This window comes from Scyliorhinus canicula, chromosome 13, assembly GCF_902713615.1.
Source record: "Scyliorhinus canicula chromosome 13, sScyCan1.1, whole genome shotgun sequence".
In the NCBI taxonomy this organism is placed as follows: domain Eukaryota; kingdom Metazoa; phylum Chordata; class Chondrichthyes; order Carcharhiniformes; family Scyliorhinidae; genus Scyliorhinus; species Scyliorhinus canicula.
Genome location: NC_052158.1, coordinates 51,380,100 through 51,452,188, shown reverse-complemented (window position 1 = coordinate 51,452,188; position 72,089 = coordinate 51,380,100). Strand labels below are relative to the sequence as shown.

The 72,089-nt window shown below is 45.9% G+C and overlaps 2 protein-coding genes across 5 annotated transcripts; one reads left to right on the top strand and one right to left on the bottom strand.

Annotated features, from left to right (window-relative positions):
• Positions 1-15,618: 15,618 nt before the first annotated feature.
• On the bottom strand, positions 15,619-17,590 carry LOC119975693 (putative nuclease HARBI1). Its single transcript, XM_038815489.1, has one exon. The coding sequence runs from the start codon at positions 17,049-17,051 to the stop codon at positions 15,828-15,830; it is 1,224 nt and encodes a 407-aa protein (XP_038671417.1). The 5' UTR covers positions 17,052-17,590; the 3' UTR covers positions 15,619-15,827.
• A 101-nt stretch (positions 17,591-17,691) lies between these two features.
• On the top strand, positions 17,692-59,874 carry LOC119975694 (zinc finger protein 345-like). Of its 4 annotated transcripts, none has more exons than XM_038815491.1 (4): positions 17,692-17,845; positions 21,843-22,037; positions 33,922-34,961; positions 58,973-59,874. In XM_038815491.1, exon 3 carries the CDS (start codon positions 33,960-33,962, stop codon positions 34,920-34,922), a length of 963 nt encoding a protein of 320 aa, XP_038671419.1. In that variant the 5' UTR covers positions 17,692-17,845; positions 21,843-22,037; positions 33,922-33,959; the 3' UTR covers positions 34,923-34,961; positions 58,973-59,874. The 4 variants fall into 4 exon arrangements, with proteins under 4 accessions (XP_038671419.1, XP_038671418.1, XP_038671421.1 ...); XM_038815490.1 differs by lacking the exon at positions 58,973-59,874 and adding an exon at positions 39,150-40,499; XM_038815493.1 differs by lacking the exons at positions 17,692-17,845; positions 21,843-22,037; positions 58,973-59,874 and adding exons at positions 23,896-24,082; positions 39,150-40,499.
• Positions 59,875-72,089: the final 12,215 nt, after the last annotated feature.

Sequence of the window (72,089 nt, the reverse complement as noted above, 5' to 3'; positions counted from 1 at the left end):
TACTCACCAGTCAGCTGCGCTCTTTGTAAACTACCAGCTCCCCTCACACTCCCTCCTCACCGAAATCCCTGTCATAAAACTGCCACTTCAGCACTCTAATAGAGCCCACAGTTAGCACTCCAGTATTGGAGGGGATACAGAGAACGATATTTAGTTATGTGGGAGAAAAAGTGAAATTCAGTTATTGGCATATAGAAAATGAGGATAAGTTATTGGTGTACAGGGATGCATACATAGTTAATAAATGGATACATACAACATCATATTTAACTTTTGGAATAAAAGGAACATAAATTTGGTTAGTAATGGATTTAAAGAGAGGGACAGTCAGACATGGGAGGGGGTAAATGTAAGACGTTTCCACTCTGTGTACAGTAAACGATATTATGTTATTGGACTGCAGTGTAAATATTCACTGGCGAGCATGTGGAGAAATATATTCAGTTACTGCAGTGGAAGGACATTAATTTGATGAAGAGGATGCAGAGTGTGTTCTGGGATCCAGATGCAGAGTAGTATCTTGATTTATTGAAGGAAATGCAGAGTAGGATATTGAAGCTGTGAAAGGGAATTTATTTAATAACTGATGCAACAATAAGGATATTCATTTAGAATTAGAACAGTACAGCACAGAACAGGCCCTTCGGCCCTCGATGTTGTGCCGAGCAATGATCACCCTACTCAAGCCCACGTATCCACCAAATACCAGTAACCCAACAACCCCCATTAACCTTATCTTTTAGGACACTAAGGGCAATTTAGCCTGGCCAATCCACCTAACCCGCACATCTTTGGACTGTGGGAGGAAACCGGAGCACCCGGAGGAAACCCACGCATTTCTCACTGTATGGAGGATGTACACTTAATGTACGGCATACTGTGAAGGATATTCATAAATTGGGATTCAGAGAGGATGTTGTTTGCAATTGTGTTTTCCGAAGGCCTTTAACCCTTGACTGCTCCAATGAGCCACCTACACTATTTATATGTAAACATTAACAAACTTCATTAATAAAAAGGAGAAAAAATGAACAGAAAAAGAAATAATAGGATAATCGTCTAACAGACTATCTAATCCCAAGACTAATCCCCACCCTGTACCCAGACGCACACAAGACAGACACAAGGTAAAGGTCGGCAGGGATAAAAGAACAAGGAGTAGGTCTGAGATGAGTCTTCACTACTGTGATTGCAGCCTCTGGGAAATAGATTTAATAGGTTCAGGTTGGTGCAATTCTGTCCTTCGACCACCAGATGGTGTTTCACCTAAACATTCCATGTCGGTGCAATTCCACTCTTCAGCCATCAGATAGAGCTAGATCCGAGGTGTTCAGGTCAATGCAGTTCTTGTCATTGGCCACCAGATGGTGGTGTAACCAGGATGCTGAGATCAGTGCACTTCTACCTTTCTACCACCAGAGGTTTCAGCTCCCCGTTAGAACATTACAGCTCTGATCCCAGAGTTCTTTTTTAATATAAATTTAGAATACCTAATTCTTTTTTCCAATTAAGGGGCGATTTAACGTGGCCAATTGACCGACTCTACATTTTTTTGGGTTGTGGGAGTGAGAATGTACAAACTGGACATGGACAGTGAGCCGGGCCGGTGTCAAACCTATGTTCTCAGTACCCTGAGACAGCAGTGCTGCGGTCTTATGGCATAAAACACTGCGCCACCGTGTTGCCCTTCTGATCCTGGAGTTTAACAGTTTTTATTGTACTGATTACTGTACAATCCTCTGGTGGCTTTATCACCAATGCCTTTCGGACCAGCCTACCAGAACAGTTTTTTTTCACCAATGTCCAAAGACTACAATTTAAACAGAAACCCGAAAGGTGTAGTAACTTTGCAGCAGCTAAGATTGTACATCAGAACAGGCAGTAGGACAGGAATGAAAAGGGAATAAACTGTCCCAGCAACAGCCAAGTCAATATCCTAACAATGTTTGTTGTTGGAAGCAATACAGAAAGGTTGGATGCAATTCTCCCCCAAAATTCTAAATGCTGGATTCTTCGCCTCCCGATGCTGGCAGCGAGAATCGCAATCGGGTGGAACATTCCAGGTAATCTCCAGGACGCACTTCAGGTACCACATTGTGCCTGGCGCAGAGCCGGGCGCCATGGGTGAATCCAGGGACAGGTGCAAATCAGGTTTGAACTGGGCGTTGGGCCTATCGCGAGTCACCGACTCGCTGAACATAGAGCAATCTGGATCAAGACCTCGCTGTGCGATCACCAACGGCACATGTGGCGCCTTAGCCAAGTGGTAATTAGTATTGGTCTCGACAAGCACAGGCCAGTAGTGTTGGTCATTTAGAAGTCTCGGATACCATTGGAGACACCGGGTGGTTGGGGATAGGGCAGTACTCTGGCACTCCCATGGCATCTTAGTGGTGAAAACCAGGGTGCATAGTTGGATCACCCTTTAAAATGGCACCCCGATCACACAGACATGAAGGTGACCCTGCCCCACACCCATCCACCCTTGTGGGAATCGGGGGATAGCTGCCCCCCCCTCCCCCAATGAGCATGCCCCATGATAGAATCACGGAGGGCTTCCCACTTTAGGGCCTTCCATTTCCATACCGTTTCAGGAGCCTCTTTACCACTCTTTTTTAAAAACATTTAGCATACCTAATTCATTTTTCCAATTAAGGGGCAATTTAGCATGGTCAATCCACCTAGCTTGCACATCTTTGGGTTGTGGGGGTGAAACCTACGCAAACACAGGGAGACTGTGCAAACTGGACACAGACAGTGACCCAGAGCCGGGGTCGAACCTGGGACCTCGACGGCGTCAGGCAGCAGGGCTAACCCACTAGGCCACCGTGCTTACCTCTTACCCTTCATTCCCCACCCTCTCATGGGCTTAGCCCCCTCAGGCTCACTCCTTGCAAGTGCCAATCTGGCATCTGGGCAATGCGATCCTTGCACTGCCCATGGCACCCTGGCAGTACTAACCTCTGCTGTCCTGTCCCCGACCACCTGGGTGACCACCTTGAGACAGTACTAATCTCCGCCTGCCAGTGCGGCCGGTGACTCCTGAAAGCCTGGAGAAAGCAGCCTAAAATGGGCTCCGCATATTTGGATGAGCCTAATGGCATGAGCCGGATTGTGCTGGGCGTAGAGGGCTAGGTGACTCACAATTGGCTCGGCACCCAGTGCGAAGCCTGTTTTTGGCCGCTCCCACGATGCATCTACTACGACGGTCCCAGGTGCAACATGGTGGGAAAATCACACACACGGTGAGTTTTGATCTGTCTGTGAACAGATGTTTTGCTCAAAACAGCGAGTTAAAGATTTGCCTGTGAAAAGAACATAGAACATAGAACAGTACAGCACAGAACAGGCCCCTCGGCCCTCAATGTTGCGCCGAGCCATGATCACCCTACTCAAACCCACGCATCCACCCTACACCCGCAACCCAACAACCCCCCCCTTAACCTTACTTAAAAGGACAGGAGCAGTGTCTCAAAGGCTGGCATGTTTAACAGTAATTTGGGACAGGCAAGAATCTGCAAACTGGGCCTGAAGGATATATCTTTCTCAAAGCAGGGAATCTAAGACATCTTTATTAAGCAAGTATTCCTAGATCTGTTAACTGTATTTAAAAGTGGATTTTGACCTGAGAACGGTATTGTTTGAGTGGAGATAAAAGGCAGCAGCTCGATTTTTTGTTTCGTTGTATTGTTGAGCAATGTTTTATGTGTAATTGTTAGATGATCCTTATATGAGTTTTAAATTATTTTAATCCTGTGTTGGGAATAAAGTTTGTTTTAATATACCATGTCCTTATTTGTGCATGGAGTCCTGGAGTGAAGTATTCTTTCCTCACAGACTTACAAATAAAATAAAATATTGGAGTTTCTGTCCGGTATCCTAGCAACTGGAGGGATCATCCTGGATTGTAATAAAAATTCACGTTTACTAGACAATGCAATGCTGCATACAGCTCGAAGCAATTCTACAATCCACAGAACAGATCAAAACGTATCCCTGCCACATTCAGTCATGAGTGGGGACGGACAATGAGGCAACTGGAGTCATCTCCATCAATATCCTTGAACTGCACTGGATCCCAGAACACACTCTAAATCATCAGCAAAGTGAGCAAAGGACCAGTCAACAGTGTGAACACATAACACTTGGTCATTGGTGCTCAGTTTAAGCACCGACCTGGACCCGGTAACTCTAGAGGTCGTTTATGACCTTATTCCAAAAAGTTTTGACTTCCAGGGGTGAGGTGAGAGTAATTGCCCTTTCCATCAAGGCAGTTTCCGACCGAGTGTGGCACTAAGAAGCCCTTGTGAGAGAATATACATTTTAAAAATAAATTTAGAGTACCCAATTATTTTGTTTTCCAATTAAGGGGCAATTTAGCGTGGCCAATCCACCTAACCTGCACATCTTTTTGGGTTGTGCGGGTGAAACCCATGCAGACACAGGGAGAATATGCAAACTCCACACGGACAGTGACCCAGGGCCGGGATTCGAAACCGGGTCCTCAGTGCCATAGTCCCAGTGCTAACCACTGTGTCACCGTGCTGCCCGTGAGAAAATACATTGAATGGGGATCAAAGGATAATCTCTCCACTGGCTGCAGTCATACCTTGCTCAAAGGTAGCTGTTGTGTTTGTTGGAAGCCATCATCTCAGGCCCAATTTGTTGCTGCAGGGGCTACAATCACCTTCAGCTGCTTTATCAATGGGTTTCCCTCTGTCATCGTTAAAAAGTGCGGAACTAACCAAATAATGAAGCACTCTGTATACATATCCAGCAAGACATGGACAACATACAGGCTTGGGCTGGTAAGTGATAACATTTACAAACACCAACCAGAGAGAATCTAACTATCTCACCTGGATATTCAATGACATGACGAATGTTGACAACGTGGGAGGAGGGTGGGTCTCCACTGGTTAGTAATTATGCTGCAATGATAAACATAAGAGATAGGAGCAGGAGTAGGGCTGTGGAGTGTACACCGCCATTCAATATGATCAAGGCTGATCTCTCTCTCAAGGGCAGCATGGTGGCACAGTGGTTAGCACGACTGCCTCACAGTGCCAGGGACCTTGGTTTGATTTCAGCCTCGGGTGACTGTATAGAATTTACACATTGTCTCTGTGAACTGCGTGGATTTCTTCCGGGTCCTCTGGTTTCTTTCCACAGTCCAAAAACTGTTAGGTGTACTGCTCTTAATACATGCACGGAGTTGTGTGGATAGGGTGGGGGAGTGGCAAATAGAGTGATCCTTTGGAGGGTTTGTGCCAAATGGCCTCCTTCTGCATTGCAGGGATGTTCAGAAAAAGTTAATGTTCCCCAGTGCTTAAATTAGAATCCAAGCTTTAATTGTTTAATCAAGCACATTTATTGTTTGATAGTGTGACAAATGCATAATTTTAGATATATTGGTGATAAACTTTTGGGAATTTAAGGGTTAAAAGATTGTGGTGGGTATTTGACTGCAGTGGTCATGTTATTAAAATAATCTTGTTTTGCAAGACCAGAAAGTATTTGGGAGCCAGAGCTGAAGTACACCATTTTTAAACCCAAGTGTTTGACTTGGGGGGGGGGGGGGGGGGGGGGGGTGTCCTCAGCCTGTGGAGATGAGGTCATTGCTGGGTGGAACACAGCTACTCAGGCATTTTGAGAAAGGCTTTGGAGTTGAGTTCTGATCTGGCTATCCCTTTAGATCCCTTTAGTATTTTGCTCTCAGAGTAGGATAGTTTTTAAAAGTATTTAAAGCTGTGCAGACTTGCCCAAGTACAAGGGTGAAGCTGAAACAATCCAGCTGAAACAGCTTTTTGCAGACATCCAGTCAGAGTTTCAGCAGAGTTTCCAACAGGATCCAAATCTATTCTGGTAAGCAAGTATTGTTCTGTGCCATTGGGTTGTAGGATGGCATGAGAGTCTTCTTATTGTTTAATTGGAAATAGCAATAGTAGTTTCAGTATTTTAAAAAATATATTTAGAGTGCCTCATTCATTTTTTTCCAATTAAGAGACAATTTCGCATGGCCAATCCACCTAACGTGCACATCTTTGGGTTGTGGGGCAAAACCCACGCAAACACCACACTGACAGTGACCCAGAGCCGGGATCGAACCTGGGACTTCGGTGCCGTGAAGCAGCAATGCTAACCACTGCGCCACCGTGCTGCCCTAGTAATTTTAGTATTGAGCAACATTGTTTAAGAGGTAATTGTAAGCTATTTTGGGGGTGTGAGGTTAAAGAGTGTAATATTGTGGTAATAATAACGTTTTCCTGTAAATACCAAATCACATTTCTTTGTGCAATCACTCCTGGAGCGAAGTATTCTTTCTGCAGTCTGACAAAATAAAATAAAATATTGGGTTTTGGTCCAGTATCCACTGTTGGGTCTGGGATTGCAATAATAAACTGCACACATATATAAAGGAGATACAGGAGGTTACAGTTGAAGAGTCGTGATTGTAGAACATAATAAAATTGGAATTGAAGTCAAGACTTTCTGGTGCTTATTATAGATAAACTTAACAAGGGATTTTATGAATTTCACTTTCCCAACTCCTTTAGATTATCTTCTAGTTTAACATCAGCCTGTCACAGCCTTAAATTATTAAATCATAGAGAATCCACAACCCTCCGGGCAGAGAATTCCAATGATTCAGAACCCTCTGTGAACTACTTTTAATCATCTCAGCCCTAAATGATTGCCCCCCGATCCTGAAATTGTGAGCCTCGTGTTCTAGATTCTCCAGCCAAGATAAAACAGCCTATATCAGTTTCTAGGCTGTCAAGCCTATTCAGAACCTTGCAAGCTTCAAAGAAATCACCTCTTCTCCTAAACTCCAAGAAAGCCCACTTTATGCATTATTTTATCATGGGATAACCCTCTCTTCCCAGGGACCAATCTAGTGAACCTTCGCTGTATCTCTTCCACTGCAAGCATATCCTTCCTTTGATATGGAAATCAAAACTATACACAGTACTCCAGATGCGGTCTCAGCAAAAGTCGCCTACAATTGTAACAGGACTTCCTTATTCTCGTGCCCCAGTTCCATTGCGATAAAGGCCAACATGCCCTTTTCGCTTTCTTAATTGTTTGTTATCCTGCCATTCAAACTTTATTGTTTTGAATGTGAAAGCAAAGTTTTGCACATAGAAAATGTGAAAGAAACAGGTAACGCCGGAAGTACTTTGCAGGTCAGATACCATCCATGCAGCGAAGAAAGTTAAAATGTTTCGGGTTGATGACTCTCAATCAGACCCTTTTAAGGTAATGACCAGAAAAGTGCTTCTATCTCCCGAGGAGTATTTCCATCATTTTCTGTTTTAATTGCTGTGTTCCTCATACAAGTATAGCCAAGTCTCTCAGAACATCGACCTTCAAATGTTTCAAATCTTTAAACTATTATTCTGCTTCCTTATTACCAAAGTGAAGGATCTTACACTTGCCCAGATGATATTCCATCTGCCGCCTTGCTGCCCACCCAATTAACTTCTCTATATCTCTTTAATGCCTTTGTGTCCTCTTCCCAGCTAACGTTCCCACCAAACTTTGTACCATCAGTGAACTTTGATACCTTATGCTTAAGTCATTGGTAAAGATTTAAATTTTGTTGAGGTCTCGGTACTGATCCTTGAGGATCTCCACTCATCGCAGCCTACCAAGCTGCAAATGCCCCATTGATCCCCACTCTCCATTTTCTTTCCATTTAATGATCCTCTGTCTATATTTACATATTACCCCTATAATAATAACCTTTCATTGTCACAAGTATGAAGTTACAGTGAAAAGACCCGAATCGCCACATTCCGGCACCTCTTCGGGTAAACTGGTATGGGAATTTAACACACGGCACTGGCCTTGTTTTGCATCACAAACCAGATGTCAAGCCCACTGAGCTAAACCAGCCCTATAGATCATGAGATGTAGGAGCACAAGTAGGCCATTCGGTCCATCGAGACTGCTCTGCCATTTAAGAAGGTCAATACTGATCTGGTAGCGTAATCCCCAATTCCATTTTCCTGCCTTATCGCGATAACCCTCGATTCCCTCACTGATTAAAAATCTGTCCATCTCAGTCATGAACATACTTAACAACCCAGTCTCTACAGCCCTCTGGGGTAAATAATTCCACAGCTTTACTGTCCTCTGAGAGACAATATTCCTCCACATCTCTGTTTTAAATGAACTACCCCTTATTCTGAGATGATGCCCGCTGGTCCTAGACTCCCACAAAAGCAAACATCCTCTCAGTATCTACCCTGTCAAGCCATCTGAGAATCCCATATATCTCAAGGTCACCTCTCATTCTTCTGAATCCAATGGGTACAGGCCTAATCTACTCAACTTCTCATAAGAAAATCCCTCCATACCTGTGATCAGTAGCGAACATTCTCTGAACTGCCTGCAATACCAGTATATCTTAGTAAGAAGTCTTACAACACCAGGTTAAATTCCAACTACTTTGTTTTGAATCACTAATTTTCGGAGACCATCACCTGAGGAAGGCGCTGCGCTCCAAAAGCTAGTGATTCAAAACAAACAGAGAAGATGGTAAAAGAGGGCGGTGGCATTGTTAATCAAGGAAAGTATTACGGCGGCAGAAAGGACGTTTGAGGATTCGTCTACTGAGGTAGTATGGGCCGAGGTTAGGAACAGGAGAGGAGAGGTCACCCAGTTGGGAGTTGTCTATAGACCTCTGAATAGTTCCAGAGATGTAGAGGAAAGGATGCAAAGATGATTCTCGACAGGAGCGAGAGTAACAGGGTAGTTGTTATGGGGGACTTTAACTTTCCAAATATTGACTGGAAATACTATAGTTCGAGTACTAAAGATGGGTCAGTTTTTGTGCAGTGTGTGCAGGAGGGTTTTCTGACACAGTCCAAAGATGTGGAGGTTAGGTGGATTGGCCATGATAAATTGCCCTTAGTGTCCAAAATTGCCATTAGTGTTGGGTGGGGTTACTGGGTTATTGGGATAGGGTGGAGGTGTTGAACTTGGGTAGGATGCTCTTTCCACGAGCTGGTGCAGACTCGATGGGCCAAATGGCCTCCTTCTGCACTGTAAATTCTATGATCTATGTAGACAGACCAACAAGGGGCGATGCCACGTTGGATTTGGTACTGGGTAATGAACCCGGCCAGGTGTTAGATTTAGATGTAGGTGAGCACTTTGGTGATAGTGATCACAATTCGGTTATGTTTACTTTAGCGATGGGCAGGGATAGGTATATACCGCAAGGCAAGAATTATAGCTGGGGGAAAGGCAATTATGATGCCATTCGGCAAGATTTAGGATGTATAGGATGGGGAAGGAAACTGCAGGGGAAGGGTACAATCGAAATGTGGAGCTTTTTCAAGGAACAGCTACTGCGTGTCTTTGATAAGTATGTACCTGTCAGGCAGGTAGGAAGTTGTCGAGCAAGGGAACCGTGGTTTACTAAGGAAGTTGAAGCACTTGTCAAGAGGAAGAAGAAGGCTTATGTTAGGATGAGGCATGAAGTCTCCGTTACGGAACTTGAGAGTTAGCCAGGAAGGACCTAAAGGGAGAGTTAAGAAGAGCGAGGAGGGGACACGAAAAGTCGTTGGCGGATAGGATCAAGGAAAACCCTAAGGCTTTCTATAGGTGTATCAGGAACAAAAGAATGACTAGAGTAAGATTAGGGCCAATCAAGGATAGTAGTGGAAGGTTGTGTGGAATCAGAGGAGATAGGGGAAGCATTAAATGGATATTTTTTGTCAGTGTTTACACTTGTGAAAGACAATGTTGTCGAGGAGAATACTCAGGTACAGTCGACCAGGCTAGATGGAATTGAGGTTCACAAGGAGGAGGTGTTAGCAATTTTGGAAAGTGTAAAAATAGATAAGTCCCCTGGGCCAGATGGGATTTATCCTAGGATTCCCTGGGAAGCCATGGAGGAGATTGCAGAGCCTTTGTCCTTGATCTTTATGTCGTCTTTGTCGACAGGAATAGTGTCGTAAGACTGGAGGATAGCAAATGTTGTCCCCTTGTTCAAGAAGGGGAGTAGAGACAACCCTGGTAATTATAGACCTGAGCCTTACTTCGGTTGTGGGTAAAATGTTGGAAAAGGTTATAAGAGATAGGGTTTATAATCATCTTGAAAAGAACAAGTTGATTAGCGATACTCAACACGGTTTTGTGAAGGGTAGGTCATGGCTCACAAACCTTATTGAGTTTTTTGGGAAGGTGACCAAACAGGTGGATGAGGGTAAAGCAGTTGATATGGTGTATATGGATTTCAGTAAGGCGTTTGATAAGGTTCCCTACTGTAGGCTATTGCAGGAACTATGGAATTGAAGGTGATTTAGCGGTTTGGATCAGTAATTGGCTAGCTGAAAGAAGACAGAGGGTGGTGGTTGATGGCAAATGTTCATCCTGGAGTTCAGTTACTAGTGGTGTACCGCAAGGATCTGTTTTGGGGCCACTGCTGTTTGTCATTTTTATAAAGACCTGGAAGAGTGTGTAGAAGGATGGGTTAGTAAATTTGCAGATGACACGAAGGTCGGTGGAGTTGTGGATAGTGCTGAAGGATGTTATAGGTTACAGAGGGACATAGGTAAGCTGCAGAGCTGGGCTGAGAGGTGGCAGATGGAGTTTAATGCAGAAAAGTGTGAGGTGGCTCACTTTGGAAGGAGTAACAGGAATGCAGAGTACTGGGCTAATGGCAAGATTCTTGGTAGTGTAGATGAACAGAGGGATCTTGGCATCCAGGTTCATAAATCCCTGAAAGTTGCCACCCACGTTAATAGGGCTGTTAAGAAGGCATATGGTGTGCTAGCCTTTATCAGTAGGGGATTGAGTTTCGGAGCCTCGAGGTCATGCTGCAGCTGTACAAAAGTCTAGTGCGGCCGCACCTGGAGTACTGCGTGCAGTTCTGGTCACCACATTATAGGAAGGATGTGGAAGCTTTGGAAAGGATTCAGAGGCGATTTACTAGGATATTGCCTGGTATGGAGGGAAGGTCTTACGAGGAAAGGCTCAGGGACTTGAGGTTGTTTTCGTTATGCGAGAAGGCTGAGAGGTGACTTAATAGAGACATATAGTCAGAGGGTTAGATAGGGTGGACAGTGAGAGTCTTTTTCCTCGGATGGTGATGACCAACACGAGGGGACATAGCTTTAAATTGAGGGGTGGTAGATATAGGACAGATGTCAGAGGTAGTTTCTTTACTCAGAGAGTAGTAGGGGTGTGGAAAACCCTGCCTGCAACAGTAGTAGACTCGCCAAATTTAAGTGGTCACTGGATAGACATATGGATGAAAATGGAATAGTGTAGGTCAGATAGGCTTCAGATGGTTTCACGGGTCGGCGCAACATCGAGGGCCGAAGGGCCCGTACTGCGCTGTAATGTTCTATGTTCTAAACCTGTTGCACATTAACCTGGTGTTGCAAGACTTCTTACTGTGCTCACCTCAGTCTAACGCCGGCATCTCCACATCAAGTATATCTTAGATAAGGGGACCAAATTGTTAACAGTATCTGAGGTGTGGTCCAACTCGTGCCTTGTAGGTTTAGCAGGATTTCCCTATTTTTGTACTCCATTCCCTTTGAAATAAAGGCCAACATTCCATTTCCCTTCCCTGTTAGCTGCTGAACTCGCATGCGAGCTGTTTGTGAATATTGCACGAGGACCCTCGAGTCCCACTGCGTGAGCAGCTTTCTTTCACAATTTAAATAATATTCAACTTCTGTAATCTTCCTACCAAAGTGCACAACTTCACATTTTCTGACATTATATTCCCCTGACTCCAATAGCCCTTATCTTGCATATTAACTAGTTGTGTGGCACCTTAATGAAATAAAAGTTTACAAATTCTACTGGCTTCCTTTATGTATTTTTAAAATTTAGAGTACCCAATTAAGGGGTAATTTAGTGTGGCCAATCCACCTAGCCTGCACATCTTTGGGTTGTGGGGGTGAGACCCACGCAAACATGGGAAGAATGCGCAAGCTCCACACAGATCGTGACCCAGGGCCAAGATCAAACCTGGGTCCTTGGCGCCGTGAGGCAGCAGTTCTAACCACTCGGTGCCACTCTGGCTTCCTTTATCTACCCTCTACATGTTCAAGAAAATAATTTCCCTGATTCAAGCCACCTTGATCCTTCTGGGCACGATATGATGTTCTTAATGCATTAAGACTTTTAAAATCATAGATTCTGGCATTTTCCCCAATAACTAATGTAAGGTTAACCAGTCTGTAATTCTCTCTACCTCCTATTCTGAAAAGCGGCGTGGTCAACCTCCATTCTTACAGGGAACATTTTGGAATCCAGGGAATTTTGGAAAAACATATAGGGTGCATCTGCTACCTTTGCAGCTACGTCATTTAGGACCCTGCGGCATCGGTCATCAGTTTGCGCAGATTTGTCAGCTTTTGGTTGCTTAAGTGGCCTCACGGTAGCATGGTGGTTAGCATCAATGCTTCACAGCTCCAGTGGTCCCAGGTTCGATTCCCGGCTGGGTCACTGTCTGTGTGGAGTCTGCACGTCCTCCCCGTTTGTGCGTGGGTTTCCTCCGGGTGCTCCGGTTTCCTCCCACAGTCCAAAGATGTGCGGGGTAGGTGGATTGGCCATGCTAAATTGCCCGTAGTGTAAGGTTAATGGGGGGATTGTTGGGTTACCGGGTATACGGGTTACGTGGGTTTAAGTAGGGTGATCATTGCTCGGCACAACATCGAGGGCCGAAGGGCCTGTTCTGTGCTGTACTGTTCTTTGTTCTATGTTCTATAAGTTACTTTTCTGTGCATATTAATTACGCTAAGTTCCTCATTGTTCCTAGCTCCAAAGTTAGCCTCCATTTTTGTGATGGTTTTGGTATTTCCCCATTTTCCATGATAATTCCTCCACTCTCGGAGGAATAATGTTAACTTTTACTTCCAACAGGGCAGCACGGTGGCCTAGTGGTTAGCACAACCGCCTCACGGCGCTGAGGTCCCAGGTTCGATCCCGGCTCTGGGTCACTGTCCGTGTGGAGTTTGCACGTTCTCCCCGTGTCTGCGTGGGTTTCGCCCCCACAACCCAAAAATGTGCAGAGTAGGTGGATTGGCCACACTAAATTGCCCCTTAATTGGAAAAAATAATTGGCTAATCTAAATTTATAAAAAAAAACTTTTACTTCCAACAACTTTTATAATCAGTTTTTATATTCCTCGTTAATTTACTCTCATTTCTGCAATTCATCAACTTTTTTTGGCTTTCATTAATTTCTAAAATAGTCCCAATCTTGGGGCTTACTACTATTGTTCACAACATTGCTTATAAGAGATAGGATGAATAATCATCTGCAAAGGAATAATTTGATTAGAGATACTCAACACGGTTTTGTGAAGGGTAGGTCATGGCTCACAAACCTTATTGAGTTTTTTGGGAAGGTGACCAAACAGGTGGATGAGGGTAAAGCAGTTGATGTGGTGTATATGGATTTCAGTAAAGCGTTTGATAAGGTTCCCCACGGTTGGCTATTGCAGAAAATACAGAGGCATGGGATTCAGGGTGATTCAGCAGTTTGGATCAGAAATTGGCTAGATGATAGAAGACAAAGAGTGGTGGTTGATGGGAAATGCTCTGACTGGTGTCCAGTTACTAGTCGTGTGCCGCAAGGATCTGTTTTGGGGCCGTTGCTGTTTGTCATTTTTATAAATGACCTGGAGGAGGGCGTAGAAGGATGGGTGAGTAAATTTGCAGATGACACTAAAGTCGGTGGAGTTGTGGACAGTGCAGAAGGATGTTACAAGTTACAGAGGGACATAGATAAGCTGCAGAGCTGGGCTGACAGGTGGCAAATGGAGTTTAATGCAGAAAAGTGTGAGGTGATTCATTTTGGAAGGAATAACAGAAAGGCAGAGTACTGGGCTAATGGTAAGATTCTTGGTAGTGTGGACGAGCAGAGAGATCTCGGTGTCCATGTCCATAGATCCCTGAAAGTTGCCACCCAGGTTGAGAGGGTTGTTAAGAAGGTGTACGGTGTGTTAGCTTTTATTGGTAGTGGAATTGAGTTTCGGAGCCATGAGGTCATGTTGCAGTTGTACAAAACTCTGGTGCGGCCGCATTTGGAGTATTGTGTGCAGTTCTGGTCGCCACATTATAGGAAGGATGTGGAAGCATTGGAAAGAGTGCAGAGGAGATTTACAAGAATGTTGCCTGGTATGGAGGGAAGATCATATGAGGAAAGGCTGAAGGACTTGAGGCTGTTTTCGTTAGAGAGAAGAAGGTTAAGAGGTGACTTAATTGAGGCATACAAGATGATCAGAGGATTAGATAGGGTGGACAGTGAGAGCCTTTTTCCTCGGATGGTGATGTCCAGCACGAGGGAACATAGCTTTAAATTGAGGGGAGTTAGATATAGGACAGATGTCAGAGGTAGGTTCTTTACTCAGAGAGTAGTAAGGGTGTGGAATGCCCTGCCTGCAACAGTAGTGGACTCGCCAACACTAAATGCATTCAAATGGTCATTGGATAGGCATATGGACGATAAGGGAATAGTATAGAGGGACTTTAGAGGGGTTTCACAGGAAGGTGCAACATCGTGGGCCGAAGGGCCTGTACTGCGCTGTTCTATGTTCTATTGTAAGCCTCTTCTTTAATCTGATAATATAGTTAACCTCCCCAATAACACCAAATGGATCTTCCTCACCGAGCTTCTGGTTTCTAATGGAGTATATTTTGCATAAAGATTTGAATATATCCATGAAACATTTCTGACTTCTTTACTGCCATACATTTTGATCTATTTACCCAAGTTAGGTTCAGTGAGCTCTTGCTTCATACACTTAAGTTGGTTGGCATTTTGCTTTGGATTCACTGTTAAACTTAATAATGATACTTTTTTTTCAGTGGATCTTTGACTATCAGATTACAAATGAGCCTTGCCTCATTTGCAACAGGAGTTTTAAAATGGTCTCGAGAAGAAACCAGGACAGGTAGAAATGCCTCTCACAGGAATGAGCAGAGACTGGAACTCCAGACTATACATACAGAAAGAATTAGAGGGTTCTGCAATGGATGATTCACACAAGTGATCAAAACCAGGGACAGGCAGCCACATGGTAGCCAAGGAGACATGTTGCCAGTGAGCAAGTTGGCACTGAACTCCAGTTCATATGAATGCTGATGTCAAGGGCATGGTCTGCAAAGACAGCTGCTTTCAGTACATCCCATTGCTGGTGAGGCAGCTCAGAGGATAGCACATCATGTCTGAGAGGGTGGGAAATTCTGCATTCTAAGTCTGGTGACCTGACACAGAAGACACCTAGATGGAGGGTGCCATCAGTAGCACAGACCAATTCCTGGAGCTTTGATGCAAGCTCACAAAGCACAACTTTGAAAAGCTGGTGCGCCGCATGAGAGTTACAAACGGCAGCAAAGGAACATAATCTTATCATGATGAAAGCAGTATCTGCTCGCTCTCAGCACCCTCTCAACCATGGCCTGTGCTGCAGCAAACTGTCCCTGCAACAGCCAAGGCATGCAGACTTCAGCCAGACGGTAAGCTCAAAGGGTTTTTGCTTTCCACCATTTCTGATTCAAAAGCTCCTGTACAAGCCGCTCATAGGAGCATTCGATAGTTTCAAATACATTGATAGAAATCATTGACTGTTGACAAAGGGGTGAGAAATAACATCAAGGCTTTTATTGGCTTAACCATTAAGTAAGTCACCTTTTTAATCTTGACAAATTTGTTGCAGTTAGATTTCAGGGCAGGCACTGAGGTTACAATGTCTGCACAATACACGTCTGATCCTTGGCTCAGATGTTGGAAGATGAATGGACTGGAATTTGAGGTACTGAGAACTATTGGTTAGGTAAGAATGAGTGAATCAACCAAAGCATTGGGCGATGAACTGATTTTGGATATCTCTGGCTATAAGCTGCTGACTTTCGTCTATCTCTTCTTTTTCTTCTTCGCTCTCGTCCAAGTCTTCTTCATCGGATGAGGAGAAGACTTCAGGTACTTGCTCATCCATGTGCAGCCCCCTTTCCACAGCAAGGTTGTGCAATATGCAGCAGACCACCACAATGCGGGAGACTCTCTGTGGGCTGTATTGCAAGGGCCCCCCGGACCTGTCCAGGCAGCGGAAGCGTTGCTTGAGGAGTCCGATGGTGTGCTTAATGACCCTCCTGGTGGTCCCATGACTCTCGTTATATTTCAGCTCAGCTGGCGACCTAGGATTGGAGAGGGGTGTCATGAGCCATGTGTGTAGTGGGTAGTCCTTGTCCCCTATCAGCCAACCCTTGAAGTTCTGGCATGAATGGAACAGTGGGGGAATGGTTGACTGGTGCAGAATGAAGGCATCATGACAGCTACCTGGAAATCGGGCGCAGACTTGCATGATTCTGTGCAGGTGATCAGTAACCAACTGCACATTGATGGAGTAATAGCCTTTTCTGTTGAAGGCTGCTGGCTGATTGTCAGGGGCCTTGATGGCGATGTGCGTGCAGTCAATGACCCCTTGCACACAGGAGAAACCAGCCATCGCAGCAAAGCCCACTGCTCTGTCGTTCTGACTGTTGGCATCCATTGGGAAACAGATGTAGTCGTCCGCCCGGGCAAAAAGGGCATTGGTGACCTGTTTGATGCACTTGTGTACCGCAGATTGGCTGATGTGCGAAATGTCACCGGTGGCACCCTGAAAGGAACCCGAGGCGAAGAAATTAAGGGCAGTGGTGACTTTCACCGCCACCGGCAACGCATGGCCACCAGGGCCAGCTGGCATTAAGTCTTGTTGGAGGAGTTTGCATAGGTCGCTGACCGCCTCCTTTGAAAAGCGCAGCCTCCTGAGGCAGTCCTCCTCGGACAGCTCCAGGAAAGTGACTCGAGGCCGGTACACCCTGTTTGCCGGGTAAAGTCTCCTCCGCATTGTCTCCTTTGTGTGCGATCTCCCAGCTGCCCGTCGTTGGGCAGTCAGTTTCCGCTGCAGCTGCATCTGCTCATGCTCCTGCTGCAGTCGCTGCTGCTCCTCGCGGAGGCGTTGCCGCAGTTGCTGTTCCTCCTGTTCCTCCTCTTCATGCAGCCAAATTAAAGTTCCCAAAACTGCCCCCATCTGAAACCCTGAGGTTGGAAGAGGAATCAGTACAGAGGGGGGAAAAGAAGAAAGGTTGCCCAAAGACAATAGGAGCAGACACAATGCAGGCCACTTGAGCAGACCCAGGCCAATCTCAGCATCATCCAATCCGCATCAGGTTTAGGGTCAGGTGTCTCCACCCCCGGCCTGTCCTCCTGGTCCAATGATTACTCACCAAGTGGGCGGAGCCGGCTCGATGACGTGTAACAATCGTACCTGGGGCGCATCAGGACCGCCCGACCCAACCACATTAAAATGGCCGGAGCCAAAGTCGCTGGCTCGATTTTGACTCCGGCCTCGACCTGGACAAGGAGAGCCTGGGCTCAGTGATTGAAGAGAGGGTGACAGCTCGGTGCCAGGCGTTCGGACTGCTGCACGCTAACCGTTCTTGCCACACCGGCCAGGATGGGCAGGTTTCGCCCAGGCCGCTGGCCGCCTGGAACACACTTTGCCGCGCCCCCTCACCAACCGGTGATGTAATTTGCATCACCCCTCGTCGCCGGTGACGTAATTGGCATACACACCACGCAGTGTTCACGCCCCATCAGCGTGCTTCACGTGATTAGGGCCGCACATCGCTCCAAAGGCAGGTGAAGCCCCTCCCACTCTGACTCGTCTTGGCCCCGCCCTCAAAGTCGTTCTGCGCCCGTCCCTGGCCGACTTGACCAATCCCCGACCCTCAGCTCACGTGACCGCGACCACCATCTTGCTGCAGTGCAGCAACGGCCGAGAAGCAGAGTTCAGTCACATATTGCTGACGCTCAGGTTCTGGGGTGAGTCCGCGTTTATACCCGTGCCTCCCATCTTTATAGTTGTCACTCAGGCTCAAAGAAATCCGAATCGGCTCTCGCCTCGGGAAAAGTACACCCCTTGTAGCCACAGGCACGCATGCGCGGGGTCGTACTGTTTGGCAAGGCGGCTCCAAGGGCGCGGGGCAGTGTGGGTAAAATAGCCACCATCCAGGCACAGACCGACTCACTGACATAGCAGCAGGGGGATGCCTCTCAGCCCTCGAGACTGCTTCACCATTCAATACGATTTTGGCTGATCTGATGGTAGATCAGTCTCATATTCTCGTTCCCATATTCCTGTTTACCCTAATAACTTTTCACCCCCTTGTTTATTGACAGGAGGCCATTCAGCCTATCAAGTCTGCAACCATCCTCCGAAAGAGCACTCCACACAGGCCTACCCCCCTGACTTATCACCGTAACCCCATCACCAAACCTAACCTTTTAGAAATGTATTTTATGCCAAACTTATAAAAACAGGTTACAGTGAATAAACACCCCGGGAAACAGATGCAGATTTTTTCCCCTTTTTCGACCCCCTCCCACCCTCAAACACGGTCACAAACATCCACCTTTCCCCTGCCGAAGAGCTCCTTAACTCATACTTCATCTTCTCTAATCGCAAGAAGTCGTTCAGGTCACCCATCCTAGTCGCTACTCTTGGTGGTGATGCCAACTGCCAATCTAGCCAAATTTGCCGCTGTGCAATCAGAGGGGCGAAGGCCAAGACCGGCCCTCCTCTCCATGAGCTTCGGCGTCTCTGAAACTCCAAATATTGCCATCAGAGGGTCCGGATCCACCTCCTCCTCCACTATCCTGGCTAAGACTGCGAATGCTCCTGCCCAGAATCATCCCAATTTGCAACCCCAATACATGTGTGTGTGATTCACTGGCCCCCGCCCACAACTCTCACACCCATCTGCTACCCCCCACTTTGCCCCGTCCCCTCATCAACCGGTGATGTAATTTGCATCACCCCCTCGTCGCCGGTGACGTAATTGGCCCCGCACACACACCACGCAAAGGGCTGACGGGTTCACTCCCCATCAGCACGCTTGACGTGATTAGGGCCGCGCTCATCACTCCAAAGAAAGAACCCACTAATTCTCCCCTGAGTCATATGTACCCTGTGCATCACCTTAAACTGTATCAGGCTCATCCTTGCACAAGAGGAGGTCCCGTTTACCCTAGGCAGTGCCTCACTCCATGATCCCCAATTGATCCCACCTTTCAACTCTGCTTCCCATTTCTCCTTGATCTTCACCACCTTCTCACCTCCGTGCTCCCCCAGCCACTTGTATATCTCCCCAATTCTTCCCTCACTTCCACATCTAGAAGCAGCAGTCGATCCAGCAGTGTGTAATCCGGCAACCTCGGGAAGCATCTGCCAGTATTAAAATTGTGAGCTCCAGTGGTGTGTGTCGGCAACGGCAAGAGTGCAGCAATAGCATGGTCAGAGGCCATCGGTATTTATGTGCCACAGTGAGCCAAAACATATCCAAAGACTTCTCCAAACTTTAGCTTCATTGTTTGACCTATCATTAACTTTGCATAGTCCTCTTTTTCTTTTAATATTAGCTTTTGCATGAATTAGAAGAAAGTGAACTGAACGGAAGTAGAATTTTGACATGTTGGAATATGAGACTGAGAACAATGACAGCCATTGTCTCTTTATAAGGCAGTTCATAACGCAGTTCATGCCTGGTGTAAGTTCTTTCCAGAGCTCATGAACATGGGTGTGAACCTTTTCCCATGAGAACCATCACACTTCGGTGTGCATCAGTAAAATCTGATATCGGCACCGGAGACGCCAATAATGTTGCTCTTTTTAATGAGTGGAATACTGTCCAGGCGGAGTCGGCCAATAATGTTACAAAATTAACTAGATATGGAAGTTATTAATGATGATATTGCTTTTCAGAGTCGCCAGGTATCAAATGATACCATCACAAGTCTTTACCGGACATCGATCAAAGACCAAACAATCAGTTTGTTAGTTCAAGTTCAATGATAGTTTATTTACACACAAGAATTACTTAGACATGCGCCATAAGACACTACAAGCTAAATTACACCTAACACTACAACAACCTGTACTTAACTTCAGGCACCCGGCTTTATGCAGAGGAACAAGGTCTTTGTTCGGATCTGGCGTGGCTGGGTCTGGAAAAGTGACTTCGTTTTTGCTGGGCTCATTCGTCTGGTAGCGATTGTTGGTCTTGAACTTGCTTCTGGTCGTGATGCTGCAATTGGTTTTTGGCGTAAGCCAGGGCCAAAAGAGGGCGAACACATGGTATTGTCTCTTTTTATCCTTTGGGGGTTTCGTGCTCTTTTGGGCGGTTCTTAGCTTTGGCCCCAACAATTCGGCAGGCTTCGATTACTGCCTTCGGTTTTAGCCAATAAAGGGGTGGGGTGTGTCTTGAGCGGTCATTGACCTTGGCTGTTTGGGCTTCCTGGGTGAAGGGAGTGGCGACGATGGGTCTGTATCTGATACCTGTCTTTTTTCTGGGGAAATGGGCCATTAGAATGCAAATTGGCTGGGGGTTTCGATCATGTCTGGTTATCTAATGGCAAATATACACTTAAACTCTGAGTTCGTCTGGATCCTGCATTGGCCATATTTCCCGTGATTCTTTGCAAGTGGCCATATTTCCCTTTGTAAGTGGCCATCTCAGATGGCTACACATCTCTGAACACAAAATAGTGAACAAACTTGATTTCAATGGCTGTGATTTGAGATAATTTGCAATTTTCATGGCTTGCACGAATACTGTAGCTAACTCTGGTGCCAATATTTTGGCTACAATGACTTCATTGTATTTTTGGCTACAATGGTTGGTATGAATTTCAGGATTTTGCTCTTTTACCTTCCTGACAAATCCTTTCACTTTCCCTGTCATGGAATCTGCTCCACCAGTGCAAATGCTGTAACACATGGCCCAGATAAGTTTTCTTTTCTTTCAAGTATCTGTGACCTGAAGTATTTCCTTACCAGTCACATGTCTCAGTGGCGCCTCACAAAATGAAAATTAATCCTGAATGGAGACCCCCATTAACAAACCAAACATTGGCTGACAGTGGACTCATCAATTTGCAAAGCAATCCTCCCAAGGCTCGCTCACGTCTCTTGCAGCACCTCCTCGATATCAGCTAACATGTCGTCAATTCGCTTGTATTATCAGAGAATAGAACATACAGTGAAGAAGGAGGCCATTCGGCCCACGAGTCTGCACCGACCCATAAACACCCTCACTTCCACCCTATCCTCGTAACCCAATAACCCCATCTGACCTTTTTTGCTCACTAAGGGCAATTTAGCATGGCCAATCCACCTAACCTGCACGTCTTTGGACTGTGGGAGCAAACCGGAGCACCCGGATGAAACCCACACATACACGGGGTGAATGTGTAGACTCCGCACAGACAGTGACCCAGCGGGGAATCAAACCTGGGACCCTGGCGCTGTGAAACCACAGTGCTAATCACTTTGTGAATCTTTCTTTAAACATCAGCTCCTAGCAACACACTGATGAGTTTTTTTAATATGCTGGCATAATTAAGGTTTCCGCAATCATATTTCTTATTTAGTTTTGCTATAAGCACAGCCACTCCGCAACTAGCCTCTTCAGCTTTTACCGATATCCTCACACACCCCATCAGGCAAAGGACTGCTTCATGATTTTTTCTTTAAAGTCCATGACGTGCTGAATGTCTTTATTCGCAAGAGATGGATGTAAGTGGCATTTTAACTTGCTCATTATCAGCGCAGAATTTGACAACTTCTCTCTGCAGAAAAGACATTCAGGCAAAGGGCAAACAACATCTTGTATCCATGAAAATCCAAAGGCCAGATAGCTCTCATTGCACTGTCTTTGAATATTTCTTGTTTTTTTCCTCTTGGGGTTCAGATGCTTCATCATCGATTGAACGAGTGAGGAATGACCTCTTTTTAACACCAAACCTATCCATTTTTCCTTAGATCAGGGGATGTGAAATAAATCCGGCGAAGAAATGTGGATACGGTCAATTTCGCTGCGTTTGCTTGTTTTGTGCTCAGTAAAAACACCGGTTTGACCGAGGATGTGACAAGGGCATTGGATGATTATTTGAAGAGAAAGAATGTGCAGGGGTACAGGAAAAGGGACTCTCTCTCTCCAAGGGCCTGCACAGAAAAGCAAGTACCCTGTTTTGTTAACTTTATTTATGAGTGGCATTTGAACTGCATTGCGTTGTTTAATTGGAGTGGTTGCAGGTGTAGATAGTAATTTAAAGTTTTTCTTTTTATTTAAGAACTGTTTAATTGTTTATTGTAAAGCTATTTCTTTGATATTAATGTGGTTTATTATCTGTTAAAATTAGTTTGTTTGAACATAAAAGATACCTATTGGTCAGAGTCATTGCCCCTGGGGTGAAATATCCTTTCCTCTCAGTTTAACAAATTGAAATGAAATGAAAATGAAAATGAAAATCGCTTATTGTCACAAGTAGGCTTCAAATGAAGTTACTGTGAAAAGCCCCTAGTCGCCACATTCCGGCACCTGTTCGGGGAGGCTGGTACGGTAAAAATTGAAAAATTGTTTGGGGTTCTTGTCCGGGTTTCTAACAAATGTTGAGTCTGGTCCGGTATCCTCAAAATATCATTGAGAATTTCCTCAGGCTACTCTTCCAACTGGGACCTTGGTATGCTTTTGCTGACTGGTCTGTCTGGGCCATGTTTAAACATTGCCCAACTGAAGAAGAGATATAGTGACTCCCTTAGTCCTCTGGTGCACGGAGCCCAGGATTTCCGTTTGGATGGGTGCTTTTGAAGTTAGGGGGTCACCCCTGCTGTTGGATTGGAGGACTCCTAGCCCGGGCTTTAGTAAGGGCATGTAACGACCACACCCAATGGGACCATCCAAACCTCGAGGCACCAATCCCTGTCTCTTTGTTGGGCAGGGTGGGGGGAAGGGGTAGTGGTTAACAGACCAGCGAGTGAGAAGGGAGTCAGTCAATGAAAATGAAGTGCTTAGATTGTGGGGCATCTCAGCAATTGCAACACTAATTTTCAAATGTGGTCATGTTGTGTGGAATATTGTTGGTCTTACAGATATAAAGACAGCAGCTCAGCGTAACACTGAGCTCCAGCAATCCCAGTTCAGAACCCACAACAAATATTACTGTTTCTATTATAGAAATAACAAATATAACGGTTTCCCATTAAACAACACTGGAATAAAACATACTGCTCTCGTGTCGCTTTCACAGGAGAAAAAAGCAATACTTGCATTTACAAAGCAATTTTTCTTCTGATAGGGACATTCGTTCTGAATCCTTTTTCCAATGCATGCCTCGGTGGCAACTTTCATGACCTTCACAGTAAGCTTTGCGCATGTGAGTTAAGCTTTGCGCACGTGATGTGGGAGACAGCGTGACTGAGGCAGCCAGAGTGGGACTGAAATTTGGCAATTTGGAGCAGTGTGGTATTTGAAGAGTGAAGTGGCAAATCTAATTTTCAAGTTTTTTTCATGTTGTAAGTTTAGTGGTCTCGTTAGTTGGTAGAAAGGCGCTGCCCCACCCAAATAGCTGAGTGGCAATTATCTGTCAATCATCATCTGAAGCTTGATTAGAGGCAAAAGGTGTAAATTGCATTCTTCTATTTGAAGCTTAACCGGTGTGCGAGTCATCTCAGCCCAGCTGAGCTCTAGATAAGAGAGAGGCAGAAGCACACTCTCAGTAAGCTTTATGCATGTGAAGTGGGAGACAATCTGAGTGAGGCAGCCAGAGTGGGAATGAAATGTGGTAATTTGGAGCAATATGGTAATTCGGTGTAGAGTGGGAGGAGGTTCTGTTTTCCTTTTCGTTTTGTTTTGAACATAGAACATACAGTGCAGAAGGAGGCCATTTTGCCCATCGAGTCTGCACCGACCCACTTAAGCCCGCACTTCTACCTATCCCCTAACCCAATAACCCTTCCTTACCTTTTTGGACACTAAGGGCAATTTATCATGGCCAATCCACCTAACCTGCAGGTCTTTGGACTGTGTGAGGAAACCCACGCAGCCACGGGGAGAACGTGCAGATTCCGCACAGACAGTGACCCAGCGGGGAATCGAACCTGGGACCCTGGCGCTGTGAAGCCACAGTGCTATCCACTTGTGCTACCATGCTGCCTTCTTCTTTCTTCTTGCTTTGTAACTCTCAATCTGCAGGAAAAGATCCAGAGAGCATCTTGGGAAGGTAAGTGATATTAAGACCTGTCTCGGTTCAGCGACAAGTGAAGGTAAGAGTTTAATAAATTTTCTTCACCAATTTAATTGAACATAGAACAGTACAGCACAGAACAGGCCCTTCGGACCTCCATGTTGTGCCGAGCCTTGTTTGAAACCAAGGTCAAGCTATCCCACTCCCTGTCATTCTGGTGTGCTCTGGTCTGCCTATCCAATAACCACTGAAAAGTTCCCAAAGTGTCCAACCCCACTATCACAGCAGGCAGTCCATTCCAAACCCTAACTACTCTGAACCTACCTCGGGCATCCTTCCTATATCTTTCACCCTGAACCTTATAGTTATGCCCCCTTGTAACAGCTACCTCCACCCGAGGAAATAGTCTCTGAACATCTACTCTATCTTATCCCCCTCATCATCTTATAAACCTCGATTAAGTCGCCTCTCATCCTCCTCCACTCCAAAGAGAAAAGCCCTAGCTCCCTCAATCTTTCCTCATAAGACCTACCCTCCAAACCAGGCAGCATCCAGGTAAATCTCCTTTGCACCCTTTCCAATGCCTCCACATCCTTCCTATAGTGAAGTGACCAGAACTGTACACAATACTCCAAATGTGGTCTCACCAGGGTCATGTACAGTTGCAGCATTACCCCACGGCTCTTAAACTCAAGTCCCCTGTTAATAAACGCTAACACATTATAGGCCTTCTTCACGGTTCTGTCCACTTGCGTGGCAAACTTCAGATCTATGGCCATGAACCCCAAGATCTCTTTGTTCCTCCACATTTCGCAGAACCCTGTTGTTGACCCTGTAATCCACATACAAATTTTTCCTACCAAAATGAATCACCTCACACTTATCAGGGTCAAACTCCATCTGCCATTTTTTGGCCCAGCTCTGCATCCTATCAATGTCTCTTTGCAGCCTACAACAGCCCTCCACCTCATCCACTACTCCACCAATCTTGGGGTCATCAGCAAATTTACTGACCCAGCCTTCAGCTCCCTCATCCAAGTCATTTATAAAAATCACAAATAGCAGAGGACCCAGCACTGATCCCTGTGGTACACCGCTGGTAACTGGTCTCCAGTCTGAAAATTTTCCAACCACCACCACCCTCTATCTTCTGTGTGATAGCCAGTTACTTATCCAATTGGCCAAATTTCCCTCTATCCCACATCTCCTTACTTTCTTCATGGGCCGACTATGGGAATGTTATCAAATGCCTTACTAAAATCCATGTATACGACATCAACTGCTCTACTTTCAGCTACACACCTAGTAACCTCCTCAAAGAATTCAAACAAATTCATGAATCCGTGTTGACTATCCCGGATTAAGCTGCATCTTTCCAAATGGTCATAAATCCTATCCTTCAGGACCTTTTCCATTAACTTACCGACCACCGAAGTAAGACTAACCGGCCTATAATTACCAGGGTCATTCCTATTCCCTTTCTTGAACAGAGGAACAACATTCGCCACTCTCCAGTCCTCTGGCACTATCCCTCTGGACAGTGAAGACCCAAAGATCAAAGCCAAAGGCTCTGCAATCTCATCCCTTGCGTCCCAAAGAATCCTGGGATATATCCCATCTGGCCCAGGGGACTTGTCGACCCTAAGGTTTTTCAAAATTGCTAATACATCCTTCCTCAGAACATCTACCTCCTCCAGCCTACCCGCCTGTATCCACTCTCATCCTCAAAAACATGGCACCTCTCCTTGGTGAACACTGAAGAAAAGGATTCATTCAACGATTCTCCTATCTCTTCTGACTCCATGCACAAGTTCCTACTACTGTCCTTGACCGGCCCTAACCTCACTCTGGTCGTTCTTTTATTTCTCACATAAGAGTAAAAAGCCTTGGGGTTTTCCTTGATCCGACCTGCCAAGGACTTCTCATGCCCCCTCCTATTTCTCCTAAGCCCTTTTTTTTTAGCTCGTTCCTTGCTTCCTTGTAACCCTCAAGCGACCCAACTGAACCTTGTTTACTCATCCTTGCATACACTTCCTTTTTCCTCTTGACAAGACATTCAACCTCTTGTGAACCATGGTTCCCTCACAAGGCCATTTCCTCCCTACCTAACAGGGACATACCTATCAAGGACAGGCAGTATTTGTTCCTTGAACAAGCTCCACTTTTCATTTGTGCCTTTCCCTGACAGCATCTGCTCCCATCTTATGCTCCCTAATTCTTGCCTAATCGCATCATAATTATCCTCCCCCAAGTATAAACCTTGCCCTGCCGTATGGCCCTATCCCTCTGCATTGCAGTCGTGAAAGACACCGAATTGTGATCAGTATCTCCAAAGTGCTCTCCCACAAACAAATCTGACACTTGGCCCAGTTCATTACCCAATTGGTGATAGAAATGGTGGTCAGTGGGGTTCAGTAAGGCACTTGTGAGATGTGGGAGATCCATGGCACTTCCAGTGTCTCGGATGACTACATCTGTAGGAAGTGCACCCAATTGCAACTCCTCACAGACTGCATGGGTAGGTTAGAGCAGCGGTTGGATACACTAAGGAACATGAAAATGGCGGAAAGCGCCATAGAAAGGAGTTTAAGAGACATGGTGACACCCAAGGTGCAGGAAGATAGGTGGGTGACCACTAGAAGGAGCAAGCCGTCAGTGCAGGAATCCCCTGTGGTTTTCCCTCCCTAACAAGCATACCATTTTGGGTATTGTTGAGGTAGATAGCCTATCAGGGGATACCAGCAGCAGCTGGAGCAGTGGCACCATGGCTTACTCTGTTGTTAAGCAGGGAGGGACAATGAGTACTAGAGCAATAGTTCTTGGGTACTCTAAAGTTTGGGGTACAAATAGGTGCTTCTGTGGGCATGAAAGAGACTCCAGGATGGTAGGTTTCCTTCCTGGTGTCAGGGTGCAGGATGTCTCTGAATGGGCAGGGGGCATCCTGGAGGGGGAGGGTGAACAGCCAGAGGTCATACAATTGGTACTAACAACATAGGTAGGAAGAGCGATGAGGTCCTGAAGAAGGAGTTCAGGGAGTTAGGCAGTAACCAGAAAGCAGGACCTCGAGGGTTGTAATCTCAGGATTACTTCCTGTGACATGTGCCAGTGAGGCTAGAAATAGGAAGACCGTACAGCTCAACATGTGGCTAAAGAGCTCGTGTAGGAGCGAGGGTTACAGTTATCTGGATCTCTTCCGGGACAGGTGGGACAGGTAGCACAGTGGTTAGCACTTTTGCTTCACAGCTCCAGGGTCCCAGGGTTGGAACCAAAGCAGAGGGAAATTAACTGAAGGGGCACTAGAGAGCAGAGACAGTAAGACTCAGAGGGAGAGCAGACTGGGAGTGGTTGCTGATCAAGGGGCATGGTGGACTGAAATGCATTTGTTTCAATGCGAGAAGTCTACCAGGTAAGGCAGGTGAACTTAGAGGTTGGATCAGTACTTGGAACTGTGATGTTGTTGCCATTACAGAGATTTAGTTAAGGGAAGTATAACATTGGCAGCTAAACGTTCCAGTATTCAGATGTTTTGGGCGGGATAGAGGGGGACGCAAAGGGGTGGGGGAGTTGCATAACTAGTTAAGTAGAATATTACTGCTATACTGTGGGAGGATACCTCGTCGGGCTCATACAACGAGGCAATATTTGCTGGAGCTCAGGAAGAGGAAGGGTGTAGTCACCCTTGTAGGTCTTTGTTGTAGACTTTCCAACAGTCAGCAAGAGATAGAGGAACAGACATGTCGGAAGATTTTGGCAAGGTTTAAAAGTAACAGAGTTGTTATGGTGGGTGATTTCAAATTCCCCTGGATTGACTGGGACTCGCTTCATCCTAGGGGCATGGATGGGGCAGAGTTTGTAAGGAGCATCCAGGAGGGCTTCTTGAAATAGCTTGTACATAGTCCAACTAGGGAAGAGGCCGTACTGGACCTGGTATTGGGGAATGAGCCAGGGTGTTGACATTTCAGTAGGGGGGCAGTTTGAGAACAGTGACCACAATTCAGTAAGTGTTAAGGTATTGATGGATAAAAATAAGTGTAGTCCTTAAGCAAAGTTGCTAAATTGGAGGAAAGCTAATTACAGAAATATTAGGCAGGAACTGAAGAATGTAGATTGGGGGCAGATGTTAGAGGGCAAGTCAACATCTGGCATGTGGGAGGCTTTCAAGTGTAAGCTGATAGGAATTCAGGACCGGCGCATTCCTGTAAGAATGAAGGATAAGTATGGAAAGTTTGGGGGATTTTGGATAAAGAGATATTGTGAGCCTAGTAAAAAAGAAAAAGGACCGGTATGGATAGAGTGGATGGGCAGGCACTCTTTCCCAGGGTGGAGGGTCAGTCATGAGGGGGGTATATGTTTAAGGTCCATGGGGCAAAGTTTAGAGGAGATGTGTGAGGCAGGTTTTTTTACACAGAGCGTGGTGAGTGACTGGAACACGCTGCCAGCGGAGGTTGTGGAAGCAAATACATTAACGACGTTCACAAGGCATCTTGACAAATAGGATAGGATGGGTATAGAGGGTTATGGCAGTTGGAAGTGCTGAGGGTTTTGGCCAAAGGTGGTATGACCGGGACAGGCTTAGAGGGCCGAAGGGCCTGTTCCTGTGCTGTATTGTTCTTTGTTCTTTGAAACATTTGTCAAGCCTAGGACGCTGGGAACACACAAAGCAAGTGTGGAATACAAGGAAAGTAGAAAGAGACTTAAGCAAGGAGTCAGGAAGGCTAAAAGGGGTAACAAAAAGTAATTGGCTAGCATGATTAAGGAAAATCCCAAGGCTTTTTATATATATAAAGAGCAAGAGGGTAGCCAGGGAGAGGGTTGGCCCACTCAAGGACCGGGAAGGGAATCTATGCGTGGAGTCAGAGGAAATGGGCAATGTATTAAATGAGTACTTTGCGTCAGTATTCACCAAAGAGAAGGACTTGGTGGACTCTCCAACACTAAACGCATTCAAATGGTCATTGGATAGGCATATGGACGATAAGGGAATAGTGTAGAGGGACTTTAAAAGGGTATCACAGGACGGTGCAACATCGTGGACAGAAGGGCCTGTATTGCGCTGGTATGTTCTATGTTCTATGATGAGTCTCGGAAAGGGTGTGGAGATTGTTTGGGTCATGTTGAGATCAAGAAAGTGGAGGTATTGGTGTTCTTGGAAAAACATTAAGGTAGACAAGTCCCCAGGGACTGATGGGATATATCCCAGAATACTGAGAGAGGCCACAGAGGAAATTGCTGGGGCCTTGAGAGAAATCTGTCTCTCCTCACTGGCTACAGAGGAGGTCCCATAGGACTGGACAATAGCCAATGCTTCTTTGTTTAAGAAGGGTAGCAAGGATAATCCAGGTAATTACAGCCCACTGAGCCTTACGTCAGTGGTAGGCAAACAATTGAAGAGGATTCTCTGAGACAGCATTTACTCCCACTTAGAAATAAGTGGATAGATTAGCGAGAGGCAACATGGTTTTGTGAAGGGGAGGTCGTGCCTCACTAACTTGATCGAGCTTTTTGAGGAAGCGACGAAGATGATCGATGAAGGTAGGGCAGTGGATATTGTCCATATGGACTTCAGTGAGGCTTCTGACGTCTGTCATGACCGACTGGTACAGAAGGTGAAGTCATACAGTATCAGAGGTGAGCTGGAAAGATGGATACAGAACTTGCCCCACAATGCAAAGATATGCAGGGTAGGTGGATTGGCCATGCTAAACAATTGCCCCTTAATTGGAAATAATGTATTGGGTACTCTAAATTTATTTTTAAAAATAATTTGGAGGAAAATGTAACTGGTTTGATTAGTAAGTTTGCGGACGACACAAAGGTTGGTGGAATTGTGGAGAGCGATGAGGACCGTCAAGAGGATACAGCAAGATATAAATCGGTTGGAGACTTAAGCGGAGAGATAGCAAATTGAGTTTAATCCGCCAAATCTGAGGTAATGCATTTTGGAAGGTGTACTACAGAGCGCCCACACTACGTCATGACACCCTGGGCTAGTGCGCAGTAAATTCTAGCTCCACTTGATCTAGAGTTACAATGCAGGTGAAATTAGATTTTAATTAAAATACCCATGGTGCTTTGTTGAGTCAAGAAACTACAGTCACTAGGTTTGTAACTTTCACACAAGTAGCCTTTATACAGTATTATAATTAAATGGACAGAAAATGTAACCGACTGCACACACACACTGTCGAGTAACAGAGGGGAAAGGGTGGTGGAAAGGGATTTAAAATATTTATAAAAGTAAAAGGATAAGGATCTTTGATGCATTGGGATGACTTTTAGGCCAATTTATTTTTGCAATTCAGGCTTTCATTTTGATATTGTTCGTTCTAGGCTTAGATAGAGATAGAGAAATACAGCACAGAACAGGCTCTTCGGCCCACGATGTTGCGCCGAACTTTTGTCCTAGGTTAATCATAGAATTTTGGACAATTTGTCATGGCCAATCCACCCAACCTGCACATCTTTGGACTGTGGGAGGAAACCGGAGTACCCGGAGGAAACCCACGCAGTCACGGGGAGGATGTGCAGACTCCACACAGACAGTGACCCAAGTCGAAATCGAACTTGGGACCCTGGAGCTGTGAAGCAATTGTGCTATCCACAATGCTACCGTGCTGCCCTTAAGAAGTTAACCTACACTCCCTTATTCTACCCTAATCCAAGTACCTATCCAATAGCCGCTTGAAGGTCCATAAATTTTCCGACTCAACTACTACCACAGGCAGTGCATTCCATGCCCCCACTACTCTCTGGGTAAAGAACCTACCTCTGACATCCCCTCTATATCTTCCACCATTTATCTTAAATTTATGTCCCCTTGTAATGGTGTGTTCCACCCGGGGAAAAAGTCTCTGACTGTCTACTCTATCTATTCCCCTGATCATCTTATAAACCTCTATCAAGTCGCCCCTCATCCTTCTCCGTTCTAATGAGAAAAGGCCTAACACCCTCAATCTTTCCTCGTATGACCTACTCTCCATTCCAGGCAACATCCTGGTAAATCTCCTTTGCACCTTTTCCAAAGCTTCCACATCCTTCCTAAAATGAGGTGACCAGAACTGCACACAGTACTCCAAATGTGGCCTGACCAAGGTTTTGTACAGCTGCATCATCACCTCACGGCTCTTAAATTCAATCCCTCTGCTAATGAACGCTAGCACACCATAGGCCTTCTTCACAGCTCTATCCACTTGAGTGGCAACTTTCAAAGAACAATGAACATAGACCCCAAGATCTCTCTGCTCCTCCACATTGCCAAGAACCCTACCATTAACCCTGTATTCCGCATTCAGATTTGTCCTTCCAAAATGGACAACCTCACACTTGTCAGGGTTAAACTCCATCTGCCACTTCTCAGCCCAGCTCTGCATTCTATCTATGTCTCTTTGAAGCCGACAACAGCCCTCCTCACTATCCACAACTCCACCAATCTTCGTATCATCTGCAAATTTACTGACCCACCCTTCAACTCCCTCATCCAAGTCGTTAATGAAAATCACAAACAGCAGAGGACCCAGAACTGATCCCTGCGGTACGCCACTGATAACTGGGCTCCAGGCTGAATATTTGCCATCCACCACAACTCTCTGTCTTCTATCGGTTAGCCAGTTTGTTATCCAACTGGCCAAATTTCCCACTATCCCATGCCTCCTTACTTTCTGCATAAGCCTACCATGGGGAACCTTATCAAATGCCTTACTAAAATCCATGTACACTACATCCACTGCTTTACCTTCATCCACATGCTTGGTCACCTCCTCAAAGAATTCAATAAGACTTGTAAGGCAAGACCTACCCCTCACAAATCCATGCTGACTATCCCTAATCAAGCAATGCCTTTCCAGATGCTCAGAAATCCTATCCCTCAGTACCCTTTCCATTACTTTGCCTACCACCGAAGTAAGACTAACTGGCCTGTAATTCCCAGGGTTATCCCTATTCCCTTTTTTGAACAGGGGCACGACATTCGCCACTCTCCAATCCTCTGGTACCACCCCTGTTGACAGCGAGGACGAAAAGATCATTGCCAACGGCTCTGCAATTTCATTTCTTGCTTCCCAGAGAATCCTTGGATATATCCCGTCAGGCCCGGGGGACTTGTCTATCCTCAAGTTTTTCAAAACGCGCAACACATCTTCCTTCCTGACAAGTATCTCCTCAAGCTTATCAGTCTGCTTCACGCTGTCCTCTCCAACAATATGGCCCCTCTCATTTGTAAATACTGAAGAAAAATACTTGTTCAAGACCTCTCCTATCTCTTCAGACTCAATACACAATCTCCCGCTACTGTCCTTAATCGGACCTACTCTCACTCTAGTCATTCTCATATTTCTCACGTATGTGTAAAAGGCCTTGGGGTTTTCCTTGATCCTACCCGCCAAAGATTTTTCATGCCCTCTCTTAGCTCTCCTAATCCCTTTCTTCAGTTCCCTCCTGGCTATCTTGTATCCCTCCAGCGCACTGTCTGAACCTTGTTTCTTCAGCCTTACATAAGTCTCCTTCTTCCTCTTAACAAGACATTCAACCTCTCTTGTCAACCATGGTTCCCTCACTCGACCATCTCTTCCCTGCCTGACAGGGACATACATATCAAAGACACGCAGTACCTGATCCTTGAACAAGTTCCACATTTCACTTGTGTCCTTCCCTGACAGCCTATGTTCCCAACTTCTGCACTTCAATTCTTGTCTGACAGCATTGTATTTACCCTTCCCCCAATTATAAACCTTGCCCTGTTGCTCGCACCTATCCCTCTCCATTACTAAAGTGAAAGTCACAGAATTGTGGTCACTACCTCCAAAATGCTCCCCCACTAACAAATCTATCACCTGCCCTGGTTCATTACCAAGTACTAAATCCAATATGGCCTCCCCTTTGGTCGGACAATCTACATACTGTGTTAGAAAAGCTTCCTGGACACACTGCACAAACACTACCCCATCCAAACTATTTGATCTAAAGAGTTTCCACTCAATGTTTGGGAAGTTGAAGTCGCCCATGACTACTACCCTGTGACTTCTGCACCTTTCCAGAATCTGTTTCCCAATCTGTTCCTCCACATCTCTGCTGCTATTGGGGGGCCTATAGAACGTTGAGATCGTTTTCTCTGGCAAGGTTGTCTACTTTCTCTGAAGCCTCAGCATTATTTAAGGTTCACAGTAAAACCTCACTGTCTTCAGACCAATAGAGCAGTTCTTTCACCAACAAGCAGGGGGAGAGAGAGGGAAAGAGCGAGAAAGAGACAGCGTTCCTGTCACTTCCAAGGTCTAAATGCTCCTGCCCAGTTCTCTCAGTAAGCATCACACAGGAACCAATCACTAACCATTGTCAGGAAGAATAAAACACCGTCCCTGGCCAATCCCACTGGTTGCCAGTTAATCAATCCAACAAACTCTCTCCACAACATGGTTCCTAAGATTCACCTGGTGCCGAGGAGTCTGGCCTCTGCTGTCCAAAAACAAGACCTGGGAGCACAGTGTGCTGACAAGCAGGCTGTTTCAACTGAGTCTCTGCTTAAAAGACATCCCGATAATGGGTCCACAGACCAAAAATCATAAAATAAAGGGTTTGGAACAAAGGAAATAAAACAAAAGTACTCTTACAACCGTACAGAGACTGGAGTTTGCAGGCTCCGTACGGAGCCAGGAGCCCGCCAGGATTGTGGCACGCAGAAGCAGGAATTCCCAGGATCTGTGCCGTACAGACAGGCAGGGTTTGTTTACTACAGAGACAGTATGTCACTACATTCTGGAAGTAAACAGAGTTTTATGGGGAAATGTTTCCAGTTATAACTCTTATAAAGTCTGGTGAGTGTCCTCTCTGATCTATGTAACCTTATTCCCTGATGACTGTTTTTTTTTTTAATTCTTTGATAGACTGTCTGTGCTCTTGCTCTTGGGGCTGAGGAACTGTGATGGAAATTAAGAATGAAAGCGAAGCATTCCGGAACGACGGGGGTGAATCCCGAAAACCTGTTGGAGCCCATCAGCCAGCATCCGGGAATCGTGGAGTGGACACCCTTCAGTGCAGGGTGTGTGGGAAGGGTTTCCGCTGGCCCAGCCTGCTGGACACCCACCTGCGCGTCCACACAGGAGACAAGCCGTTTGAGTGCACCGTGTGCAAGATGCACTTTTTCACCTCGAGTGAGGTGACCAAACATCAACGGTTTCACACAGGTGAGAAGCCATTTGAATGTACTGTGTGCACAAAACGATTTCACACGTCCAGCAATTTGACCCAGCATCAGAAAATCCATACCGGAGAGAAACCATTTGAATGCGCCGACTGCGCCAAGAGATTTTACCGCACTTGTGACCTGAGCAAACATCAGCGAATTCACACGGGCGAGAAACCCTTCCAGTGCACCGTATGTGAGAAGCAATTTCATACGTCGAGCAACTTAATCCAGCATCAGCACATTCATGCTGTGGAGAAACCCTTTGAGTGCGCTGTGTGCACCAAACGATTCTACACATCCAGCCTCCTGACACAGCACCAGAAGATTCATACTGGAGAGAAACCCTTCGAGTGCGGAGTGTGCCGGAAGCGATTTTACCGATCGGGCTACTTGATCGAGCACCAGCGAATTCATACAGGTGAGAAGAGGTTTGAATGCACTGTGTGCAGGAAGAGATTTCACACCTCGAGCAACTTGAACAAACATTTGAAAATTCACACTGGGGAGAAACCGTTTGAGTGTTCCGTGTGCGAGAAGCGATTTTACACATCCAGTAACTTGACGCAACATCAGCAAATTCACACTGGCGAGAAGGCCTTCAAATGCACTGTGTGTAAAAAGAGATTTAAAAGTTTCAGATACCTGCTGCAGCATCAAGCAAAGCACGTTGAAGAGAAGATGTCAACTGCGCTGGGTTGAACTGTGACGATTGCTGTTTGTGCCTTCTTTGCTTGTGCAGTAAGTTGCATCGTGTTTCAGTGGTTCACTCTGTTCCTGGTGATTCAGGAGCTTTTCCAGCCCTTATGAAGTAATTATAGTTATAATCGCAGGGTCACCTCCCTATCGAAAAGGATTTGCAGTCACCATGTATTTTGTTGCTCCTGGTTAACACCAGAAGCCAAGTTAGTTTCCCATGGAGGTGGGTGGAGCAAGGGGCACGCAGATTAGAACATTGACGGCCCTTTGGTGAGGAGTGGGAGAGAGGTGCGGACGAGTGTGATGGTGACTGCTCTTTTGGCAAGCATGTGGATAATTTACAATCTGTTCTTCGGTACTGTAAAATGCAATGAATTATCAGTAGGGGGATTGAGTTTTGGAGCCACGAGGTCATGCTGCAGCTGTACAAAACTCTGGTCAGCTGCACCTGGAGTACTGCGTGCAGTTCTGGTCACCACATTATAGGAAGGATGTGGAAGCTGTGGAAAGGGTTCAAAGGAGATTTACTAGGATGTTGCCTGGTATGGAGGGAAGATCTTACGAGGAAAGGCGCAGGGACTTGAGGTTGTTTTCGTTAGACAGGAGAAGGCTGAGAGGTGACTTAATAGAGACATATAGTCAGAGGGTTAGATAGGGTGGACAGTGAAAGTCTTTTTCCTCGGATGGTGATGACCAACACGAGGGGACATAGCTTTAAATTGAGCGGTGGTAGATATAGGACAGATGTCCGAGGCAGTTTCTTTACTCAGAGAGTAGTAGGGTGTGAACGCCCTGCCTGCAACAGTAGTAAACTCGCCAAATTTAAGGGCATTTAAGTGGTCACTGGATAGACATATGGATGAAAATGGAATAGTGTCGGTCAGATAGGCTTCATATGGTATCCTGCATATCTTTTGCGCTGTGGGGGCGATACCCAAGCAGACACAAGGAGAATGTGCAAACTCCACACGGACAGTGACTCGGGGCCGGGATCGAACCCGGGTCCTTGGTGTATTGAGGCATCAGTGCTAACCACTGTGCCACCATGCTGTCCTACTTCAGACATTCGAGTAGTTTTCCCTAAACCGTAAATGTCTGTCACTCAAATATACCTCCTGCACCACCCACCGTTCCCAAAAATACAGCAGGGATTAGATCCTCAATAAGGAAGCTGTAGAATGATCAGCTCTAGAATGTAGCTCCACTGTGGAGAACGTATTAATGTTTCGTTTGTGATTCAACTGCAGAAATAAGTTAGGCTTTGTCCCTGCAGAAGGTGAGATGCAGGATCACAAATTAATTTGGATGAGATAGGGGAGACCACGCTCCATTTCCTTAGACATGTAAGAACATAAAAACATAAGGACCCAGAGCAGGAGTAGGCCATCTGGCCCCTCGAGCCTGCTCCGCCATTCAACAATCTTTTGTGGACTCTGCTCCATTTACCCGCCCGCTCACTGCAAACCTTAATAGCTTTGCTCTTCAAAAATTGATCTAGCTTTGCCTTAAAAACATTTAACAAGGTAGCCTCAATTGCTTCAGTGGGCAGAGAATTCCACAGATTTACAACTCTTTGGGTGAAGAAGTTTCTCCTCAACTCAGTCTTAAGTCTGCTCCCCCTTATTTTGAGGCAAGTTCTAATTCTAGTTTCACCCCACCAACATCTCAGACAGCAGCATTTCTCACAGTGATTTTCCACAGCTTAAGCTGCCAGAGTTTTGAAACTGGAAAGGATGGCGTTGCCTTTCTGCATCGACTGTGATTCCCAGGGGTGCACAGCCTTTACTGACATATCTCCATTGGCTCCCTTCGTTGCCAACAGCAGCTCTTTCACTGTTGCCTCAGGAAACATTTAGACTGTTGGAATTCCCTGCCAATATCCTCCCTTCATCATTCTTCCCATTTCACCTAATCCCAGCACCTGGACATCAGTTTGTCGCTGATGAGAGCCTAATTTTGGTTTGCCATATCCGTTCACATGTTGCTCCAGACATGTGCATATTGCCTGCTCGTAGTTCTCCTTTTCCTCTACCCATCCCATCATCCTGCCTCCTCTTTTCTCTCCACTCCTGGTTCCTTTACTGCCCCTTGGCAAAATCATCCAAGAACACAACTTTAGTTTTAACAAGTAGCCAGCTCCACTTCTCGTTACCTGCCACCCTCTCTATAAATTTTCCGACTGCTTGGCCAACATCCAGTACTAGCTCACAGAAATTTGCCGTCATTGAATTTTGCAGAAACCCCCGCTCTAAGCCCAGTTCCCCCAGCTACTGACTCAACCCCTCTACCTACCAACGTCAGGACTGACCTCACCTGCTCTCAAATTTTTACCAAGAGATGAGCTTTCTAGCACAAATTCTTGCCATCACTGAAACCATTTCTACGTCTGTAACATCGCCCAATTCTATCACAATCTGAGCTGAATAAATCCAAAAGCCCTTCTTCATATCTTTGTTACATGTAGACTTGGTGTATTGAGTTTTCTTGGCCAGCCTCTCTCGGACTCCCCTCCATGGACTTGAGGCCATTCAGAATGTTGCAGCCTGTATCTTTTGCACCGTCCTGTTTGCCTATAATCCTTGCACTTGCTGACCTGTGTTGCCTCCCATCCAGGTTTTCAAAAACCTCCATGGCCTTGCCTGTCTCTAATCTCTTCCGGTCCCACAACCCTGAGAGAACTCCACACCCTCTAATTCTGACCTCTTGAGCAATCCTGACTTTAATCAGTCCGCCTTTGTGTCTTCAGCTCCCAAGGAAGGCCCCAGTATCTCCCCCAATCTCTCTATCTCACTACCTCTCATTCCTGCATTTAACATCAGAATGGAAGACTTGGGAGCTGGTGTAGACCAATAGGACCTTTGAGCCTGTCCTGCCATTCAACAGAAGGCACGGTGGTTTGCACTTCTGCCTTGCACCTCCAGGGACTCGCTGTTTAATTCTGAACTAGAGTGTGGAGTTCACACATTCCCCCTGTATCTGAGTGGGTTTACTCCGGGTGCTCTGGTTTCCTCCCACACTCCAAAGATGTGCAGGTTAGATGGATTGGCCATGATAAATTCCCCCTTGGTATCCAAAGGTTAGGTGGAGCTAGGGGGGAGTGGGCCTCTTTCAGAGGTTAGGTGCCGACTTGATGGGCCAAATGGCTTCCATTTGCACTGTGTGGATTTAATGAATAAAATCTGATTGTGGTCTCCGCTCTGCTTTGCTGTGTGGAATCACCCACAAATCTTTCCACAGTGCTGTACAATCCATCCCACCTCCTCTGTCCCACCAAGGGGAGCCTTCGTCTATGCATAATTTTTTGGGTTTTCAGCAACCCTTTTCCCTCCTGGAGATCATCAAACATGCAGAAACAACTGACATCAGTCAATCACATGCCTCTCTTTAAGATCACCTCTCCGGGCTCACCCCTGTAATTCAGTCCCTTGAGTTGAGGGGATCAGTCGTGCTTTTTCTACTGTGTCTGACTCAACCATCGGATATGGAAACAGCTCTCATGCTGTGGTCTCCTCGGAGCACTCTGCTGTGTCATTATGTCATGCACCCTCCTGTTTTGGGTACCAACTATTGTGATGGAAAGCAATTAAACTAAATTAAACAAACTGAGGGACAAATTAAAAGGACAGACCCTGAAATGGAAATTGCCTTGAACAAAAACAAAGGGCAACTTAAACCTAAAAATCAAACTAAAATGTGATTAGAAGGATCGATGAAGAAACCCAGATTCCGTGGTGCCCAGCGGGCACGGAAGGCCTCGATGGTACCAGTGAACACTGTATAATCACTTTGCAGAGATGCTGGCCATGAATGTAATCGCGGAAGATGCTGCTTTGTGTAACATCCTGTTGGTTACTAACTGCTGTTCTGGATAGGTTAGACATGGTGAGGGTAGACATGGTCAATTGAGACTCAGTGACCCTTTCTTAATGACCCCTTTTTAAAAAAATTAAGATTTTGTTGGAGATGACTGGTTGTGAAAATTTGTGTTGTGGAGTTGCACCAGGAAGACACTGTACCTTTAGTTGTACTGTGTTATGTCATTAGATCAAGGTATTCCCCGCACTATAGTTAGTCTTGCTTACTTCATACTGTGCTGAATGTTATATTGAGTGAAAAAGGTACTAACTTTAGTTATAATGTAACAAGTGTGTTATTGAGAATTCTGTGGTTGTATGGATATGTCCATCTATTTGATATTTATTAAATCTATTTCTCTCTGTTTATTTTCAGAGAATATCTATCCCAGTTTCGTTACATCACCATGTTTGAGCATTGTATCCATTTATGTGCTACCCTGACCTCAATTCTTCATCCCTTTTATATCTTCTTTCCTCGTTATCCCTCTGAGGCCCCTCACTCCTGACACCATGAATCCTCTGATTTCTTCCCCGCTGCTCTGCCTCAGTCAAATCCCTACCCCCAACACTCAGACTTTACAATGCAGAAGGAGACCATTTGGCCCATCGAGTCTGCACCGGCCCTTGGAAAGAACACCCCACTTAAGCCCACCCCATCCCTGTAACCCCACCTAACCTTTTTTGGACACTAAGGACACTTTAGCATGGCCAATCCACCTAACCCACACATCTTTAGATGTGCTCCTTCACCTTCTGACTCTTCTGCTGTTGTCCTGGGTTTGAGTCCTTCTTGGATTTGGAAGCATCCTCCGCAGGGTGCGTCAAGGTCCTCGTCACTGCTGACTGACGAGCAGCATCCCAAACATCCCCATCCAACAGTCTCACTGACGGGCTGGAAGCTCAACTTTTTCACCTCTGTCCCTTTCCCTTCACTGCTGTCAGTTCTGACCCTTGCCCCCTCTAGCAAAGAACAAATAAAGGTACAGCACAGGAACTTTGGCCCTCCAAATCTGCGCCGACCATGCTGCCCGTCTAACCTAAAACCTACTGCACTTACGGGGTTCTTATCCCTCTATTCCCATACTATTCATGTATTTACCCCTTAATCGTCACGAATGTACTTGCTTCCATCACCTCCGGCAGTGAGTTACAGGCACCCACTGCCATCTGTGTAAAAAAAAACTTGCTCGCGCACCTCTTCTAAACTTTGTCCCCAGCACCTTAAACCTGTGTCCCATTATAATTAACTCTTCCACCCTGGGAAAAAGCTTCTGACTGGCGGATTAGCTATCATCGTAACTGTGCACATCCTCCTCCAGAACAAGACCTTCACCCTCCATGAGGTGATTCTGGATGTTGGCATCAATTTCATGGCCTTGTTGGGAACTTGGTTGAGCGATGATGATGTTATCCCATCTACGAAGACTTTCCGGCAGACTTCCACCATCTGTGGAACCCAAACAACTGTTGTTCCTGAAATCATTTCCTCCCCCGCATGCGAACAAACATACTTGCTGATTCAGGAGGAAGATCCCCAGAGCTCCTGTTGTAAGACGGTACGAAGAAAGAGAGAGACGGCCGTGTCTGTTATGACCGCCTATGTGGAGCAGTAATTGAAGAATCTCAGTCATCAATAGGTGCACAAGTCAGCCATTCAATTCCTCTTGTCTATTCTGTCATTCAATAAAATCATGGCTGTTGCCTGATCGATATTATCTATCTATCTACCCGTCCCCTGTAATTATTGACTGCCTTGACAACCAAAAATCAGTCTAACCGCTTGAGTATATTTCATAGCCTAGCGTCCACCACTCCCTAGCGAAGAGAATTCTAAAGAGAAGCCATCCCTCCTCATCTCAGAAAATAGTCTCTATTCTTCCTACCAAAGCGCATAACCTCACTCTTTTCCACATTGTATACCATCTGCCACCTTGCCCACTCTCCTAGCCTGTCCAAGCCCTTCAGCAGCCTCCCTACTTCATCAACACTACCTGTCCCTCGAGAGATCTTTCTATCATCTGCAAACTTAACAATAATGGCCTCAGTTCTTTTTTCCAAATCGTTAATGTATATTGTGAAAAGTTGTAGTCCCAGCACAGACACCTGAGGCACACCATTAGTCATACTGAGAGGCCTGGATAGAGTGGATGGAGAGGATATTTCCACTGGTAGGAGAAACTAGAACCCAAGGGAGCAGCCTCAGACTGAAGGGACGATCCTTTTAATCAGAGATGAGGTGGAATTTCTTCAGCCAGAGGGTGGTGAATCTGTGGAACTCATTGTTGCAGAAGGCTGTGGAGGTCAAATCACTGAGTGTCTTTAAGACAGAGATAAATAGGTTCTTGATTAAGTGGTGAGACCCGGCGTTTTTTGGAGGAGGAGGAGGAGAGAGACAGACCCGGCATTTGGGGGGGGGGGGTTCCGGCATTTGGGGAGGGGGGGTTCCGGCATTTGGGGGTGGGGGTTCTGGTATTTGGGGGGGGGGGGTTCCGGCATTTGGGGGGGGGGGGTTCCGGCATTTGGGGGGGGGTTCCGGCATTTGGCGGGGGGGGGTTCCGGCATTGGGGGGGGGGGGGGTTCCGGCATTTGCGGGGGGGGGTTCCGGCATTTGGGGGGGGGGTTCCGGCATGGGGGGGGTTCCGGCATGGGGGGGGGTTGCGGCATTTGGGGGGGGGGTGTTCCGGCATTTGGGGGGGGGTGTTCCGGCATTTGGGGGGGGGGTTCCGGCATTTGGGGGGGGTTCCGGCATGGGGGGCGTTGCGGCATCGGGGGGGTTCCGGCATCGGGGGGGGTTGCGGCATCGGGGGGGGTTGCGGCATCGGGGGGGGGGTTGCGGCATCGGGGGGGGTTGCGGGCAGCGGCGTGTAGAGAGGGGGGGCGACGGATGCCCGGGGCCAACGCACCGTCGCCCCCCCCCTCTGTACGCCGCTGCCCCCTACCCCAACCCCCCCCCCCTCACCACCCCTACCTCCCTCCCCACCACTCCTACCCCCCTCCCCACCACTCCTACCTCCCTCCCCACCACACCTACCCCCCTCCAACGCCGCCCCCAATCTCTCGCAACGCCGCAACCCCCCCCCCCTCAACGCCGGGTCCCCCCCCCCCCTCAACGCCGGATCCCCCCCCTCAACGCCGGGTCCCCCCCCCCTCAACGCCGGGTCCCCCCCCTCAACGCCGGTACCCACACCCCGTCCCCCTCCCTCTGAAGGCCGGTACCCACACCCCCCCCTCTCCTCCTCCCCCCTTCCTTCCTCCTCCCCCCTTCCTTCCTCCGTCCCCCTTCTTCCTCCTCCCCCCCTTCCTTCCTCCCCCCTTCCTTCCTCCGTTAGTGGGGGGGGGGTGCGGCGTTAGTGGGGGGTGGGGGGCTGCGGCGTTGGAGGGGGTAGGGGTGGTGAAGGGGGTAGGGGTGGTGAGGGGCGGGTTGGGGTAGGGGCAGCGGCGTGCAGAGGAGGGGGCGACTGATGCCCTGGGCCAACGCACCGTCGCCCCCCCTCTGCACGCAGCTGCCCCTACCCCAACCCCCTCCCCTCCACCCCTACCCCCTTCACCACCCCTACCCCCCTCCAACCCCGCACCCCCCCACCCCCCATCCCCCACTAACGGAGGAAGGAAGGGGGGGAGGAGGAAGGAGGGGGGACGGAGGAAGGAAGGGGGGAGGAGGAAGGAGGGGGGGAGGAGGAAGGGGGGGGAGGAGGAAGGAAGGGGGGGAGGAGGAGAGAGGGGGGGTGTGTGGGTACCGGCCTTCAGAGGGAGGGGGACGGGGTGTGGGTACCGGCGTTGAGGGGGGGGGACCCGGCGTTGAGAGGGGGGGGTTGCGGCGATGAGGGGGGGTTGCGGCGTTGAGGGTGGGGGGTTGCGCCGTTGCGAGAGATGGGGGCGGCGTTGGAGGGGGGTAAGGGTGGTGGGGAGGGGGGTAGTGGTGGTGGGGAGGGAGGTAGGGGTGGTGGGGGGGTGGTTGGGGTAGGGGGCAGCGGCGTACAGAGGGGGGGGCGACGGTGCGTTGGTCCAGGGCATCCGTAGCCCCCCCTCTCTGCACGCCGCTGCCCCCAAACACCCCCCCCCAATGCCCCCCCCCCGGATGCCGCAACCCCCCCGATGCCGCAACCCCCCCCCCCCCCGATGCCGCAACCCCCCCCCCCCCCGGATGCCGCAACCCCCCCCGGATGCCGCAACCCCCCCCGGATGCCGCAACCCACCCCCGATGCCGCAACCCACCCCCCGATGCCGCAACCCACCCCCCGATGCCGCAACCCACCCCCCCGATGCCGCAACCCACCCCCCCCGATGCCGCAACCCCACCCCCCCCGATGCTGCAACCCACCCCCCGATGCCGCAACCCACCCCCCCATGCCGCAACCCACCCCCCCGATGCCACAACCCACCCCCCCCCCCCGATGCCGCAACCCACCCCCCGACACTGAACGGCGTCAACCATCATCAATGGTTGACGCCGTTTTAAAGCAACTGTGATTTTCGCCGCCGTGACCCGTGGCCACGTCGGCGGGACTTCGGCCCATCCGGGCCGGAGATTTGTGGAATCTAAAAAAAAAAATGAAATCCCGCCGGCGCCAGCTGTTTTCAGAGGCTGCCGGCGGGATTTGCACAACGCCGGTTTTTGGCCGGTCAGAGATTTAAAAACCCTGCGGGAGCGGGATTAACGCCACTGCCGGCCGATCTCCGACCCTGCGTGGGGTCGGAGAATCCCGCCCCAGGCGTGGGTAAAGCTAGTGCCTGGAATTCCTTAACCCTGTGCAATCTTGAATTTTGTTCATACTCTCGTGTTTGAATTAATATCGGACCTCAGGAGAGGAGTAGGCCATTCAGCCTGTTGAACCTACTCCACTATACAATACTTTGCCACACCCAACTTCTCTGGAAACGATCCACCATTTGTTGAGGTGATAGATGTCCCCATGAATGGATTTGTTGGGCCATGAATGGCTTTGTTGGGCCAGAAAAGGCATCGGTGTTTGTGGTGCTGCTGGTTTATCAGTCTGAACTTGTCTCCAAATATCATCATCATACCATTGAATACCTGATTCTAACCATGTTCATTTTTCGTCTTTTGTACAGTCATGTTGCATTTTGCGTAGGTCTTGTAATAAGCTGGTTACTCCCAATTTGTAGATATGATTGGATTCTTTAGACCATTGAGAGGCAGCTTCACTTGCTGCTTGGTCTGCAAGAGTGTTTCCTTTTGCTTCCATAGTGTTTTCATGAGTATGGGCTTTACACTTTAGAATAGATACTTTTGGCAACGCCATGGCTTCCGGAGGTCTTGTACTTCCTTCCCATTTTGGATAGGTGTCCCTGCTGTTGTGAGGAATCCTCTTTTTCTCCACAGGTGGCCAAAATCATGTGCCACTCCAAAACCATATCTGGAGTCTGTCTCGATGTTAGCAGTTTTATCTTTTGCCACATGACATGCTTCTGTTAGTGCTTTCAGTTTTGCCCGTTGAGCTGATGTTCCTGGGGGCAAACTTCCTTCAGCCAATACTTCACACGGGTTTGTGATTGCCTATCCGGCCTTTCTGATACCTTGGTCAATAAAAGAGGAACCATCTGTGAATAGAATTAAATCTGGGTTTTGTAGAGGTTCTTCTTCTGCCATGTGTGTCTCTTCCATTTCCTCTATTATTTTCACACAGTCATGTTCTTCTACCTCTTCTCCCTTTTGTTTCTCGGAAGTCGGAGCAAAGATGATGGGTTTACTGGACTTGCTCAGTGAACATAAAGGTTAGCTGCTTCCAAAACCACTGTCCATCTAGTCCAGCTGGCTGATGTAACTTGTGATAATGTTCATAGATAGTAGAGAATGGACTGCATGTGGGCATTTAATTGTTGATCTAAGACGAGGCCTGCTCTAACCATTACAGCTTGACATGTGGCTTCCATGACTCTTAAGCAGCTGGCATATGCTAGTGCCACGTTGTCAAGTTTAATGGAGCAGTATCCAACTTGTCACCATGTTCTTGGGCTAGTACTGCTGTCATGTAACCCTCTTTTTCAAGAACAAACATGGTAAAAGGTTTTACTTTGTTTGGAATTCCCAGAGCTGGTGCTGAACATAGGGTCTTTTTCAGATTTAAGAATTATTCCATTTGTTGTGTGTTGAGGTTAACCATGTCTTTTGTTTTTCAGTTACCTTTTAAAAGATCATTCAATGGCTGAGCTATCTGAGTGAAAGAATCAATCCAATTTCTGTCAAAATTACACAGTCCCAAAAAAGATCTCACTTCCTGGATAGTTGTAGGATCCTTGGCGGCTTTGATGACAGCTGTTCTGTCCTATAACGTTCCCCTTTTGCCTTTGGATATTTTCTGACCTAAGTAGACAACTTCATCCTGGGAAATTTGTTTCTTGGCAGGGCTAGTTTTATCTCCATTATCACTAAGGTGATGCAAAAGTAAATGTAAGTCTTTTTCGTGATCATCCTCATTAATAGATGCTATCAGAATGTCATCTACATATTGGGTAATAATGGAGGGCAGAATAAGCATTTGCATCAGGTGGATTTGTAAAGCCATGTGAAAAACAGTGGGGCTATTGTGAAAACCTTGTGGTACTCTAGTCCATGTATACCGTTGTTGATTGATGGTGAAAGCAAACCATGGCTGTACATCCTTAGCTAGTGGTACTGACCAAAAACCATTAACCATGTCAATAACTGAAAACTATTGAAGGTCTGGTATTAAAGAGTTAAAGACGGTAGATGGATCTGCCACTAAAGGAGCTTTCCTGACAATGAATTGGTTGGCTTTTCTATAGTCAATAGTCAGGCACCATGTGCCATTAGCCTGACTATTAAATTTTGAGCTAAAGATAAAAATGACTGTAGCACGGAGAGCGGCACTCCGGTTTGCGTACGCAGAGCTCGAGAACCTGTTGACACCATGGAGGATAGGTGGGCTATGCCATATCCTGGGGTCGGAAGGAGCTTGCCAGCCTGCGCCTTACAATGGGCTTGGGCGCAGGTGGCAGAGGTCTTGAGCACCGCGGGCCCCACCACCAGGACCGGACAGCAGTGATGCAAAAAGTGCATGATCTACTCAGGGCGGCCAGGGTGAGTAAGCAGCACCATGTCTCTGGCACTAACCCTCGTCCTACACACCCGTAACCTTCCCCTCCGCCCGGATGGCGAATAGAATCTCATAACTTCTTTATTTGTCCATGTGTCACAGGCAAGACCAGTATTTTTTTAACAATTCCTAATAACGTTAGCAAGCAGCTGGTCAACAGCCACCTGAAATACTGGCCCTCCCACTTCCAGGGTGAAACTACTAGCATTTGATCCAGGCCTGGGGTTTTGTGTGCAGTTTTGGTGATCTTATCTGAGGATGGACATTCCTGCTGTGGAGGGAGTGTAGTGAAGGTTCACCAGAAAGATTCCTGGGATGGCGGGACTGTCATATAAGGAGAGACTAAGTGGGTTTCGATTTTATTCTTTAGAGTTTTGGAGAGTAAAAAGGGATCACATAGAAACTTATACAATTCTAATAGGGTTAGAGAAGGGATATTCAGAAAAAAAGTTTCAGATAGTGGGGGAGTCCCAAACTTAGGACCGTAATTTGAGGATAGGGGGTAAACCTTTTAGGACTGAGGTAAGAAGATATTTCTTCATCCAGAGAGTGGTGAACCTATGAATTCACTACAACAGAAATATGTCGAGGCCAAAATGTTGTGTAATTTCAATTTGCAATTAGGTATAGATCTTGGGGTTAAAGGGATAAGGGGTGAGGGTGGGTTTCGGGGATTAAAATTCATGATCAGCGTTATAATGTATGGTGAAGAAGGCTCGAAGGACCGAATTGCCTACCGTTGCTTTTCTTTTCTATGTATGTTTCTGTGCATGATGTAGCAACAGTACAAGTAAGGTGATACAGTTCTAAAGCAGGGTGGAGTCTGGTAAAATTCTTGGTTGGGGAAAATCGTGTAAATGAGGATATGACATCGCTAAAACGCAGACGTTAGATAGACAGTAATCACGTTAATTAAAATGGGTGAATACAGATAAGAACCGCTGACTTAAACATCACTGAACAATAATGTAATGAAGCATGGTTTATAGAATTAATTCATTAACTTATTGGGAACACTAATTACAGCGAAGGTGGGGTAATACATATTTTGAACAGTAAGGATGAAAACCTGTATTCTGCACATTAAATGATGGCTCCTTTGCATTTTCTTCCTGGTGTGGAGCTGGTGATCAGGGTGACTGTTCGAGCTGACGTTCTGCCTGCAATTGTGGAATTGAATATTGAAATCATTCTAGAAATCACTGATGATACAATTGGACATCAGGGGGACTGGCTTTCCTCACATTCACTGAATAAACCGATTCAGTTAACACCTTTTAAAACAAGCTTTCCTTACCACAGCTTATATTTAAACAGATGTAGAGGTAAATTCTGCATTCATAGCTTATTATTTTAATACACGATAAAGATCATACATGGATTCACAATGATTGCCTCTGCTTCCCGAGCGTCCCCAGTGACAGTCATAGAGTGTGCCTGAACATATGAGGGGGCCTCACGGTAGCATGGTGGTTAGCATCAATGCTTCACAGCTCCAGGGTCCCAGGTTCGATTCCCGGCTGGGTCACTGTCTGTGTGGAGTCTGCACGTCCTCCCCGTGTGTGCGTGGGTTTCCTCCGGGTGCTCCGGTTTCCTCCCACAGTCCAAAGATGTGCGGGTTAGGTGGATTGGCCATGCTAAGTTGCCCGTAGTGTAGGGTTAATGGGGGGATTGTTGGGATATGGGTTACGTGGGTTTAAGTAGGGTGATCATTGCTCGGCACAACATCGAGGGCCGAAGGGCCTGTTCTGTGCTGTACTGTTCTATGTTCTATGTTCTATATGCACACTCCACAGGCGGATTCGCAAAGAGTCTCTGACACACTGTATTCACTGATAGTTCCAAGGGGTGTCACATAATGGGTCTGTGCTTGCATGCACTTAAGGTGGGGGAGGACTCTGGACTCCAGCTTGTATCTGTAAGGATAGAGTTTACATAAACCACGAGAGGGACAGGCAGAAAACTGCTGAGGCCCAGAAATGGGTAACGTTGTGCGGTGAGACATGGTGGTAAAAGAGGCTAACAAACTTTTGTGTGCGAAAACTGCATCTTAGCGAAATTACTTTTGTGGGAAAATGGAGAACAACAGCTTGTACATCTGGTCTCTTCATGATAACACTTTGGTGAGAGACCGAAAACAAGTCTCTCCAAGAACAATTGATGCCAACGTGGTAAAGGATTGTCCAAAAGAAATTCTTAAAAACCTTTCAGAAAGCAGAATCTCATCAACATTCTTCAGAGAAGAGTACACACTGCTGAATGGATTTGGCCAGTTCTCGCTATCAGGAGTATTTTGAGTTGTGTTTTGAAATGTATGCAACTGTTCAAATTAGTGCGCAACTAAAGTATTTGTCAGTTAAATAAAGTTGGATTAAATAAATAAAATTTGCTTTGAGAATAATCCACATCACGCCTGGTTTGTCTAATTCGTCAATTGAAACCAGTGAAAAACAACAAAACAAGAAAGAGGGAGAGAAAGCGTTCCAAACAGTGAGAAAAGCATTAGAATGTAATTGAGAAAGAGAAAGAGAGAGTGTCTCAGAGAGGCAGAGATAGAAATGAAAAAAGTGAGATAAATAGAATAAGGTGAGGGCTACAGTGAGGGCTGCAGATATCATGTGAGTGAAGGAAACTCAACAATCTGATAGAGGAGGCCACCTGTGGAGCCAGGGGAGATGGTCGATGGCCACACCTGTCAGCAACAGTCTCCGCCCATCAGATGGACAATGATGAAGGGGTGCCTTCATTTATGGTGGTAGCGATTTCTTCAATTTATCACGAACCAATCATGTATCCATCAGTAGAAAATAAGTTTTACCTCAACATGTGGGAAAATTCTACCACGAACCACATGTCGTCAAATAAAAGTAATGGCAGCGTTTCCCAAAGTAAAGGTCTTCCCTAAAACTCAGCCCAGGGTAATGGGAGTACGAGAGCTGATCTATTGTAAAAAACGTTACAGCAAAGCAGCAAATGATGAACCCGACAGACTAATGTGAAACCCACGCTGACCACATTCTGAAGCTTCCATCAAAGGCTAAATTTCATAAACCGATAACTGAAACATCTTAAGTATCAAGTAGATGGGACTGCCATGTCTTTTTAAAATCCTTGTTCGTTTGACGGTTTGGGCCATTCTGCCCAGGACGGTATTGGTTGCCCATACCAAATGCCAAAGTTTTGGGCTGTCACCAGGTGCCTGAGAATGTGGATATTTTTTGTATTGATGCCGATCAATTGGATCCTTGTCAGATTCAGGTGATCACCCCGACAGAGTCTAAGCATAAGATCGTTCAAAGCCCTCACGCACCTGGAAAATGTAATAGAGGAGAAAGATAGGTTAATAACGGCTTGAAACACTGGAGAGCTCAGTAACCTCGCAGAACGGCAGAGAATATGCTCAATTTATATTCTCTGTCACCATATATGTCTCCCATCTTTTTATCCTTCTCTCTGTGTCTCAATTTTTCAGGCCTCTCATGCTTTTCGAGGCTTCTCTCTGTCTGTCCATTGATCTCTCTTTGTTTATACTTTACTGACTCTCCTCTCCCTTTCTCTAAATTTCTGTGTCCCCCCATCAATCTCTGCGTCTCACTTTCTTCTCCATCACTCTCACACCTCAATAAAACCATAAGACGTTGGGGAAGAAGAAGGCCACTCACCCCATCGAGTCTCTCTGTCATTCAGTGGGATCATGGCTGATCTAATAATTGTCAACTCCATTTTCCCGCCTTATCCCCATCGCCCGTGATTTCCTTGTTGATTAAAATCTGCCAACCTCAGATTTGCAGGTGAAATAGAAGCATGAGGATGTCTTTCCACTTTCGACCCTGCTCAGCCATTCATAATGATCATGGCTGATCATTAAGTTCAATGTCGTGATTCTGCCTCCCCTCATACCATTTAATCTCTTGAGCTCTGCAGCACGGTAGCACAAGTGGATAGCACTGTGGCTTCACAGCACCAGGTCCCAGGTTCGATTCCCCGCTGGGACACTATGTGTGGAGTCTGCACGTTCTCCCCGTTTTCTGCATGGGTTTCCTTCGGGTGCTCCGGTTTCCTCCCATAGTCCAAAGATGTGCAGGTTAGGTGGATTGGCCATGATAAATTGCCCTTTGTGACCAAAAAGGTTAGCAGAGGTTAGTGGGTTACGGGGATAGGGTGGAAGTCAGGGCTTAAGTGGGTTGGTGCAGACTCGATGGGCCGAATGGCCTCCTTCTGCACTGTATGTTCTATGTTCTAACTATATCGAATTTATTCTTAAAATTACACAACGTTCTAGCCGCAATTACTTTCTGTGGTAGTGAATTTCACAGATTCACCACTCTCTGAGTTAAGAAATTTCTCCTCACCTATGTCCTGAAAGGTTTACCCCTTATCCTCCAACTATGAGCCCCTAGTTCTGGACTCCCACACTATTGGGAACATTCTTTCTGAATCTAACCTGCCTCATCCTGTTAGAATTTTATAAGATTATTTGAGATCCCCTCCCACTCTGTTAGACTCCAATGAATATAATCCTAACCAATTCAGTCTATCCTCATATGACAGTCCCACCATTCCAGGAATCAGCCGGGTAAACCTTCGCACCACTCCCTCGATAGCCATAACATCCTTCCACACATAAATACACCAAAACTATACATAATACACCAAGTCTGGCCTCACCACAATTGTGACCTATACAATTGTAGTAAATCATCCCTATTCCTGTTCTCAAATCGTCTCGCTATACATGTCAACATAAATGCCTGCTGTATCCGTGCGCTCACATTCAGCGACTGATGCACGAGGAAAATATCTTGTTACACATTCCTTTCAATAGCAAGACTTTTGCAACAGGAGACATGTTTCACAGCATTGTTGTTTGATAGATGCAGCAGTGCAGGATCCTCACTTGGTTAAGCGCTGTCGACTTCAGCATTAGCATACGAGCAGCCCACCAACTGGCTGGCCAACCTACTCGCTCTGTCTCCATAGTCTGTCAGACCACAAAGTTACCATTCCTCCAGCAGTCTGGGCTATCCCTGTTCTGTTGTGTGCCAACTTGTCCTGTATGAAGAATGATGGAAAGTGTAAGCAGGACATGGTTGGATGATTATGAAGCCTGGTTGTGTGGGTGGTGTTTGGGAACATGGACAGGATGAATGCATAGCCCGCAGGGGAGATGCAGATGTGTGTGTGTGTCTGTGTGTGTGGCTGGTGTGTTTGTGTATTGCAGTGTCTGGGGAGGGGAGGGATTTTAGGGACTGATTGGTTGTGTCCGTTAAGCTGGTGCTGAGTGAGATTCCTGTGGATGTGTGATTGGTCTCTGAGTTCAGAGTGATGAGAAGAATGGCTTACCCTGGCTGAATGGGAGAGCTAGTTCGTAAACTTGTGGCACTGACTGGCTGTTCTCCATTGGAGGGCAGTGACCCTGGCCACCGGCTGCCACCGCCTCGCAGGCTCCATCGGTCAACTCCCAGAGCATTGGCCGTGGTTATCGCGGCGGGACTCCACTGCGGCTGGCAGCCGTTCGAGTGAGGAATCAGTGAATTGAAGGGCAGCAGGCAGCCTGGCTCTGGCGGTCACCAGTTCCCAGTGACAAGTTGCAGAAACAGCTTTGAAATAGGACGGATGGAATACTGATCTCTCAGCTCATGGCGAGGCCAGTGAAATGAAAATCGCTTATTGTCACGAGAAGGCTTCAATTAAGTTACTGTGAAAAGCCCCTAGTCGCCACATTCCGGCGCCTGTCCGGGGAGGCTGGTACGGGAATCCCTTTCTAAAACTGTGCTACAGATTATAGTAACTCAACGTGTTTAAAGCAGAAACTGCTCGCCGAACTTTCCCGGCCCTTCCCGTCTGCGGGATCTTCCGAACCGTGCTGCTGGCCTGCTTGGTTTTGCTTTTAAAAGCCAGCGATTTAGCTCAGTGAGCTAAACCAGCCGCAGTGAATCAGAGGCCAGTGATCCGACTTCAACCCCGTGCTTGTTCAGGTTTTTAAACTGAATGCCGAACAGTCCCGCGGAACAAACGCCGCTTTCCCTGGCGAAAATTTATTAACGATTTCTGGGGCGATCCGTTCGTCTGCTGTTGCGATTCAGAAATACCGACATTGTGATGTTTTTCCCCTGAACCTCCGGGAATTCGCAATTGAACACGATGCGGTCATCACACTAGGAAGTATCTGAATATAGTTGCCAGTGTGCCCAGGCGATAGATGAGAATAGTCCCAGTGATGGAACGATGAGGTTAGGTTGCACACGTTGTACTTGATCCGCTCTGAATGTGCAGATTGACAGGAAATGGTCTACTTGTGTGGGAAGGTGCTGAGAGGTTTCGATGAGAAAGAAACTGAAGATTTGTTCTCATTTGCTGACGGTACCTGGAATCAGCGACACAGATACAGCCGATTGCATGGATAAAGTATGTTAACCAGTGAGTGGCAGAGGCCTGGAAATCGCTGGAAACAGAGACGACCAGTTATTTAAAATTGGAAAAGAGTGGGTAATGAGGAAATAACGAGCATGGCTGTGCAGTTAGAACAGGTGAAGAGAACTGTCGCCCCATCGAGAGCTCGTATTGACTCGAGGGGCCGAAAGGCCTCCTTCCGTGCCGCAAATAGCCCTCAGCTGATAGGAGAAAGTGACTGTGAGTTAAAGTGAGAAAGTGTCTCCTTCATTCCGTTCAAAGGTAGTCATAGAACCATTCCCCTCCGGAATGAACACATTCGAACGATCATTTCTCTGCCAGTTCTTTCAAATATCTATCCAGCCAATCCGTCTTGACTCCTCTGGTCCCATATCCTCAACAATTCTGCCTTACCTTGTTTCACGTTATTTTGATTGTTACTCATTATTTTGCTTCCGCATCCCTTTCTAAAACTGTGCTACAGATTGTAGTAACTCAACGTGTTTAAAGCAGAAACTGCTCGCCGAAGTTTTCCGGCCCTTCCCGTCTGCGGGATCTTCCGAATCCGGCAGTAGATGCGAAAACAACGGGGTGAATCGTGTAGAGCGGAGGAATCAACGATCAAGCCACCGCAAAACAGTACGCGGAATCCCGCCCAAGTGGCTGTCAACAGAAAACTAACTTTTGCTGAACAAATCTCTCCTATTAAAAAATCCGTTTCTGATTATCCACTCCATAGAACGCCAGCACAATGCTGAACCTCTTCAGTGAATGTCATTGTGATCTCCGCTCTAATGAGGACAAGCACAACCTCTCCAGTCTCCATTTAACTGAAATCTTTCATGACGATGATTATTTTGGTGCATCTGTTATTGAACATCTCCATGGACTTGGAATATTGCTGAAGCATAATGCCCAGAAATGGAGAAAGCTGAGGCAAATCGAAAGTTTATCAGCATTTCTAATTATTTCCTTCCTTGTGAACTGTCTGTTTCTACTGATGAGACCACGAATCATCTCTGTCCTGCTACTTTCAAAGGTTTTTAATGCACTCTGTCATTGATCTTCATTTTTTTTCACAGTTGTACCAGTAAGTTTCGATTGGTTCTTAGTGTTTTTTAATGTTTCATTGTCATCAGACATGGGCAGGCCCATTACATCAGCGTATACCCCTTTGTCTTTTGGTTGACTCCTATCCTTCTCATTATCATAGACTCATAGAATTTACAGTGCAGAAAGAGGCCATTCGGCCCATTGAGCCTGCATGGAAAGAGCAGCGTACCCACGCCAATACGTCCATCCTAGCCCCTCAACCCAGTAACCCCACTTAACCTTTTTGGACAGCAAAGGCAATTTAACATGGCCAATGCACCTAACCTGCGCATCTATGGACTGTGGGAGGAAACTGGAGCACTGGGAGGAAATCCACACACACACAGGGAGAAACATGCAGACTCCGCACAGACAATGGCCTAAACTGGAAATCGAATCTGGGACCCTGAGCTGCAAAGCAAATTTGCTAACCACTGTGCTACCGTGCTGCCCATTGTTTCGATCTCCAAGTTCTGCTTCAAATGGAAACGTTAACAGTGCACCCCGCTATGTCATTTATCCTATGAGAGAAGCAATGAACCTCATATTGGCCACTAGAACATACCACTGTATTACCGTTGTCCCGTCCGAACAACAACTCTTCAGCTGTTTCCCCTTCATTTTCAGTTTAGTAAACATTATGTACACATTGTCACTACCCGTTTGACCTATGTGGTTGAATTTTCAAACAAGTCTATTGAAGGTTATTTGACAAAAATAGTCTTGAATGTCCATTAATGCATTATGATTTATCTACCCTGACCCATAATGTAGTAATCTCTAGGTTACTTCCGGTGCCATAGCACATAAATAAGAGTTTAGTCCAGATGAATGTGAGTCTGGAGAGATGGTGTAGGGGGGAGGGCGTCAGATTTCTCGGACATTGGAACCATTCGTGGGTTCTACTGGACGTGTACAAAGCAGAGGTTGGCACTTGAACGACATGAAACAGGAATCTTTCAAGGAGGTTTGTTAGCAGAAACAGGAGGAGGCCGTCGGCCCTGCGTCACCATTTGTCATGATCATGGCTGATAATCGAGTTTAATACCCTGATCCCGCCTTTCCCCATATCCTTTGATTCCTTTCGCCCGAAAAGCTATATCATATTATTTCTTGAAATTACACAATGTTTTGGCCTCAACTACTCTCTGTGGTAGCGAATTCCACAGATGTACACTCTCTGGGTGAAGAAAGTTCTCCTCACCTCAGTCCTAAAAGGATCAGCCCTGATCCTCAAATTCTTACAACTAGAACATAGAACATAGAACAGTACAGGCCCTTCGGCCCTCAATGTTGTGCCGAGCAATAATCACCCTACTCAAACCGACGTATCCACCCTATACCCGTAACCCAACAACCCCCCCCCCCCAAACCTTACTTTTTAGGACACTACGGGCAATTTAGCATGGCCAATCCACCTAACCCGCACATCTTTGGACTGTGGGAGGAAACTGGAACACCCGGAGGAAACCCACGCACACACGGGGAGGACGTGCAGACTCCGCACAGACAGTGACCCAGCCGGGAACTGAACCTGGGACCCTGGATCTGTGAAGCATTTATGCTAACCACCATGCTACCGTGCTGCCCGTAAACTAGTTCTGGACTCCCCCACCATTGGGAACATTCTTTCTGAGGATGGTGGAATTTGAGCTCATTGCCTGAAACGGTGGTGGAGACGGAGAACTTCATGACATTTAAGAAGCATTCAGGTTTGTACTTGTGATGCCAAGGGCTTTGCGGTTTTCTGCGAAATGATGGAAAATGGGATTGGAATACTTTGGTGATGGTTTCTGTCTGGCGCAGACAAGATGGGCTGAAGGGCAATTGCTGTGCTGTACATCACTGTGACTCTAACTCCGCTTTGTGTTTCATGGGTTAACGCATGTACTTTTTTTTCCTTTCAAAGCCGCAACATTTTTGTTTCGGGATAATGGCCAGATACATTCTCGCAAAAGTCAATGTTGGGGTGATTTGTCTAATCGAGTCAGTTTACCATGCTTCAGTTATTAAACATAGCGCTAATTTGTAATGTGCCAATTCTACGACAAAACTCCAAGCCAAAGTGAAGTATGATGCTCAGCTCCTCCATTTTTCCATCTGTCTTCTCGCCACACATTTCTATGTTCTACTTAAACCCGATTAATGTTCGACTTTATTGTGGGTTAAGAATTATTGGAGTGAAATGGGTTAAATTGAACCTGTTTTTAAAATCAGTGCACATAATTGATATCAGTCCCCGTGGACCCTATTATGTCAAGAGAGGGTTCCCAACTTCTATTAATAGAGACAGACAGACAGAAACGATACACAGGAATCTGAGGAGAGTTACCATGGAACAGAGACTGCGAACACTCGATTGGAATGTTACAGTCGACAGGGGTTTGTCCGAGGTGGTTCATTACCTTTCCGCAAATTATGGTTCGCTACCATTAGATTCTCGAATAGATTTGACAATTCTTATTATTCAGCTCGTTTGTTATCCCATCCTCGCTATTGTTGGTGTTCCTGGTAAGTCTCTTTGTCCAACTGTGAATTATACTAACCATGTATTATGTATAACTGTACTCTGTTCCTGATTTGTACCCCTCTGTCCATGATGTCGCTGTCTCGGCTCGTACTTCCAAAAAAAACATTTCTATAAAAGCTAACAACATTTTTGTTCTCGGAGTATGCTCTCAAAACAGTACAGCTGTTGTTACTTTTGACAGCACTTTATGGTGATAAATTAGCTTTATAAACCTTGTTTCTCAAATTTAATGCCATTCTGCTTTAATCCTTGGGAAACGGAATACATTTTCGTCCATTTCTCTGACAGACACTATTTCCAAGGCAACAGCTATCTACAGCTCCTCTGCGACGTCTAAATCTGAATCACCCTGTCCACATTGTCGACGATCCTATTGAACCTGAGTTGGATTCTAACCTGAACTCCATCTCAATTGTAAGTTGTCTACAAGCATGATTAATTTCCCTTGAAGAGATGGTGATGAGGTCAGCAATAGAACCACGATAGTGCATCTTATTTACGTCGACAACCACAGTGCTAATGCAGAGATTGAGGATTACATTTAAAGAGGACTGCAAAGGGGAGGTGACATAATTGCTGTCAGGCGGTGAGTTTCTGCAAGCGAATTTGCAAGTAGTCGTATCTCCATGCCTCAGCTGACCTTACTCTTCCGGGTGGTAAATGTTGGATGTATTGATAGGGCTGAAAAATGCCTATTGTTGTCCTCCATCTGCAGATGGTGAACGTCGCTGTCTCCATGCACCAGTATTCAGAGGCAACGGATGTCTCAGGCGGTGGAGGGATGTTGGTCCAGCAGTTGACTTTGATCTGGGTATTTTCTACCTTCTTGAGTGGTATTGGAGCTGTACTGAGGCAAGCAATTAATGACGGTTCCATCAAATACATGACCAGTGATGGTAGCTAGCCTTTTGATGAAGTGAGTTCGCTGCCACGATGTCAAAAATTTGGAAGTTTTGCACTAACTGCAGTGAAACGTCAACCTGTACCAGTTTCACTAGCAAGTTGGCTTGGCACGTGTGCATCACTTTCTACATATCAACATAAGTCTGAATTTCGGGCAGCTCGCATTGAAAGCTTCCATAGCCGGTCTCAATATCTGAAATTTTAATATTTTTAACATTCTTCAACATTCAGGATAAGTGTCCGTTCTAGCCGTCTGTGGGATGCATAGTCATTGACGAACCGATTGGACGCCGGAATGGCTTGAGGGATTCCGACTGCCTGGTTGATTAATATCAAATAATCACAAATGACTTTCTTGCGGCGAAATACAACTCCAATATGTGAAGAATCCACCCGCCCTCCAAAAACCAACACCCCCCATCAACACCCCCCTCCCCAACTCCCCACTCACATCTTCCCCACCCGGCCATTCCTATTGTCTTCTTTTTCTCGGGTTCCTTGATGTCACATATAAATATTTCAAAGTCTCTAATTAATTCAAGAATTCAATGGTTATCCCTGAATGAGGATCTCTGTTAGATTAGCCTTATGTATCTTGCTCACACATTTGCCGATGTATAAATGGAGATGTGTAAGTGCAGTTCATCCCATCAACAATCTCACTTATTACGAAAGTATCTGAGACCTTGGGTTTTACAAGAACGACATATATGGGGTTGGTGCTCTTTGGTTCAAAACATATTAAGAATTGATAATGCATTTAGGAAGCACAATTTCATCATTAGTTTCTGACACTGGTTAGTGTTTAACTCTGCTCTTTTTTTCCTTACATTGGGGTGTTCTGTTCCTGTAGGATTGCAGCTCACAGGGTCACCCTACTGCTCACATGACACATCACTGACCAGTTCGTATCCGTCTACTTTCTGCGTTGGTTATTCATTTGTCGATCTAATTTATGCTATCGATATCATATTTGGGCGATTATGATAAAGATGCAGTATCGCCTCGGTCATCTGTTTTTCGTCCACAGTGACAATTGGAGAAGGTCCTGATACTTCAGGGATACAAAATCTGACACTGTCCCGAAATGAGACTTGCACATACATACTTTTCAAAGGAGAAACACACAATGCGTGGCACACTCACACTTCAGGCATTCCTTCATTTGTCAGAATCACCAGAGATTGGAAGCAATGACTCCGCCCGAGCCTTCAGTATTAAACTACGCGGATTTTTACATGTTTCCTAAAAATAAAGTAGTAAAGAAGGACAAGAAAGTAACATATTCCCCAACCCTAACCTAGAATCACTGGGCGGTTGGTTACTGCACTTGAACCCTAGTTGATTCGGTGTGGATCAGCAGCAGTGAACGCAATGGTATACCACGCTAATCCCAGACAGCGGAGCGCTGACAAAGAGCAGGCACAACTCAGAAACGCCCCCCCCACCCCACCAAAAAGAAAAGGCAGATGACAGGGAATGTGTTCGCATGAGAAAAAGCTAGTTGATTGCCCCACACGAAACCCGAATCTCTGGGTGACGATAAGAAGCAGCATCACGCCCACATTCCCTCTCACAAAATCAGAAGGATTGGGTAATGATCAATTGCAGGGAACTGATCCAATATATCCACGTGAGCCCAATGCCACGGAGCTCCGTCTTGATGCTCCCAATGGAACTATGACTATCATATACTTTCTTATTGGTGATATTATTTAGCTATTTTCACTGGAACCTGTCAGTAGCATGTAACATTACATTCTTTATGTGCAAGTACAATCTAAGCAATAATTTGCGTCCAATTACCGGTTTAATTAAACGTTAATCCCTTTCTCCAAGTGATAGCCATGTGGCGGCGGAATGGCGGCCCAGTGGTTAGCACTGCTGCCTTACAACACCAGTGAACGGGTTCAATTCCAGCTGGATTGACTGTGAGGAATTTGTCTGTTCTCCCCTGTCTGCGTGGATGTCCTCCGGACGCCCCGAGTTTCTCCGATACTCCAAAGGTATTCAGGTTAGGTGGATTGGCAATGCTAAATTGCCCCCAGCGTCCAAAAGGTTAGATGCGGTTGTGAGGTTGCAAGGATAGGTTGTAGCGATTCTATGATGCAATCATGGCCATGTATTAATGGATGTGATATAATTCCAAATACCAAATATTTAAAATATCGTTAAACTCTTTATTTCTCTTCCCCTTAGTTAACTTCGTGACGATTTTCATCTTGTCTCGGAGGAAATGTGGTCTCTCAAAATGCATAACTCGGTACCTGATATCCATGGCAGCAGCGGATCTATTGGTTGTAATCTTCGACCTCATCATGAGGCAGATTCCCATTCTCTATTGGGAAGAGTTTCTTTTCGTGGAGTCCATCCCCGTGTGTAATATCCACACCGTCCTGCTTTATGCAGCCACTGACTGTTCAGTATGGTATACTGTCACTTTTACGTTTGATCGTTTTGTGGCAATTTGTTGTCAAAAGTTGAAACGTAAATATTGCACAAAGAAAATAGCTTCTGTGGTTCTAGGAACCGTGACTGTGCTTAGCTGTTTGAAAAATATTTTTTGGTATTTTATGCTAACAGGCTGGTATGTACTGGTGAACCAACCTTGGTTTTGTTATATATCAGAGGATGCTCGATTATCAGTCGTCTGGGGATCAATTGAGTTTGTTCATCATATTGTAACCCCGGCGATTCCATTTGCTCTGATTCTGCTGCTCAATGTCTTTACTGTCAGGTACATTTTGATGAAAAGCAGAGCCCGCAGGAGGCTCTCGGCTCAAAAGTGTGGGGATATTTCCAGAGACACTGAGCTAGAGAGTCGAAGAAAATCAATTATTCTACTGCTAGTTATCTCAGGGAATTTTGTACTGTTATGGTCAATGTTAATGGTGTATTCTATATGGGTTAGAATGCACTGGATGGGTCTTTCCTCTGTATTTCTACATAACTATGTGCGAGAAATGGCCTTTGTGCTGCAACTACTGAGTTGCTGCACCAACACTTGTATTTATGCAGTGACACAGACTATGTTCAGAGCACACTTGAAGAATATGATGAAATATCCCTTTACCATGTGTCTTAAATTCATTAAAACATGAGAAGAAACAATAAAAAATTGGAATCAGTTTTACTTTCCACGCACCACAACCATCTTCTCAGTCTCAATGATCCAGACACATTTTGAGAGTATGCTCTCGTCCTGGCTCTGCAAAACATAGAGAGTGGGGCTGGTCTGATCGACTATTAAATCTGTTAAATCTTTGAGGAAGCAGCAAGGAAGTTCGACAAAGGAGAACCAGTGGGTCTGATTTATTTAAATTTCCAGAAGGCCTTTGACAAGGTGCCGCAAAAGAGACTTAAATAAGTTAAGAGCTCATGGTGTTAAGGGCAAGATGCTGGCATGGATAGAGGATTGGCCGACTGGCAGAAGGCAGAGAGTGGGGATAATGCGTTATTTTTCTGGATGGCAGCTGGTGACTAGTGCTGTACCTCAGGGTCGGCGCTGTGACCCCAAGTTTTCACAATGTACATTAATGATCTGGAGGAAGGAACTGAAGGCACTGTTGCTAATTTTCTAGATGATACAACAATCTGTAGAGGCGCAGGTAGTATTGAGCAAGCAGTCGGGCTGCAGGACGATTTGGAAAGGTTGGAGAGTGGGCAAAGAAGTGGCAGATCGAATACAATGTGGAAAAGTCTGAGGTTTGGAAGGAGAAATGGAGGCATAAACTATTTTCTAAATGGGAAGATGCTTAACAAATTAGAAGCACAAAGGGCATTGGAGTCGTTGTTCAAAATTCTCTTGCGGTTAACGTGCAGGTTCAGTCGGCAGTTAGGAAGGGAAATGCAATGTTAGCATTCACGTCGAGAGGGCTAGTATTCATTACCAGGGATGTACTGAGGCTAGATAAGGCTCTTATCAGACCTCATTTGGAGTACTGTGAGCAGTTTTGGGCTCTGCATCTAAGGAAGGATGTGCTGGCTTTGGAAAGGGTCAAGAGGAGGTTCACAAAAATTATCTCTGGAATGTAGAGCTTGTCATATGAGGAACGGTTGAGGACTCTGGGGCTGTACTCGTTGGAGTTTAGAAGGATGAGGGCGGATCTCATTGAAACTTACAGGATACTGCGTGCCCTGAATAGAGTGGATATGGAGAGGATGTTTCCACTTCTAGGAAAATCTAGGGGATGTAATCTCAGACTAAAGGGGCACTCCATTATAACAGAGATGAGGGGGAATTTCTTCAGCCAGAGGGTGGTGAATCTGTGGAACTCTATTCCGCAGAAGGCTGTGGACTCCAAATCACTGAGTGTATTTCAGATAGAGATAGGTAGGTTTTGGTCAACAACGGGTTCAGGGGTTATGGGGAGAAGGCAGGAGAATGGGCATGAAAAACATATCAGCCATGATTAAATGGCGGAGCAGACTCGATGGGCCAAGTGGCCTAATTCTGCTACTATGTTTTATGGTGTTATAGTCTTATACTGCTGTCTGCGTTACAGAAATACTGATGACATCCACTTTAAATTGGGATTTGGACTCTGTAATGTCCATGTAAACGTTTTGTGCCTCTTACAGTGTGCAGTTAAATTATAAAGCTGTGGACGATTCTAAAGCTGTGAATTCGACTCATGTTGGAGTAGAATTGGGAAACAAAGATCCCTGTTCACGGTCTATGAGCCATAACGGTAATCAGCGGCGATGGCCGCTCCGGACGAACTTAACTGTGATAAAATTATTAATTTTAATATCACTTGCCTGACTTTCCTGACTTGGGCCCGAGCGATTCAGGCACCAACGCATGTTCCGTTCCCCTGTGGTGAGCCACGCCAATTTTACGCTGCTGTAGCGTAGTTATGCTTGAATATCTCATTGTAAATAATGGGCCTAAGACGAAGGTAGTTGTGCAAGCTAAGTGGGGGTTCTGCCATGAGCGGAGAGCCTGATTTCAGGGCGGGGTCCGCATAATGGACAAAGGGGTTGAAGAGGTCTCAGGTCAGAAATGGGGCTGGAGTGACACATGGCTGGCTTGGATATGGAGCATTTGACAGGGAGGGGAGGGAGGGTGTGACGGGGTGGTGGTGTGGGAGGGTCGAATTTGTTGGAGGGGGACAGAGGGGGAATGTTCAGCCAGGTCTGGGTAGTGGTAGTTGAGGCTTGGGGAGCTCTTTGGATCGGAAGAGTAGGGCCTCCGATTCAGATGTTTCAGTGTGTCAGGCCGTGGGAGTAGTGTGGCGAATTACAGCTGGGTGGGGTTTGAATATGGGGAATAGCGCGGTGTTCTGGTGCTCAGAGTCAGATTTGTTGGACATGCCCTGTATTCGGGTTTAAAATAATTACTCTGAAGTCAGAAGATCTTTGATATCTTCTAACTCGTTGACAGTAATGATTGCTGTATCCTTGGCAGAACCATCAATTTAAAATACATTTTCGAAATGCGCAATGTTCCAGGGGAAGTAATAAAGCCTAACAGCATAGAAACGTGCTTCGGTCCATTGCGTCAGTGCCGTTCAAAACACCATCCCATAATTCTAATCCCATAATCCAGCACTTGGACTTGTTTGATTTGACAAGTGCACATTTAAACACTTAGTAAATGTTGTGAGAGCCTCTGCCTCCACCATCGCTTCAGGTAATGATTTCCAGAAACTTAATGCACCCTGGGTGAAAAAAGTGTTCACTCACATTTTGTTCCTTCCCCTAAATGTGCCAACCCCACCCCCCGTCATTGATTCCACCACCAACAGAAAACATTTATTCTTGTCGACTCTTATCTGTGACCCACAAAATGTTATTCATCTTAATCATGTCACCCCTCAGTCTCCTCGGCTCCAAGGAAAACAAAATCCCAGTCTATCCATTCTCTCTTCATAACTAAACCTCTCCAGCCCAGGCAGGATCCTTGTAAATCTCCGCTGCACGCTTTCCATGCCAACATCTCTCCTCTAATGTAGGTTCCGGAATAGCACACAAAACTCGAGCCGTGGCCTAACCAACGTTTTGTTCAGATGCTGCATTACGTTCCTGCACTGAGACTCTATGCCTCGGCTAACAAAGGCAAAAGTATACGATGTGCATGCATCCACTTAAGAGACATACAGCCCAATGTCCCTCTTATCATCCGTACATCCCACTGTCCTCCCTCCCATTGTGAATTATGTTGTCTTGCCTGTCCTTCCCAAGTTCATTATCTTGCACCTATCTGGATTGAATTCCCTTTGCCACAGATCAGTCCATCTGATCAGCCCGTTGATCACCCCCTCTAATATAAGCCTCACTGTTTACCACCCCACACATTTTCGTATCTTCTGCGAATGTCCTGATAAACCCACTTACATTCATGTCGAAAGAATTTGCTAAATCACAAACAGCAGGTGCCCCAACACTGATCCCTGCTGGACCTCACTGGACACAGGCCTTCAGTCAGCAAAATACGTTTCGATCAGCACCCTTTACTGCCTTCCACAAAGCCAATTCTAGGTCCAATTTGGTAAGTTTCCTTGGATCCCGTGGGTTCTTACCTTCGCTACCAGTCTCCCACTTTATTGAAAGATTGCTGATGTTCCAAAAGGCAAAGTCAAATGCATTACCCTTATCTGCACTTCTGGTCACTTCTTTGAGAAATTCAATCACATTGGTCAGATATGACCCCGCAACAAACCCATGGTGTCAGTTCTGAATGAATCCATGCCCCTCCAAATGCAGGTGATTCTGTCCCTCAGAATTGATTCCAATAGTTTCCACACAACTCAGATTAAATTGCCTTGCCTGTAGTGTTTCACTAATCGGTCCACTTTGGCTATCCTCCATTCCTCCAGCACCTCTCATCTGACCAAAGAGGAATTGTAAATTATTGGCATGGGCCTGATATTTCGTTGCAAACCTCACTGAACAGCCAGGGATACATTTCGTCAGGTTTATACCAACAAAAAGGAAGGATGGTCGAAAGAGGGAAAATCAACCGTGGATATCTAAGGAAATAAGGGAGAGAATCAAATTGAAGGAAAAAGCATACAAAGTGGCAAAGATTAGCGGAAGGCGAGAGGACTGGGAAATCTTTAGGGGGCAACAGAAAGCTACTAAAAAAGCTATAAAGAAGAGTAAGTTAGATTATGAGAGTAAACTTGCTCAGAATATAAAAGCAGATAGTAAAAGTTTCTACAAATATATAAAACATATATTGGTCCTCCAGAGGATGAGAAGGGAGATGTAATAATGGAAGATGAAGAAATGGCTGAGGAACTGAACAGGATTTTTAGGTCGGTCTTCACAGTGGAAGACACAAATAACATGCCAGTGACTTATGCAAATCAGGCAACGAATGGTGAGGACCTTGAGATGATTGTTATCACTAAAGAGGTAGTGATGGGCAAGCTAAATGGGCTAAAGGTAGACAAGTCTCCTGGCCCTGATGGAATGCATCCCAGAGAACTAAAAGAGATGGCTAGGGAAATTGCAAATGCACTAATGATAATTTCCCAAAATTCACTAAACTCTGAGGTGGCCCGGGTGGATTGGAAATTAGCAAACGTGACACCACTGTTTAAAAAAGGAGGTAGGCAGAAAGTGGACATTTATAGGCCAGTTAACTTAACTTCGGTAATCGGGAAGATGCTGGAACCTATCATCAAGGAAGAAATAGCGAGGCATCTGGATGAAAATTGTCCCATTGGGCAGACACAGCATGGGATCGTAAAGGGCAGGTCGTGCCTAACTAATTTAGTGGAATTTTTTGAGGACATTACCAGTGCGGTAGATAATGGGGAGCCAATGGATGCGGTATATCTGGATTTCCAGAAAGCTTTTGACAAGGTGCCACACAAAAAGTTGCTGCATAAGGTAAAGATGCATGGCATTAAGGGTAAAGTAGTAGAATGGATAGAGGATTGGTTACTTAATAGAAGGCAAAGAGTGGGGATTAATGGGAGTTTCTGTGGTTGGCAATCAGTAGCTAGTGGTGTCCCTCAGCGATCAGTGTTGGACCCACAATTGTTCGCAATTTACATAGATGATTTGGAGTTGGGGACCAAGTGCAATGTGTCCAAGTTTGCAGACGACAGTAAGATGAATGGTAAAGCAAAAATGCAGAGGATACTGGAAGTCTGCAGAGGGATTTGGATAGGTTAAGTGAATGGGCTAGACTCTGGCAGATGGAATACAATGTTGACAAATGTGAGGTTATCCATTTTGGAAGGAATAACAGCAAAAGGGATTATTATTTAAATGATAAAATATTAAACCATGCTACTGTGCAGAGAGACCTGGGTGTGCTAGTTAATGAGTCGCAAAAAGTTGGTTCACAGGTGCAACAGGTGATTAAGAAGGCAAATGGAGTTTTGTTCTTCATTGCTCCAGGGATGGAGTTTAAGACTAGGGAGGTTATGCTGCAATTGTGTACGGTGTTAGTGAGGCCACACCTGGAGTATTGTGTTCAGATTTGGTCTCCTTACCTGAGAAATGATGTACTGGCGCTGGAGGGTATGCAGAGGAGATTCACTAGGTTAATCCCAGAGTTGAGGGGGTTGGATTACGAGGAGAGTTTACGTAGACTGGGACTGTACTCATTGGAATTGAGAAGGATGCTGGCGGACCTAATAGAAATATATGAAGTTATGAAGGAACTAGATAGGATAGATGCGGGCAGGTTGTTTCCACTGGCAGGTGAAAGCAGAACTAGGGGGCAGAGCCTCAAAATAAGGGGAAGTAGATTGTGTACTCAGTTGAGGAGGAACTTCACCCAAAGGGTTGTGAATCTGTGGAATTTCTTGCCCAGTGTAGCAATTGAGGCTCCTTCATTAAATATTTTAAAGATAAAGATAGATAGTTTTTTGAAGAATAAAGGGATTATGGTGTTCAGGCCGGAAAATGGAGCTGAGTCCACAGAAGATCAGCCATGATCTCATTGAATGGCGGAGCAGGCTCGAGGGGCCAGATGGCCTACTCCTGCTCCTAGTTCTTATGTTCTTATCTCGTCCAGCAGATTTGCCTTCTTTTATGCCTGCCAGCCAGACCACCCAGAACCTCCTCTGTGTCTATATTACTGGTATAGGGTGGATATGTTAGGCTTGAGTAGGGTGATCATTGCTCGGCACAACATCAAGGGCCGAAGGGCCTGTTCTGTGCTGTACTGTTCTATGTTCTATGTATAGCAGGTAAGGCAGATGAATTTATAGCACTCAATAGTACTTGAAATTACGATATCGTGGCAGTTGCAGAAACATGGTTCAAGGAAGGGCAGGAATGGCTGCTGAATGTTGGAGGATACTGATGCTTCAGAAGAGATAGTGGGGGAGTAGAATTACTGGTTAAGGAAAATATTATAGCCGTACTGCGGGAGGACGCCTTGGTGGGTCATACAATGAGGCAATCTGGGTAGTGCTCCGGAACAGGAAGGGGGAAATCACAATGTTGGGTGTTTAGTACAAGCTGCCCAACTTCCAACGAGAGATAGAGTAGAAGATAGGGAGAGAGATTTTGGATAGGTACAAAAGTAACAGGGTCGTTGTGGTAGGGGATTTTAATTTCCCCTGTATTGACTGGGACTCGGGGTTTGGATGGGGCAGAGTTTGGAAGGTGTAATGCAATATTTAGATAGTCTAATTAGAGAAGGGGCAGTACTGGAGATGGAATTGGGGAATGGGCCTGGACAGGTGGTTGAGGTTTCAGTAGGGGAACATTTTGGGAGTAGTACCACAATTTCGTAAGTTTTAGGGTTCTTCTGGGCAGGGATAAGGGTCCTCATGTTCATTAACTCTTGAACTGATCTGACTGACATATGAACAAACATGCCATCCCTCTCTCATTGATACACCACTTCCAGTCAGGTCCACTTCCTATCCAGACCAGAATTGAATGTATGAATCCTCACATCACGGAGCTAATCTACGATAACATTAGACAGGACTTGAAGAATTTGGATTGGTTGCGGCTGTTGGATAATAAATCAACATCGGATCTGTGGGAGTCTTTGGAGCGACAATTAATTAGGATTCAGGAAGGTCACACTCCCGAGAGAATAAAGGATAAGTATGGGAAGTTTATGGAGCCTTGGATAACGAGGGACGTTGGGAACATTGTCAAAAAGAAAAAGGAAACTTTTGTAATTTCTAGGAGGGTGGCAACAGTCGAAATGCTTGAGGAGTATAAAGAAAGTAGGAAAGTACTGAAGTGGGAAATTATGAGGGCTGGGAGTGGTCATGAAAAGCGCCTGGCAAGTAGGTTTAAGGTGAATCCCAAAGCTTTTTATTCATATGGCCAGGGAAAGGATTGGACCACTTAAGGACAGGGAGGGGGGGGGGGGGGGGAGGTAGCTATGTGTTGAGCCAGATGAAATGGGCGAGGTACTAAATTAATACTTTTCATCAATGTTCACTAAAGAAAGGGACTTTGTGGAAGTTGACTCTTGGGTAGGGTCTGTGGACAGTCCGGCTCATGTTAACGTCGGAAAGGAGGAGGTATTGGGTCTTTTAAAAGATTTTAAGGTAGATAAGTTTCCTGGACAGGATGGGATTTATCCCAGAATACTGAGGGAAGCAAGTGAGGAAATTGTTGGGGCCTTGACTGACATCTTTGTATCCTCATTGGCTGCATGTAAGATCCCAGAGGACTGGAGAATAGCTAATGTTGTATGTCTGTTACAGAAAGGTAGCAGGGATAATCCTGGAATCTATACATTTTCTCTCCAATTTCAAGTCACTGGCATGATTCCATGTCTTCAGCTTCACCCAGCACAGCCCCATTGTAGACTGGCCTCCATTTTCCCCAAAGTGACAGCTCTCCAACAAACATTTTTCTTTCGACTCCACAGAGTTGATACGTGCACCAGGTATTCACCCGATTTAAGACTGTCCAGGATAATAAGCCAGCGATATTCTGCCAACTTCTCATTTTCCCATTGAGCTCTGTGAGGACCAGCTACACGTGAGTTGGCAGCTGACTCTGGGGACGTCTTCCAGCCTTTGGTTACTCAGAACTAAACACAGCCACTTAGCTGGATGAATCCAACCATCTTCTTCTTCCATCGTCCATTCCTCCTGACTAACTCTTGAACTCATGTTCATTAACTCTTGAACTGAACTGACTGACATATCAACACACACACCATCCCTCTCTCATTGATACACCACTTCCAGTCATGTCCACTTCCTATCCAGACCAGAATTGAATGTATGAATCCTCTGAACATCTTCAACTTCCATGATCTTCGAACACAGAGAGCACTGAATGATTTCATCACACGAGGAATAGACGCCTATAACTGTTGAAATTAAAAAGTAGAGACTGTGGAGGAGGCGCAGTCAGATTATTTGATAGCTCCTTTAGAATAATTTAGAACATCTCTCTTGATGCATTGACCAATTGAAGTCTGTTTTTGTGCGAGTGTCATGTGAGGTTACCTTTAAGAAATGGGTCTTCAGGAAATGGGTGTTTATCAGTGACGTCAGAGTGTGGGTGGAGCTGGGCTGTCCGTCTCCTTTACTTTCTTTTTGAGCAGACTGCTACAGAGTGAGTTTTTAGTTTCGTTTTCAGAGAGAAGAACTGCAGTGAAAGCCAGCAGATGTGCATGGATCTCTCTACAAGCTAACGAGTGTTCATTTGAGTGTGATTTCAGAGTGATAACTGCTTTCAGTCGAGAATTTAAACCTGATCTCTGTGTTAAAAAGGTATTTTGTCTTCTGGATTGTTGTTTGGGAATTTATCAAGGGTTATCTGTCCATTACTGTATTCTTTGGGGATTTATTAGTGTTGATAGTTGTTAAGATGTTTACTGTGGGTTTATAAAGGTTTTCATAAATAAACGTTGTTTTAGTTTAAAAGTACTGGAACGCTCTGTTGAATAACACCTGAAAGGCAGGCCCATGTGCTCCCCATAACCACAATAAATTCAAAGTTTTTTTAAATTTAGAGTACCCAATCATTTTTTCCAATTAAGGGGCAATTTAGCACGGCCAGTCCACCTACACTACACATCTTTTGGGTTGTGGTGGCGAAACCAACGCAGACACGGGGAGAATGTGCCCATAGTGAGAATAGTGACCCAGGGCCGGGATTCGAACCCAGGTCCTCAGTGCCGTAGGAAGCAATGCTAACCACTGTGCCACCGTGCTGCCCTGATAAATTCAAAGTTAAGGACCAGGTGAACTACATGATACACTTTGAGGTTCTCCAAACCCTAAACAGCGAGAGAAAGCCACAATGCACAGTCTCCGGGCAGCACTTCCAGGCATTATCACTGATTAAATTTCTCGTGAAAACGTCTACGACAGACGTGCGAACAGGCTCAGCAAATGCGTAGAAACTCAATAAGCTTCTCTATGTACAGGCTATAGAGTTAGCGGATAATCGCAACCCTGTACAGCACAGAAACTGTGTCTGTCCCAGTGACACAAGATGACAGTGGAGCTTCAAGGAAGGGATTTCATCATCACAAGGGAGGCTCCAATCCTGCTGGTGCAACCAGTCATAATTCCGCTATTTATCGTCACAACGTGATGATGTTTCATGGAAAATTAATTGTGGCCCATTGAAACATCCGCCCAGTGTGAATAACGAAAACTCGTTGACAGACAATAGCCGCTGTTCAACTGGACTGAACACGCTTCAACATCAGTGAGGATCATTCAAGAATTGCTCAGTAATCTTTGTGGCTACATTTCGAAAGCTGCTGCGGGAGCAGGACCACTGTATCCACTGTAAGATCTCTTATTTTTCTCCCAAAATAATGTGACCAGTTTGGTTGATTGGATGTGTTCAAAACACGATTTTATTGGTAAAAATTCACTTAATATATTTGCATAAGAACTGAACAAAAACTTAGATCAAAATAATACATAAACATGTCAAAACATAGCGAAAAAGCGCTAAAAACGAATACACAAGAACAATGGAAAAAAATGTTTTGAAAATAAAAGTATTTTTCAACAGATGCTTCAAGAACTCCGGAAGGCTGGAATTCTGCTCACCAAAAGATCATAATGTTAAGGAAATCTTTATCTAAAATTTAGTTTCTTACTCATATTTCATTGGTTCTAACTCTCAGACGAGACCACCCTGATTCTTGCAGAAAGGTATCAATCACTGAACAGGTGATTAGCTATTTAAAGATTAATCACTTATAGAATTTTCAGTGCAGAAGGAGGCCATTCGGCCCATCGAGTCTGCACCGGCTCCTGGAAAGAGCACCCTACCCAAGGTTAACACCTTCACCCTATCCCCATAACCCAGTAACCCCACCCAACACTAAGGGCAATTTTGAACACGAAGGGCAATTTATCATGGCCAATCCACCTAACCTGCACATCTTTGGACTGTGGGAGGAAACCGGAGCACCCGGAGGAAACCCATGCAGTCACGGGGAGGATGTGCAGACTCCGCACAGACAGTGAACCAAGCCGGAATTGAACCTGGGACCCTGGAGCTGTTAAGCGATTGTGCTATCCACAATGCTACCGTGCTGCCCTACTTACTCGAGATTGATTAATACATCCCTGACACGGTACAGTTTCCCACACATTTTCTCACGGTTAAAACCTTTGCGCCATGACTAGTCAGTAGTCTTAATATGTTACTTTATTGTTGCAATTTACTAAATGTGTCTTCAGTACAATCGCATATCCATATATATTGGTGGACCATTCTTCGAAACATTGTTGGTATCATGACCTTCAGACATGACCTTCAGACATGACCTTCAGACATGACCTTCAGACATGACCTTCAGGGTTCAACAGTTCATTTATTTTCCAAAACGTTGATTATACTTTTTGCACACTAAGTATTTCTAAAAATCATTTTATTTCCCAGTTAAGTATTTAGTTGATTTCTTAAGGGATCCCAAACAATTAATACATCCATATCCCCCCATTTAATGTAGATGGTTATACTTGCCACTGTAATTCCAATGATTGTTTATTTTCTTTTATTTGTTTCTTTTATTTGTCTTGCAGGTGGTTAATTCTTAATTCAACTATCTCATAAACCTTCTCCAGCACTAAACACTCCGCTCACTATCACTACCTCGAGAATTACCAATATCTTTATCTCATCAATTTTATGCAACCGCACCAAACTATACCCCTCACTGTAACCTCCAGCCTTTAAAACACGTCCAGATTCAGGAGCACTGCCAATCACTCACGTCAGAGAGCCCTATCACTGTGACAACTTCAATTGCCGAGAAACACCCGCCAAATTTCCGACAAATCTTGCCTACCTCTGCGAGCTCATTTAGATTATTATGGCGCACTGTCAAAGGCACAGTCAATTCCAGTCCCACTACTCACAACACAAACTAATTCAACAATAATTCTAATGAAAATACCCGAGGTCTTCTGCCCTCGGCTGCTCAATGATTACAGTCATCAGGTTTGTAAGCTTAAACACAATTCTTGTTTTTCGTCTCTCTGACTTTAACTGGCTACCCACTCTCTCCACATACACACAAGAAAAGCTATCACAGAGGGGTGAAAAGGGTGAAAATAAAACGCAAGGAAAAGCGTCTTTGCTTCAGATAATGGTTCTGAGCATACTTTCTTCACAGTAAGCGTGCAGATTAGAGTCTTTGTTTTGTAGTCTGTACTGGTCTTTTTGGAAGTATTAAAGTACCGTACTCATAACTTTCATGAAGAGGCAGAGCCTTTGTTCCATCAAACTTCTCTTTCAGATTGTGGTTTGAATTCAGGCCTCTGTACTTTAGAAAACGTAGTACTCAGATAAAGAATACCTTCGGGACAGTGTGGTAGTCGGTTCACATCAGCTTTTCTGGGAAAAGGGGCGGCACAGTGATGCACAGGGTAGCATTCGTGCCTTATGGCGCTGCAGATCCGGGTTCGATCCAGGCCCCGGATCAGGGTCAATGTGGAGTTTGCACATTTTTCCCGTGTCTCCGTCAGTTTCACCCCACAACCAAAATATGTGGAGCAGGTGAATTGGCCTCGCTAAATTGCCCCTTAATGGCAAATAAATTTGAAAAAGCTCTTCTGCGGGTAGTTAGCAGTTTCTGAACTTTGCCGGCAAATAGACTCACCCAGCCTCTCCACCAGTTTAGAGACACAGCCTTTCTGGAGAGAGTTAGCAGCAGCTTCTCTGAAAGTATTTAATTGGGTCATTTACCTCTGCGCTGCCGAAATCGAAATTGAAATATCCGAAGGTCTCTAAACTAAAAGATAAAATCAGCACTCCTGGAAGACAAAGTACAGCCATTTGGGCCAATTCATTGGCTACCAGATAAATCAATTAATCCGAACCCCAACCCATCTATATTACTGATACCGGCCAGTATTAATCTCCAGTTTAAACCAACTCAGACCAGCAC

Coding starts and splice junctions, on each gene's coding strand:
- LOC119975693 (XM_038815489.1), bottom strand. CDS start 17,051: ATGGGGGCAGTTTTGGGAACTTTAATTTGGCTGCATGAAGAGGAGGAA.
- LOC119975694 (XM_038815491.1), top strand. CDS start 33,960: ATGGAAATTAAGAATGAAAGCGAAGCATTCCGGAACGACGGGGGTGAA.